Source organism: Carettochelys insculpta, chromosome 4 (assembly GCF_033958435.1).
Source record: "Carettochelys insculpta isolate YL-2023 chromosome 4, ASM3395843v1, whole genome shotgun sequence".
NCBI lineage: Eukaryota > Metazoa > Chordata > Testudines > Carettochelyidae > Carettochelys > Carettochelys insculpta.
Genome location: NC_134140.1, coordinates 16,568,122 through 16,640,210, shown reverse-complemented (window position 1 = coordinate 16,640,210; position 72,089 = coordinate 16,568,122).

The following is a 72,089-nucleotide window of genomic DNA, read 5'->3' as shown; positions in this document are numbered from 1 at the left end:
GACAGGGCTTCTGGGTCACCAGGCAGCCCTGCCTGCAGTGCTTCCAGTTGGAAATTCTCTCCACAGAGCACGGCCACATGACAAATCTCTTCTCACAAGGACATCTGTCAACTGATTGCTGTCGTATAGACATAGCCCATATGTCCTCCCTTGAGCCAGCCTCTAGCCAGGGATCACAAGCAAAGACAAGCTCCTCCCTGTGTCACAAACTTGGGCATTGCATTTAGAGGGGAGGGGTTTAGGATATACCCCTCTCAATGGCATCTCCCATTGGTTAGTTTGGGCAATTCCGAGTTTGCTTGATGCCTTTTGCGGATCCCATTCTAAGGTGACTATTTCGCTCCCCAGCATTGCAGAGAGACCAGAGGTGCCTAACACAGGGTTTGTGGATTCCATTGTTGTTACAGGGATTTTCCAGTCACAAAAAAGTTATTGTTGCAACACCTTAAGTTGTTCCATGGATCTAGGCTTCAGTTCCCCTCCGTAAAATGGGAGTAACAGTACATCCTGACCCAGTTGCCCTGGGCAAGTTTTCTGGAGTTGGAGTGCTGAGCTACACCTACCCCAACCTCTGTTCATGCCCCTAACTACCCACTAGAGCTACAAACATAGCTGGGACCCTTCAAGCAGGCCCCAGTGGCCAGGTGGGCCCTTCGGCTGGAGCCAGGTCCCTGCATGCAGGGCCAGAGACGAGGACCTTGGTGCTGGAAGCAGAGCCCCCAGGCAAAAATGGGACCTGGGTAGCAGTTGTGTGTGGCTGGGGTGCCAAGCACCCCCTCCACACACTTCCCATGCTTATGTCTCTACCTCATAACCCGCTGTGAGGAAGTATACAGAACAGGGCCAAACCAGCATTTTTAGCCCAGCATCTTCATGCTCAAAGTTTCAAAACTGAGAGCTCAACTCCGCAGCTCAAGAGTTTCTCTAATGTCTAATTGATGTTGTGAGTGTGATATAAACCCACAAACCCCTGCAAATTCCTGATTGCGTCTCCAAGGTCTTGCAGCCCATGAGATCATTCACATCTGTGTGAAATCAGTAAAAATGTCCACTGTAGGACAGTAGTTATTTACACCCACTATACACAGGAATTTTTTGGGGGGGGTTTTCATTGTTTTTCTAGCTCTTGAAACAACAGAAATTAATTTGTCTGAGCTTTGTGTACAGAGCACACAATGTGCAAGGCAGGGAAGAAGCAGGTGCTCTTTTTCTAACTCATTCCATTTGGGAAAAAAAAAGCAGTCCAGTAGCACTTTAAAGACTAACAAAATAATTCATTAGGTGATGAGCTTTCGTGGGACAGACCCACTTCTTCAGACCATAGGCATACCGGAACAGACTCAATATTTAAGGCACAGAAAACCAAAAATAGTAATCAAGGTTGACAAATCAGAAAAAAATATTATCAAGGTGAGCAAATCAGAGAGTAGAGGGGCAGAAGGGGGTGAGGGGGAGTCAAAAATTAGATTAAGCCAAGTATGCAAAAGAGCCCCTATAATGCCCTAAAAAATTCTCATGCCGGTTCAAACCATGTGTTAATGTGTCAAATTTGAATATAATTTGAATATATATTCAATTCAACACATTACCACGTGGTTTGAACCAGGATGGGAATTTTTTTAGGTCATTATAGGGGCTCGTTTGCATATTTGGCTTAATCTAATTATTGACTCCTGTCCCCCCGGTTTTTGCCCCTCTACTCTCTGATTTGCTCACCTCGATAATATTTTTTTCTGATTTGTCAACCTTGATTACTATTTTTGGTTCTCTGTGCCTTAAATATTGAGTCTGTTGTGGTATGGCTGTGGTCTGAAGAAGTGGGTCTGTCCCATGAAAGCTCATCACCTAATGAATTATTTTGTTAGTCTTTAAAGTGCTACTGGACTGCTCTTTTGTTTTGATAGCATATAGAGTAGCACGGCTTTCTCCCTGTTACTTTTCATTCCACTTGGCTGCTCTCTGGCGTCCTCTCTGCTCTTTAGACATAACAAGCAGGGAAAGAGTTAAATTTCCTTTTCTTCTTAGGGTCCTTTTGTGTTGTACTTTTTGGTCAAACTTCCAACTAGCATCTAAGTCCAAAAAGGACTACCGTGATCATCTAGTCTCACCTCCTGCGTAACTGAGGCAACCGAACTTCCCCAAACTGATTCTTCTTTGTACATGGGAGATCTTTTAGCCAAACATCCAATCTTGATTTAATGGCCAAAAGAAGGGTGCTTTCAAAAGTGTGGGGTTCCTTTAGAACAAATCCTGTCTACATGGCTGTTTTGCATTTTGAAAGCAGCACTTTCAACGCAGCGAGTAGCTGTCATTATGCAAATGAGACCCTGAATACTCATCAGTGCCTCATTAGTATTTTTGATCTGCTTCATGTCCCTTCATGTCCCTTCTGAAAGGGAGGGGCACAGTTAAAAATGGCCTTCTGGAATAGTTTACTTCAAAATAACTTTGCTGTGTAGACATACCATAGGACTACGGCTGCACTGTAGCCGTAACTCAAAATACTTTGCGCAATTTGAGGAAAACAAATTGCATAATTTATTTTGAGTTAGCTTGTTTCAAACTTGGTGCCATCCACACAATATTGAAGTTCAAAATAAGTGGCTATTTTAAAGTTTCCGCTACCCTTTGTACATCGAGGGGTACTAGAACTGGAACTAGATACATTTGTTTCCCAAAATAGCAACTATAGTGTAGCCATAGATTTATTTGGGCATTAGCTTTCATGGGCAAAAGCCCACTTCGACATACGCATGGAGTAGAAATGTAATATATAATATACCAGCTTCATCTGTGATGATAGAGAGTCTTTATATATACATATATAGATCTTTTCAAGCATATCTCAACAATTTTAAACTCTCAGTGTTTTTAACATACCATAAAATATTTAAAACATCTTTTAGACTAATTGCCATAAAAATGTCCCTTAGAAAATCACTCATGTTGTTTTTTGTTTAAAGGAACTATCACTGGGTTCCCTAGCTAGATATTTTTTGTTTTGTGTTTTTCATTGCTTTTCCATCTCTTGAAACAACAGAAATTAATTTGTCTGAGCTTTGTGTAAATTCCTTCTTTCGTTCTTGCTCAGAAATGAAAGCAGAGCAAATGGATCTTACAGTGTATAAGTACCCTCTCAGGCAGCAAATACCATGTACTAAAATGCTCGGTAATATAGCAGAGAAAGACATGGCTTGAATCAATTTCTGGAAGCTGAAGCCAAACAAATTCAAACAAAAATTAGGCACAATTTTTTAACAGTTAGGGTGATTATCCACTGGAACAAGCTATCAAGGGAGGCGGTGGATTTTCTAGCTCTTCACATTAAGACTGGATGCCTTTGTGGAAGATATACGTTACCAAACCACAAGTTGTGCTTTAGTCAAATACAAGTTATTGGGTTCAGTTTTGGAGTAAGCAGGGGTTATTTAATGGTCTGTGATACACAGGAGGTCAGGCTAGATGATGGAGTGGTCCCTTCTGGCCATAAACATTATGAGCCCATGAATTTGTTTATAAATGTGCACAAAGAAGCCTAGTTAGACACTGAAGACTCAGGGCTAGGCTTGATTCACAGACACCTAGATACCTCGCCATAGGTGCTGACTTTCTCATTTCTCCAGGGATGTTCAATCCCTGCTCTGCTCCAGGCTTTGCCCTTCCCTCTGCTCCTCCTCCTTGCTTCTTCCCACCTTGTTCCTCCCCTCCCCCAGTGCTCCCCATCCTTGTTCCACCCCCTCTCCTCAGCATCTCCTGTTTGCTTCTGAACAGCTGATCTTCAGAGGGTGGGAAGGAGGTGCTGGGAGGGGAAGGAGCTGGCTGGCCAGGAGGTGCTGGGGAAAAGCTGACTGGAGGGCTCACCAGTGGGGTTGCTCCAGCCACAGAGCACCATCAGAATCACTCTCTATGCACCTTACTGCCATTTAAGGTGCCAAAATCCCAGAAACAGGCCCCCCGGAATTCATAAATCCTAGATGAGCCCTGTAGGCACCTAAACTTGGAACCTAAGGTGTTTCTGTACATGCCACTTGTTCCAAAAGCAGCATGCTAATAAATAGCCCAGAAGATGCTAATGAGGTGCGGATATAAATTTCCGGCACCTCATTAGCATATGATCACATGATTCAGAGTCCAGAAGAAGCTGTTCCAGACTCCAAAACAGCCGTGTAGAAGTGCGGCCCCTGGAGATCTCCCAGAAGGAAATCCTCCTTCCGGAAACCCTGTCTTCCTGAAAATTCTCAGGAAGACGGGGCTTCCAGAAGGAGGATTTCCTTCCAGGAAACCCCTGGGGACCACGCTTCTACATGGCTGTTTTGGAGTCCAGGAGAACTTCTTCCGGACTCCAAATCATGTGACCGTATGCTAATGTGGCACTGGAAATTTACATCAGTGTCTCATTAGCATCTTCCAGGCTTCTTATTAGCATGTCACTTTTGGAACAAGTGGCATGTGTAGATACAGCCTAAATGTTTGCAGTAAAAGTTCCCTGGGCACCTACGTTTCTACCTCTGAGCATGTACATGGCAGCGCTGTGCCAGATTGCTGTATGCTGATGCCGCAGAGTGATGCACAAACCTTGGGAAGACAGGAACTCCAAGAGCTAAGTCACCTGCAGAGCCCAGTGCAGTAAGCATGCTCTGCTCAGAGCTCACCCACCAGATTGGCTGCCTAGAGGTGAGCTTATAGTGCTTTGCTATTTCAAAATAAAGCATCTACACACAATACAGCCTGTTTCAAAATAGATCTGTTGGATGCATTATAGCTTACTTTAAAACAAGCTCTATTCCCTGTCTACATAGCTCCTGCTTCGAAATAGCTCTTTCAAAATAGGTGCTATTCCTTGAGGAATGAGGTTTACCTATTCCGGAGTAAGACAACTGCTATTTTGAAATTATTCCAAAATAGCAGTTGCATTGTGTAGATGTGAGCAAAGTTATTTTGAAATAGCAGCTATTACTTCAAAATAACTTTGCTGTGTAGATGTACCCTGAGAGTGAGTGAGATGGAGAAAGACAGCGTATGTGTTTGGGCAGTGTGAGAGCCTGCTTCCTGTCATTTTAAGCACAGCATATGGGCTTATTTAGTTTGCAGAAGAGAAGACTGAGGGGTGATTTAATAGCAGCCTTCAACCTCCTGAAGGGGTGCTTTAAAAAGGATGTAGAGAAACTGTCCTCAGTGGTGACAGACAGCAGAACAAGCGGTAATGGTCTGAAGTTACAGAAGGAGAGGATTAAGTTGGATATTAGGAAAAACTACTTCAACAGGAGAGTGGTGAAGCACTGAAATGGTTGCCTAGGGAGATGGTGGAATCTCCAACCCTGCAGGTTTTTAAGTCCCAGCTTGACATAGTCCTGGCTGGGATGACTTAGTTGGGGTGATCCTGCTTGGGGCAGGGGGCTGAACTCAATGACCTCTTGAGGTCCCTCACAGCTCTGTGGTTCTATGATTCTGTGATTTTAAGCACATCTACTGGCATGCTCAGTTCAGCAGCAGCCACTAGCACCTCCCACACCTGACCCCTCTCCCACCACCCCAGCTCATTGGAGGTCAGATAGACAAGCAATTGCAGATAACAGCAGAGCAGCATAGGCGAGGAGGAGCTGAGAATACCTTTAGAATGGCATCCCTGGGCCATTATCCCACCCATCCATGCCAAAGGCCAGCTATGGGTTGGGCTCTACCAAATTAATGGCCCATTTTGGTCAATTTCATGGACATAGGATTTTAAAAACCATAACTTCCATGATTTCACCTATTTAAATATGAAATTTCCTGATGGTGAAATTGTAGGGGCCTGACCCAAAAAGAAGCTGGGAAGGGTTTTGTCACAAGGTTATTGTAGGAGGAGGATGTGGTATGGCCACCCTTACTTCTGCACTGCTGCCGGCAGTGGCACTGCCTCCAGAACTGGGCAGCTGGAGAAGAGCAGGTGCTGCCTTGGATAACACGACTGAAGGCGGAGGCGCCACCAGCAGGGGTGTGGAAGTAAGGATGGAATGGCGTGGTGGTGCCACCCTTCTGTGCTGCTGTCTTCAGAGCTGGGCACCTGGCCAACAGCTGCCGTTCTCTGGGCACCCAGCTCTTAAGGCAGTAGTGCTAAAGTAAGTGCGGGAGTAGCACGATCCCCTAAAATAGTCTTGTGACCCTTCCTACAATTCCCTTTTGGGTCAGGGCCCTCCAATTTTAGAAACGTTAATTTTGAAATCTTTATCGTGTAGGGTAAAACACACAAAAGACCAGAGATCATGATCTGTGACACATTTTGCATTTGCTAGTTCTCTAGTTATGGAATATTCGAATGGCAGGGTGTTGGGGGACTCCCTCTGACTCTCCTGTTGAAGCTGTTCCACTGTGGATAAGTAATTTTAAAAAGGCCCTGGAGCAGGCTGACTAGATCTTGGCTCACACACGTGAGCTTGCCAGCCATTAAGGCTGCAGCACCATTCTCATGCTTCCTTTCTCTTTCTCCAGCTCAGTCATTCTTTCCTGATGTATTCACAATGGAACGGCTTTAACAGGTGGAGGGGTGACTGAAACTGGGGGTTCTCCACAGCTCAGGTGAGTAGTTGAACTACAGGACTGCAGGTGATCAGCCTCAGCCTCCCTCACCACAGAAATAGCTAAGGGGACTAACCCCAAGAGAGATTTGCTGTTGAGAATCCCAAGTGCAGAACTCTCGGAAGGGGCAGGGCTTAGAACACACTTGTCTTTTCATCATCTCTCATTGGCTGGGTTAGGCTTTTGGGGAGCCCATTCTGAGGCAATCTCCTCTCTTCCTTCATCACAGAGGGCGCCTATGCACCAGAGGCGATGTGAGGGGTACATACGGGTCACATGCACCCCCCAGCATCAGGCCCACCTCACACTCACTGTCAGTACTGCGCCACTTCCAGGGAGTGTGGGGCAGTCCCGCCAATCCCTCAGAGTGGTGCAGCCCAAGAGCAGGGCAAGCTTCCTAGCTCGTGCTGGTCTCTGGCTGCGGTTCTCCGAGGGTGGTGGGAGATGGCCCCGCATTCTCCAGAAGAGGCATGGAACTTCCACTGGAAGAGGTGGGCGGAGGTGGAGCCAGGGAAGGGGGTGGGGTGGAGAGAGGGCAGGGCATGGAAAAGGGGTGGGGCATGGGTGGAGCAGGAAGTGGGTGGGGCAGAGGCACAAGGCTGGTGCCCAACCTGGAATCCCTGCATTAGTCACCTTTGCTATGCACCTAACTGAGATTTAGTAAATTCTAGTGATTTTCTCCGTATCTAAAAGTTGTGTGTGGTGATGCTCAGCATAGTCCTGCCTAAGCTGCTTTATGAATACAGCCCTTCACTTTATCAATACTTGCCTGTACCAACTTTACACTTTACTGACTTACACAAGCTGAGGATCCAGCCATTAAATTTCATTCAAGTCCTACAAACTCTCAAAAATCAAGTGTGTGCTAGGAACCACTAACATGACCTTCCCCCAAGCTGCTTCTGCAAGTGCTGGTATAATACTCAGTTATCAAAAACGGAACATTCAAGCGTAGCTTCCACTGTTTAACAGGTTTACATTGCAAGCTGGTTAAAACACTGGTATATGGTTTTTTTTATCTGCTTGGCCTCTGCTGCTACATTATGATGGACTCTCAAACTGGGGGAAAGGCTTCACCTCATATATATGCTAATTGTAGGACCTCAAATCCCTATCTGTAACAAGATCTCCATGGCATTTTTACCCTTCAGTCTTTCTGCCACTTGGTGGCACCAAAGAACACTGAAAAATCATTAGCTCAGCATGGGCTGCTTTAGAGGCTATGTTAGGAGTCACTTCTGCTACCCTGCATCAGTGTTAGAATAGATGCATTATAATTCCAGGTGTATATTGACAGCAATTTTTAGCTTCTGATTATCAAGCCTACAAGGTAAAAACCCTAAGTACATCAGTCAGTTTTGGGTCATATTAAAAAGTTCCATTAATTCATAAAAGATCTCTCAGATGAGGTGAAACAGACCACAACATTTCTGGAGTGACAAGTCAGAAAGTTTTTCTTTTTCTTAAATTCTGTTTCTTGAACTCAGTGCAATATTCAGGCAGCTTCTCTGCACTGTGAAGCAGGTGACGGGCCAGATTTTAAAAATTCCCAGCAACTTTCATGGGACGATTTGTGCTTGCAAAATTCAATTGCAAGTGAAAAATTGCAGATTTGCACCTCTCATTAATGACCCACAGATGTGTGGCAGGTGCTTAGATGTGTCGGCCGTTCAGTTTGTGCCCTCAGAGGGGGGCTCAGCCTTTTTAAGTTATCAGCCTTCTGAAAACCTAACTCTGAACATCAGAATGGGGAGAAACACCTCTTCCTATGCAAAAAACTACATGGAGGATTTAAGTAAACCCCTTGAGGTTCTGCTTCTGGAGATTCCTTTGGAATCAGTCCTTGCAACCCAGCCTAAACCTGACTAAAACTATTGGTTAAGGTTAGACCCAATCCTCTGTCCCAGCCCTCTCAGGCTTGGGCTATGTGTAATCACTGCTTCCTGCTTCTAAAGTGGGGTGGTGGCAGCTGCATAGCCTGCTTTTGCCAGACACCACCAACTCACAATGCTCTGCCTGTGCTGCAGAGTAAGTGTGTTGATCAGTCTGGGCCATGGGAATCAAGAAGCTCCAGGCCAAGGGTCTCAAACTCACAGCCTGGTGGCAGTTCCACAATCCAGCCCGCACACGGCTGTTGGCAGGTGAGTCTGCAGGGGCCTGCGGGGTGTCCAAACCCTTCTTCCAAGACCAGCCCCTGCTCTACCCCTGTTCCGCCTCTTCCCTCCCCTGCTCCACCCTCCCCCACCTCACTGCTTCCCTCCCGCCCCCACCAAGGGAGGTGGCCTCAGGGATTTCCCTCTGGCCTAGTGTGGGGTAGCAGCAGGGACTGGGTACTTGGAAACCATGGGGAAGCAGAGCAATGCAGCAGCTTCTGCTTGTCTCTGCTTCCAGGATGCTCTGCTTCACCATGGACGCAGGCAGTGCAGCATTCCAGTCCCAGCAGGGGCTGGCTTGGAAACAGTTCCAATCCATCCACCAGACAAACAGGGGCAGCCTCTCCAGGCCCCATGTTTCTGGGAGCTCTGCAGTGGCTGCCAAGCTAGCTGCAGTGGTAGCACAAGTGGGGGTTACCTCCCTGCACTCACTACACAGGCAACCCACTGAGCCTTGTTTCGCCACAGCTGTGGGAAGCAGCCTCCGCTCCCTGCCGCCTGTGGGGAAGCGGGTCTCTTGTGGCGTGGCAGAGTGCAGCAGGCTGCTGCTCTCACTGCCCACATGGTGAATGCAGGTGGGGCAAGAGGGGAGGCGATCCCCTGCTACTGCCGCCGCCCGCTGCTGCTGCCTACCCCAGGTAATCCCCAGCTGCTTGGTCGGGGAGGGGATAAAGGGGCAGCATGGGGGTGGGACTTGCAGCATGGGGGTGTGGCCTCCAGCCCTGCCTCTGCCCCTTGGCATGGCCCTGATTGGGAGATGGCATCAGAATGGAGCAGGCTGCCACAGTGAGCTACCCTGAGTATGGGGGAGAAGAAAAAGTTTACTTAGTTCTCCTCAGACTGATGTGGCTCTGCACGTTTGGATGCCAGTAGATCTTTCCATGCTTCGCTAACATTATTGTTTCTAGAAACTAAACTGCAACTTGGATTGCACATTCGCACAAGGGAACAGTTTTAATGCCACCTGTTCCTGACCCCTCTCTCGGGTATGTTGGGCACTTCCGGAGAGAGCCACCCTGACCTGCTGCCACCCCATTTGCCCTCTTTGGGCACACCCACCATTCAGCTCTGTCCAGGGCAACTGCAGAGGTCACAAGGAACTAACAAAGCTGCTTCTCCTCTGAGGTTCAGAAAAGCCCTATGCCATCAGCCTTTGACAGAGCTGTTTGCAAAAGGACTGCAATGTACTGAGTGCTTGCTGGTGTTGTAATGGGCTTCCCCAGGATGTAACCTGGAACTGGGGTACCATCAAGCTCTCTGGAATATAAACCTGAGCTTCCTTTCATGCTGGGCTTCTGTGACAAGCTGCAGACCAATCCCAATCCTGCACTTCAGTAAACCTTTATACAAGCAGGAACACACTCAGCTGCAATTACATGCAATTTCCCTCCCACCCCCAACTCCACAGCCTGGGACCCTAGAGCTGTACCATCTTGTCCTGGTCACAAACCTGACTGGTACATTTATTTCCCAGTCAGTCCCACCATCAATGTGGAGACGACAATGCACCCGTTTTTGTTCCTGAACTAATTCCCTAAGCACTCCCAGCAAAACACACTGTTCTAGCTAAAAAATGCCAAACAAATCTACTAAATACAGAAAGATAGATTCTAAGTGATTCTAAGTAGTGGGCATACAGATTAAACCAGATTAGCCACAGAAATAAAACAAAAAGAAATCTAAGCATTATACGCTAGATCAGATCTGAATGAAGCAGTGTCTCACTCTGTTATTTGGCTAAAAAAGCTGCAGCTTTTGCATACGTGGTCAGGAATTTCTCTGTCCTGCCTCGAGAACAACAAGATGTCTTGTGTCACCTTATAGACTAACAGATACTTTGGAGCATAAGCTTTTGTGGGCAAAGACCTGCTTCATCAGAGCAGGTTTTTGCCCACGAAAGCTTATGCTCCAAAATATCTGTTAGTCTACAAGGTGCCACAGACTTCTTGTTCTCTAAGCTACAGGCTACCTCTCTGATATGCGTCCTGCCTGGGACCCTCCCTTCCACACTTTAGTCTTTATACTTTAGCTACTGTGTTGTAGGGGGAAATGAGGCCCCATGGCTTCACTTTCCCCTTCTATAGCTTCTTCTATATGGAGGGAATGTCTTAGTTTCAAAGCCAAGCCCCCAGCAGTTTGTAGAAAACAAGCGTAACACTGACAGACGTGGGTTTGTCAGCGTTACAACTGGTGCATTGTCCAGGAAGAACCGCTGGAAGGTCTCAGAAGCTTGGGATGCACTTCCTCAGCCCAGGGAAGCATGTAGTACCCAGAGGTACTGAGGCCTCATCTGGGGTGAGTGAAGTCTCTGCTCTACAGCCTTGGCTGAGAGCCAGCTGTCCTTTAGTACATGTGGTAGAGTGCAGGCTTTAGACCCTAAGCTCACAGGTTCTATTCCTATTGCTAGCAACACAGGTCTGTTGGTGCTACACAAGCAACAAGATGGAGTCCAGTATGACATGATTTAATTCCATGCCCTTGCAGAGTATGATCAACAGTCATAGCAGTTCCAACCCAGCGGTGACAGTGTGTGCTCCAAAGTAACGCTCTGTGTCCCAGAGTCAAGATAGTGATAGGGTTCTAATATAACAATGACTCATCTTGTAGAAGATATGTCATGTGAGGTGTCGATGGGAGGCTGCATATCCTGTTACGGTTTGCTGAATATGAATGTGACCTTTAGGGTGAAATTCAGGGAGATTAGATGGTGCACAGGAGTACAACTGTCCTGCAAAGGGATGAATTGTTGTTGAGTACTGTTTACTAGGACATAAAATCCCATATAACTGGTTAACCAATTAAGTGGGGGGAGGGCAGCTGGGGAGGACTCTCCAGCCCAGCCAGGCTGGAGTGGCCTCCCAAGCTGCACCCTCCTGTCCAGTCACTCCTCACGCCACCCACGGTGCACCAGGGACACGCCAGACAGGCAGAACAGCCCCAGTCCCCAGCGTATCACAGAGCAGGGAGCTGCTCCAGCTCCTACTGGTTAACCAGTTAACAAGTTAAACATTAACATCCCTACGGCTTACTAATAAGATCAACTCCATGAAATAAAGTTACTTACATTCTTAAGATTCCGCCAGATCAGGGCCTAATTCCGTATCTTCAGCTGCTTGAGTGTAACAATAACATTTGCTGGGTAAACTATTGTGCAGAGAGCTAAGTCCCTGCTGTAATAAACTAGTGATACCAATTGGAGGTTCCCACCTTAGACCTTCAAATCCCAGGACTTGCCATTCATTGTAGCTTCACCACAGGGTTTCTGATTGAATTGCCATCCTTGAAATCAGCAGGCTTATCACTTCCAGTCTCCTGTAAAATCAAAAGAGCAAACAATCCTCCAAACCAGAGTACAAAATCGTTGGCCAGTAACAAATAACACCAAACCAATCCCATAGAGAGCTTTCTTTGCACAGGGATAGTGTAATACAGACTCCTGGCTAGAGTTAAGCATCCCAGTACTCAAAAATATTACTACATTTCAGGTTGTTGGATTGATTTTATGAGAGATATGATCATAGAAATAGATCCATCCTGATTCTTCTTCAAACACCTTAACATGGGCCTTGAACATTGCTTTGCCACTCACTATAGCACAGCGAAGGACAGTGCTAGCAACTCAAAGATGGTTGAAGGATTTTCACCCCTTGATCCTTGGAAGTAATTTTTCTGTTCTTCTGTTGTCCCTAGTATCTGCTGCCAGGAGCTAGGAACATAATATGTTTGCAAAGCAATTACTCACCATTGTGTGTGAGGAGTTCACAAACAGTCTCAAAGCTTTGAAAAAATGGGACCCATATCATGCATCAGTGCTCCTATAATCTGGCACAATTTAAATAGGTTCTAATTGAGTAGTTTCACATTAAAGAATCAATAACAATACTGAGGAAAAAAAGACAAATGTGTTTTTTAAGAAGCACATCGCTAAATCACGTTTTGACTAATTAAAGTTTTCCAAACCCATTGTGTCATAGATTGTTTGTTATTATTATTATGGTAGTGTCTTGAAGACCCAGTCTGAAGCAGGACCCCACATTGCTTTGTGCTATAGAAACACAGGCCACAAGCTTATAGCCTAAATACTGCAAAGAAGTGCACACATGCTGAACTATAACCATGGGAGTAGTTCTGCTGAATTCACTGGCCCTACAGATATAGAAGTTAGGCATGTAAGTCAGACCTGTGTTCCGTGATGTCTTATTAGAATACTAATGGAGACATAATAAGAAATCCAGATGCAGCTTGGTCCAGACAGCAACCCCACAATGGATTACAGTCTTTCTCCTGGTTTTAAATAGGCGACATTGCTACACTGTGGATGTTTCATTCATCTTTATGACACTGATGATCAGATTCTTTATGATTAGCAAGTGCCTAAAGAACCTTTGAAAGATTGGGACCTATATCAACTAACTAAGGGTTCGTTCTTCCAAACATACACACTCACACGTGTCTTTACTCTTCATATGTGTGTGTATAGAATTTGAATTCTAATTCTTTCCTACTAACCTGTATGATAGAATCATAGGGTTAGAAGAGACCTTAGAAGGTCAGCAAGTCCAACCCCATGCTGAAAGCAGACCAGTCCCAACTAAACAATCCCAGCCATGGCTTAGGTAAGCCGGGACTTAAAAACCTGTAGGGATGGAGATTCCACCACCTCCGTCGGTAACCCATTCCAGTGCTTCACCACCCTCCTACTGAAATAGTTTTTCTAATATCCAACTTAGGCAGCCTGCTCTGCGATTTGAAACCAATGTTCCTCATTTTGTCATCTGTCACCACGGACAATAGCCTCTCTCCATCCTCTTTAGAATTCCCCTTCAGTTAGTTCAAGACTGGTACCAAATCCCTCCTCACTCTTCTCTTCAGCAAACTAAATAAGCCAGAATCCTTCAGCCTCTTCTCATGAGTCATGTGCCCCCTAATCATTTTTCTTGCCCTCTGCTCGACTCTCTCCACTGCACCCATATCCTTTCTGTAATGGGAATCAGACACAATACTCCAGATGCGGCCTCACCAGTGCTGTATAAAAGGAAATAATCATTTCCCTAGATCTGCTGGCAATGCTTATCCTTATGCACCCCAATATACCATTTGCCTTCTTGGCTACAAGGTCACACTACTTTAGCTATATTTTTCCTATCTGTCCTTCTTGCAAACTTCCGTTTTGTGGTTTCCCAAAGATAACATTGTCTTCAGAAGATCTGAATCCAGTTCCCTATTCTAGTGTTGCGAGGATAACCACAGTAAAGTGCTGTGAGGCACTTGGAGAATACAGGGGTGAAGGACAAGGAAGTACCAAAAATTAGGTGAGCAAAGTTTCCTAGTTCAGTTTTTATTTTCATCCAAGCAGGTCTGAACGATAACAGCAACAATCTGCTAGGAGAGAACAGAGCCAGTTCTAGTAATGACTGGCTGGCGAGATTTTGAGGGGTTGGAGATGGAGCGCCAAAACCATTTCCCTGCCCATGACAGAGGAAAATGGCTAGGGCTGCTCACTCTCCTTTATTAACAGGGAAATGTTTTTAAGAGCAAGAGAGATAATCTTAATGCTGAAACATGTTTCTCTGGAAGCCAAATTATATCAGCATGTATTAATTTTTATGCACTCATTCTTGATTACGGCTTCTCCAGCAAACATTTTAAACAAGTTGGCTGGGCTGGGTCATTACCTGGGAACTGTTGGTTGTTGATCTATAGGATTCCACTGTAAGAAAAATACTAGCAGAATGCAATACAGATTAAACTCAAATTATGCATTTTAGACACAGATGGAAACTGTGAAATCTTTATATCTGAAATAAGTCCTTCAACTCGATTTTTTTAACAAAAATCGATTATGTGATTATTGGATAAATAAACTATGTGATTGTTCAGCATATAAACACCCTTTGTTAAATGTGTCCGTCAATAGACAATTCATATAAATGATACTAACTATCATCAAAGGAGTAATAACACCTTTATTGATGAATAAATCTCCAAAAGACAGATCAAATGGAGGTTTACTAGCCATGCATGACATTGGCAGAAATTAGGCTGAAAAGAGCCTCGCAGGCATGCTAGCATACTGTACCAGGCTAAGGGAGCTACATGAACTAAAGTTTCATGTCAAGACCTGCAAGGTCAAAAATATAACACCTGTAAAGACCATAACGATTCGTTTACATTTCATTAGTTTAACAACACTTTTCATTTCAGTAGCACCTTGCATGTGGGGATGTTGTAAGGGCTTTTCGTGCATTTAATCCTGAAGCCATGCTACATCTCTTTCAGTTTGGTAGGTTGGAAACTGAGGCACAACCAAGCAAGATTCTGAGACCCCATTAATCGCGGGATGAATCTTGAGTCAGCTCTCTCTCTATATAAATAACTCCAGTAAATTCAGTGGAACTAATTGTGCAATTAGTTATTCCTCAGTTTAGGCAAGGATATCACAAACTGCAGCTAAAAATCATACCCTGCTACTTCTTAAACCCTTGTACTCCGAGTGGAGCATAGGTCATCTACAAGTCTCCTCCACTTACTCTGTCTTGGGACAAAACTTCTAGCTGACTCCAGGAGTACCCCGGATGTTGTCGTTCAGTCTTAGTAGAGCTTCTCCACATTGTCCGAGGTCTTCCTCTTTTGTGTGTTCCTTGTGGGCTCCATTTGAGAACTTGATGGACTATGCTGGATGATGGCATCCTGAGCGTGTGGCCTAGCCATCGCCACTTTCTTCTCTTGATTTGAAAGTCAAGTGGTTCTTGTCCTGCTCTGTTCCAAAGCTCCTCATTTCTCCCAGGCCACACAGTAGCAGACTTAAAAGTAGCTATCCTACAGCAAAGAAATTTCAGGACCAGACTCCAAAGAGAAATTTCTGAACTACAATTCATCTGCAAATTCGACGCCCTCAGCTCTGGCTTAAACAAAGACTGCGAATGGCTGGCTAAATACAGAAGCAGCTTCCCCTCCCTTGGTGTTCACACCTCCAGATCAACTGCTGGTAGTAAGCCTCACCCTTGCAGACTGAGCTAACCTTGTTATCCCCACCCTTGCTCTGGCTTATTTATACCTGGCCCTGCAGATTTCCAAGACCAGCATCTGATGAAGTGAGTCTGTGCTCACGAAAGCTCATGCTCAAAACTTTTCTGTTAGTCTATAAGGTGCCACAGGACCCTTTGTTGCTGTTGCCATTTGATGTGAAGGATGTACCTCAGGCATCTGTTTATGAATGCCTGGAGCTTTTGATTTGAAGACTTTTTAGTATGCCAGGTCTTGCATCTATACAAACACTCTGGACATTTGTGCTGAAGATCTGCAGTTTCAGCTTTGCAGATATATTTGTGAAAGTCACATAGACAGTCTAGAACGGGCCACCAAATACCTGACTCCATTGTTTTCCAACTATTGAATCATATTCTTGCAAGCCTTGGAAGCTCGTGTGAAAATCAATTGTGAATACAAGTTACATTTAAAAGAAAATGTCTTTAAGAAGAATGAAGAACATCGACAAACACATGTCGCTTAGGCAAAATGGACAGTAGCAATAGTTGTGCTGATATAAAAGTTACTGATTTCACTAGTAAGTCTCACTAATTAATAATGAGGTCTCACGAGCAAACAAGCTCTCTGAAATTACTGTAGTTTTGCAAAATGCAAGAGGCCAGAGATAAGGGGAACATTTTTTCATTGTTGATTTAGAATATATTTTGCCCTATATTCATGTCCCTGCACTTATGTAGAGTTGTCCAAATTTTGAAAGAAGTGAATTTGCCTGGTAGGCTCTGGAAAGTAGCCAGTGGTCTAACATTGAAAGTTGCTCACTTCCTTTTACTTGCAAGTGAATATTTTTAAGATCCAGGGACATAATCTAGTGCTTGAACTATCTATCAGTATTTATTAATTTTTATGCACACAATCATGATTAAAATACTCAAGCAAAAATTTTAAACAAGGTGGCTGGGTTTGGTCCTTACCTGGCACTGTAAGTTGTTGATCTATAAGATTCCACACTCGTAGAAGAACATTAGTAAAATGTCACTCAGATGTAATTCAAATTAAGCATTTTAGACACTGATGGAAACTGTGACATCTTTAAATCTCAAAGAAGTCCTTCGACTTGATTTTTTTTAAATTAATTATGTGATTATCGGATAAATAAATTATTTGACTTTTTTCAGCATATAAACTTCCTTTGTTAAATGTGTCCATCACCTTGGACTAAGTATCTGATTAGGTTAGAGATAACAAATGTGGACTGAAATCCACAACCAGAGTCCCATTGGAAAAGAGACGAAGGGACATAACAAGGGTTAGGCAACTTATACGGACCTGCGATAGCCTGGCCATAAAGTGGCCAGCCACTGAGGTTGCTATTTGTCTTTCAGTGTATGCAGCCCACATGCTGTCCATCTGCCCCTGCCTTCCCCCGTACACAGGAGGAAGGGGAAGAATGTACAACATATACAAATAGTTATATGCTGTGTATACTGTTGTGATACGGTATTTTGTATAATGTACGTCCAACTATTTCTTGTTTGGGGACAGCTGCTATGTTTTACTTTTTCTTTTTATAACTATGTACATCCCAAAACCTGCTAGGAATTACCCCACCATATTAGCAGCTTGTCTTCTCTGCTTGGTACCTGCTAAAGTGAGGACTGTCTGAGCAAAATATTTATCTACTTATCGCAAGCTACAGTCAGGACACGTGGAGTGAAATCCTGGCCCCATTAAAGTCAAACTTAAAGTCGCTGACTGTAATTGAGCCAGAATTTCACCCTCTGTATTTAATGAGCTTAGTCGGGAAAAGATGGATCTAATCTGAAACAAAAACCAAAGAGGTAGGAGCCTAATATTTGAACCTCTATTCTCCTTGAAATTCAAAGCTGGTTTCATTTCAGGTGTTGATTCATCTCTTGTTCCAGGTCTTATGATTGTTATTATTATGGAGTATGCTATAGTGATTTTATGTAAATTAACTGCCTGCAAACTTGCAGATCATGTGGAATTAAACTATATGATACAATGCTGTAGCTTTTCCCAACTGATTAACACAGAGAACATTTTGTATTCCCTTATGGGCTCCTTTGAAGACAATTAGGTAAATCTCCAGCTCTAATCATATAGATATGTTTAGGATCATGGCAGCCTCGTAATATAAAATGCTTATTTCAGTTTGAACAAGGAGATTTATTGATGCTTTTACAAGCTCACTAGAGCTACCATACACCAAATTAAAATCCATCTAGAGTCAAGAGAGAATACACTCAAACTAAACACTACACAACCCATAATATCATTAACACTTGCTGCAAAATAACATCAAGCATATGGCAAGGGTAATCTTTGATTATCATGCACAGAAAAATAAAATAATAATGAAGGGCCAGACTATGATACCCTTACAGAGCAGAGTAAGGCTCCAATTGTTCAAAGACTCTTGCACGAGCTGCTTTTGTGTACTGTGAGTGGTCCCATTTAAGGCAGTGTGACTTATCACAGCGTGCAATGTTAAACACACATGCAAGCCTTTGCAGGATCAAGGACTAAAGGTACTACGCAACATGAGCTGACCCTTTCATAATACCTTTATTCTCCAGACTGGAAGCATAAATTATGCCTTAAAACTACTTTGTCCCATAGGTATCCATATGTCCACGTTATGCAGGGTAAATGGAGGCACAAGCAAATTACAACTCATCTTAGGTCATTCGGAGAGTCAAGGTCAGAGCTGAAGTCCACTTCATGACTTCTGTTATAACTGCTTTCTCCCTCACGTGTTACACTAACTCAGCACAATTTTTCATTGGATAATACTGCATAAAACTTCCCATCCAGTGATTCAGCAGGATACTTACTGTGGTCTGTTTAAATATGAAGGCACAGTATCTAATCTCCAAATTTAGAATGTTGACTACCTGCTAATTATACAAAACAAAAAACATAATTTTCTCCTATATATCAGCTTCAAATAGATCATTCAAAATGTACATTTTGTTACCTTCATTAATATTCCATCGCCAGATGAAAATATTGTTCCTTATTCACCTTCGTCTTCTTTGGCCCCACCAATGTCCTGCCTCAACTTGCAGATTCCTGATACATTCTGAATCCCTCAGCCCCACTTCCCAGCCCAGAAGCTCTTCCTGCTCCCCTAACCCCTCATCTCCCTCCCCACTCGTAAGTCTACACCCCCAGAGGTGAGGGACAAGCAGAATGCGGTGTTGGAGCTATGCCCACACTGGCTATCAGACATTGAGGGACCTAGTCTCTATGAACTTACCTAGTTCATTTTTGAATCTTATTATATCTCACCTTCTTAACATTCTCTGGCAAAGAATCCTCTCTTTATCAAACTGAAAAGTCTCTGTCATTTTAATCTCTCCTCATACGGAATGCATTCAGTACTCCTACTAATTTCTGTTTCCTTGCTCTGTAACTTTATCAAATCCAATGTTTCTTTCTGAGATGGGGTGATCAAACTTACAAACGCTATTTGATATGTGGGTGTACCATGGATTTATATAGAGGAAATATTGTATTTTCCATTTTATCTATCCCTTGCCTAATGAGTCCCAATCATCTGTTAGGTTTTGTTTTGTTTTGATTGCCACTGGACATTTTCAGACAACTGTCCACAATGTTTCTGAGATCTGTTTACTGCTGGGTTCAGCTAATTTAGACTCCATCATTTCGTATGTATACTTGGCATAATATTTTGCCACTTGCATTACTTTGCATTTATCATCCTTGAATTTCACCTGCCCTTGTGTTGCCCAGTCACCCAGTTTTGTGAAATCCCTTTGTAACTAACTACCTGCACCTGACTTGGACTTAACCTGAAAAAAATTTGTATCAATAGACAATTTTGCCAATTGATTGCTTACTCATTTTTTTTCTAGATCATTTATGAATGTGTTGAACAGCACTGGACCCAGTACAGATTTCTGGGGGACACCACTGTTTACTACTCTCAATTCTCACCAGGTATCCGACCCTTTAGCTACGTCTACACGGGTATGTTACATCAAAATAGCTTATTTCAATGTAGCGAAATCGAAATAAGCTATTTCGATGAATAGCATCTACACGTCCTCCAGGGCTGGTGCCGTCGACGTTCAACGTCAACGTTGGGCAGCACTACATCGAAGTAGGCACTACAGGGGAGCGTCTACACACCAAAGTGGCGCACATCGAAATAAGGGTGCCAGGAACAGCTGCAGACAGGGTCACAGGGCGGACTAGCACTTCTGGGGCAACAGCAAGCCGCTCCCTTGAGGGGCCCCTCCCAGACACACTTGCACTAAACAGCACAAGATCCACAGAGCCGACAACTGGTTGCAGACCCTGTGCATGCAGCATGGATCCCCAGCTGCAGCAGCAGCAGCCAGAATCCCTGAGCTAAGGGCTGCTGCACATGGTGACCATACAGCCCCGCAGGGGCTGCAGAGAGCATCTCTCAACCCCTCAGCTGATGGCCGCCATGGCAGACCCCGCTATTTCGATGTTGCGGGACGCGGCTCGTCTACACGTGCCCTATTTTGACGTTCAAGGTCGAAGTAGGGTGCTATTCCCATCTTCTGTTGGGGATAGGGACTTCGATGTCTCGCTGCCTTACGTCAATTTCAACTTCGAAATAGCGCTCGCCACGTGTAGACGTGGCGGGCGCTATTTCGAAGTTGGCACGGCTACTTCAAAGTAGCCAGCTCGTGTAGATGCGGCTTTTGTTTCCTATCTTTTCAACACATTAACCTGTGGTTTGAACTGGAATGGCAATTTTCTAGTTCATTATAGGGACTCTTTTACATACTTTGCTTTATTTAATTCTTGACTCCCCCTCCCCACCTCCTTCTGTCCCTCTGCTCTCTGATTTGCTCACCTTGATAATATTTTTTCTGATTTGTCAATCTTGATTACTATTTTCGGTTCTCTGTGCCTTAAATATTGAGTCTGTTCTGGTATGGCTATGATCTGAAGAAGCAGGTCTGTCCCAGGAAAGCTCATCACCTAATAAATTATTTTGTCAGTCTTTAAAGTGCTACTGGACTGCTTTTTTGTTTTGATAGTATATAGACTAGCACAGCTATCTCTCTGTTACTTTTGACTGGAGTACCTGATAATGATTTCCCTACAGTCCTCAGCGAAAACCTCTACAGCACATCATCAGGGATTTACAACCCGTCCTGGACAATGATCCCCGACTTTCACAGGCCTTGGGAGGCAGACCAGTCCTTGCCTACAGACAACCCGCCAACCTGAAGCAAATCCTAACCAGCGACTATACACCGCACCACAGTCACTCTAAGTCAGGGACCCATCCATGCAACAAACCTCGTTGCCAGCTCTGCCCACATATCTACACCAGCAACACCATTACAGGACCTAACCAGATCAGCCACACCATCGTGGGTTCATTCAGCTGCACATCTACCAATATAATTTATGTCATCATGTGCCAGCAATGCCCCTCTGCTATATACATCGGACAAACTGGACAGTCTCTACGTAAAAGAATAACCGCACAAAAATCAAATATCAGAAATGGCAATATACAAAAACCCGTAGGAGACCACTTCAATCTCCCAGGCCACACAGTAGCAGACTTAAAAGTAGCTATCCTACAGCAAAGAAATTTCAGGACCAGACTCCAAAGAGAAATTTCTGAACTACAATTCATCTGCAAATTTGACGCCCTCAGCTCTGGCTTAAACAAAGACTGCGAATGGCTGGCTAAATACAGAAGCAGCTTCCCCTCTCTTGGTGTTCACACCTCCAGATCAACTGCTGGTAGTAAGCCTCACCCTTGCGGACTGAGCTAACCTTGTTATCCCCACCCTTGCTCTGGCTTATTTATACCTGGCCCTGCAGATTTCCAAGACCAGCATCTGATGAAGTGAGTCTGTGCTCATGAAAGCTCATGCTCAAAACTTTTCTGTTAGTCTATAAGGTGCCACAGGACCCTTCGTTGCTGTTACCAATCATCTAAGGATCCTTAGTTTACTTTAATGACAAGCCCTTTGTTATCTTAATCACCCCTGCCTGCCTGAAAGGCCCTGAGGCTCCCAGCTTCCAAATTCATCACATAGCGCACTCAGGCTGTGTTGCAATTAAGAGCTCTGTCTCATAATGGGGTGTGTAGCCTCTGGAACAAAATTTGGTGGGGGAGGGGGTTCACACCTCCTCCAAAATGGCCCCCCTGCATCTTTGTGTAGGGCAGTGAAGGGAGCATGAACCCCTTATATCGCTGCACTAGACCCTAAGTCTGGACAGACAGGAGGAAGCAAATACATGCAGCTGCTTAATCCTTCCCCACAGCAGGTGGAAAGGGCACAGGCAGGGAATGTGCAAAGTCAAGGACTCATAAAATCATAGAATATGAGAAGTGGAAGGGAACTGGAGAGGTCATCAAGTCATATCTCCACCCCCTCCTTGCTGGCCAGCACCACTAAGCATCTCTGGTAGTAGGAGAAGCTACAAAGCCTTATACCTGGGGCAAAGAGGAAGCTAGGTAGGAATTGTCTTTCAGAGGTGACTTTGGGTAATCCAGACAAAAGGGCTAGAATCATTTAGGAGACTAAGTCACATTTTTCAAAGCGACTCTGGCATTCAGGATCTTAAGTCCCTCAGAATTAGGTGCTGAAGGCCCAGATCCTCAATTGATTTAGGCACCTAATCCTCACCGATTTCAATAGGAGTCAGGATCGTTAAGGTCTTTAAGAGTCTGGGCCAAAGTGACCAGTTTGTTCTCGAAAATGGGACTACATCACTGCCTCTTCTGGGCCACTGGAGTCCCTGTGGTAGGGGCATACCCTAAGCAGGAAAACAAGCGCCTGAAAGTTGATGGCACAAGACCCGGAAGTAACACCAGGCTTTGTTTCTTTTACCTCATAGTCTTTTTAGCATGTTTTAAACATTTTAGCCCATCCTTACTTACTTTTTTATTTTTTGGTTTCTCCTCTCTTCGTCTCCTCCCCTGCTGAGATGCTTCCCCTTTAGGGTGACCATAGCTCCCAAAGGGAAACAGGACCCTGTCTGAGGTTAGACCAAGCCCTCCCAGTTGTGTGGCCTGTGCAAGGCACCAGCCTGAGCCTTAACTTCCTCTTCACCCTTCCAAGATCTAGTAGATGCTGCTCATGTGAGGGTCACAGAATCTTTCCAAGAGATCTAGTAGGGACTGAAGGATTTAATGGCTCCACAAACTGCTGCCCCACCACAGGTGAGGAAACCCATAGAAAACAGGGAATGGGATGCCTAAAGCAATGATCCCCTTTCCATTGGCCCCAGCTGAAGGATGAGTTTGTCCTTCCTCACCCTGCTTAGTTTGGGATAACACCCCTCTCCAGGCACCAAGGATACTCCATTCACCACAGGAATCCCTGCTATTCTGTTGGGCAAGGGTGGAACCCAATGAGAATGGAAGAATACAGCCACCAACACCAGACCAAGAACTCTGCCAAAGAGATGCTGCTAACAAACAGCTGTCATAGGGAAATGGAGAGAATGGTGGCAGGAGCTCCTCCTCCAACGGGCTGGAGGGTGTCTGGAACTGGAGGTCACTACAGAAGATGAGCCCATCCCAGGGTGCCAGTTACAATTAATCCTCCCTGATTCCTGGGTGCATCCAAGTCTCTGACATGCCCTTTTTTCTCTTGAGACAAGACGACATCGTGAGCATGGTGATGCGCCAGCTCCACCCCATCCCATCATTCCACCTGGGACCCAAAGCTCTGCAGGGAATGAGCCTTTTAGAATGCCTCTGATGGAGTGCAGAACCCCGTGTGGCCCAGAGGGGTTAGAAAGCAGGCCTAGGCCTCCAGGATTCCACCCCAGTGGCCCTGCAGAACCTGCTGCAGATGAAAGGGCCTATCACGTAGTATATGTCCCCACATGCTAGCTCAGAAACCAGAGTTAATACAGGCATTGCTGGTCACTGCTGATTGGCAGGCTAACAGGAGCTGAGAGGATCAAAGGGCAGGGAAGTAGACTGGCAGGGTGGCTAAAGAAGAGCAAGTGGGCAGGAGCGGAGAACTCTGCTCAGCAGACTGCCAGAGAGCCATCCAGGGGCAGCCTCCCAAAATGGGGCAAAGAGGCCAACAGACCAAAGCCCCTGATGGACCTGGGCACAGAAGGGATTTCCAGAGTCTAGGGCACAAGAAGTGCCCTGACAGCCTCACTGAGCTGAGCAAACTGGAGCTACAGCCCCCCTCTGTTTGACCAGACAATGCACCTCATCAAGCCAGACAGCTCCAGAAAAAGAGAGACAACTGAGGAGGGTGCAGCAGGAGTCCTGGCAGCAGGAGAGATTCTGCTAATAGCAGGTGTCCCAGGCCCGAAAGCAGGTGCCAGCCTTCAACTACAGAACTTTGCTGTAACATCTGGAGGCTCATGGGGGAGGCACCAGCAGCAGTGCAGAAGTGTAGCAAAGGATTGTATTGCTGTCCTTCTTTTTGAGCCGCTGCTGGCAGTGGCAATGCTTCCCTGTTTGGGTGGTGGAGAGCAACTGCCCTGCCAGCCATCTGGCTCTGAAGGCAAGGAAAAGTCACGGGCATGTTTTTATACTTCCAGAGTCTGCCCGGACAGAGATCAGAGAACTAAATAAGAGGTCACAGCTGGGAAAACCCAATGTATGGTGACCCTATGAGTGCCCCTCCTGTACTTGCCTTGCCACCCCCTTTTGAAGTGGGCCCCTCAGTGTGAGAAATGCTGCACTAGGAGATTCCTGTTTAACCCCAAGGTCTAATACCACCCATAGTTTGTGGAAGACCCTTTCCTACAACTTCCATGGAAGTGGTTCTAGATTCTCAGGAAAGTTTTTCATATATCTGTCTGGACGGAGATTGGAGGACCAAAAAGTAGGTCAGGTTCAGGAAAACCGAAATGCATGGTATACCTCTCAAACATCAGCATACCTGGTACGAGGTGGCCATCTACTTATTTGTACATACTTGTGCATAAACAAACCTGTCAGTTATCCAGGAACAAATATAGTGTGTCTGCAGTCCACTTGTTTCAGCCAGTTTTTATACAGCCTTCTACTAATTAGTAATCTCCTGTAAGCTGCTGCCTTCTCCTTAATTTCCTGGAAGAGCAAAAGTGAATCTTAGCCTCTGATAGATGCTACATCAGTGCAAACTGCTTCATCCTGAGGGCACAGACAACCTCAGGGGCAGGAACATAAAGCGCCAAATAAAAAATCATGATACCAGCTTAAAATAATGAGATGAAAGAGAAATAAATAAAGCATAATTTATTTTGGGCCCTTTTATGCGTCTTTGCTTTCTGAGACTTGAGGACATGCTTGGGTCATGTTTTCAGCCTTTTCTCTGCAACCTGGATCTACAGTCCAGAACTTACCATGACATAGCTGTTCCACACTGTCTTCTAGCTTCAACCTGCACACAGGAGTTTTTCTGTTGACATAAGATGACCGCCTCCCCAGACAAAGTCTCCTAGAATTGTAGCATTGCTAGTGAGCAGGGTTCAGAAACATGGGTCCAAGCTGGGGTCAGGAGTCCAGGAGCAAGCCAAAAGGCAGACCAGTGCAAAAACAGGCCATGAAATGAAACATCATTTCAAAATGAAAAGTCCAAGTTTTTTGTTTTGCAATGGTTGAAACTAATTGATTAATTGTTTCCTTCCTCCCCCCCACCCTCCATTTTAGTCCAATGGTAGTTGAATTCAACCCAAATTTGTGACTAGCTTTTGTGCCCCCAAAATACATTTTTCCAGGAAATTTATTATTTGCTGAATTAGCTAAATAAGGGTGCCCAGCTCTATACTGGAAAGCAGAGCTAAAAAGAGACTTACTGCTCAAGGAGCTAATCTTTTTGAGAATGAATTGAGATGACAGGACACACACAATGTCAATATTAAGCATTTCAGTATCATTAGCAAGGGAGTAACATCTGATTTTTCTGGGCTGTGATTGTTTTAAATCCGTCTTTTAAATGTCTTAGGAAATGCTCCTTCCAGTGCAATCAATGGTAATCTAACACCAATTGACTGATTACTATTCCTTCAAGGCGGCAAACATGATTTAAGATAATAATTCCATAGAAATCATCATAGAATCATAGGACTGAAAGGAGTCTTGCAGCCTGCTTCTGATCTTTGTCTCTCTCCTACCTGGTCCAGCTAGGGACTTTTTTCTGTATTGACTACTGAAAGATGTACTCCGCATTGCTCGGCTCTTTAACTGAAGCGATTTTCTGAAAATGAATGAAAAATGTACATTTTTGTCAATTATAGTATTCTTCAAAAATGAAGAGGAATGACGGCTGGAGTGAAGGTTCAGGGGTAAGGAGAGGCACAGAGTGAATGGCTTAGGGCAGAGGGTTTGTGGCGATTCCAGGCAGCAGGTGGAGGTGCCAAAGTTGAGGCAGCGGGGAGGTACAGATGTTAGGGCAGAGGTCTCAGGACTGGGTTTTGAGGTGGGGAGGTTACTGGGGCCACCCGTGGTGTTGAGGATGGCACTGCTCTGGTGGCAGTTCTTCCCAGGGGTCCAGGGCAGCATTCCCTAGCCAGCAACTCCTCACAGGGGTGCTGGGGCTTTGTGATCTGCCCCTGCCAGCCTACAGCCTGCCTGTCTCAAAGGCATTACTCTGGGTGCAGGAAGGACAAACTGTTCAGGAAGGACAGACAGGGAGAAAAAGAGAAGAGTTGCGCTCTATGTGAGGGAGCAGTATGATTGCTCAGAGCTCCAGTTCATGGAAGGAGAAAATCCAGTTCAGTGTCTTTGGGTTAAGCTTACTGGTGGAAGTAACAGAGGTGGGCTGCGTCTACACGTGCACGCTACTTCGAAGTAGCGGCAGTAACTTCGAAATAGCGCCCGTCACGTCTACACGTGTTGGGCACTATTTCGAAGTTGAAATCGACGTTAGGCGGCGAGACGTCGAAGTCGCTAACCCCATGAGCGGATGGGAATAGCGCCCTACTTCGACGTTCAACATCGAAGTAGGGACGTGTAGACGATCCGCGTCCTGCAACATCGAAATAGCGGGGTCCTCCATGGCGGCCATCAGCTGGGGGGTTGAGAGATACTCTCTCTCCAGCCCTTGCGGGGCTCTGTGGTCACCGTGGGCAGCAGCCCTTAGCCCAGGGCTTCTGGCTGCTGCTGCTGCAGCTGGGGGTCCGTGCTGCATATACAGGGTCTGCAACTAGTTGTTGGCTCTGTGTATCTTGCACTGTTTAATGAAAGTGTGTCTGGGAGGGGCCCTTTAAGGGAGCGGCTTGCTGTTGAGTCCGCCCCGTGACCCTGTCTGCAGCTGTGCCTGGCTCCCTTATTTCGATGTGTGCTACTTTGCCGTGTAGACGTTCCCTCGTTGTGCCTATTTCGATGTTGGGCTGAGCAACGTCGAAGTTGAACATCGACGTTGCCAGCCCTGGAGGACGTGTAGACGTTATTCATCGAAATAGCCTATTTCGATGTCGCAAAATCGAAATAAGCTATTTCGAAGTTGGGTGCACGTGTAGACGTAGCCGTGATGTTGTAGTTGGTGTCTACTATAGACCGCCAGATCAGGGAGATGAGATAGAGGAGGCTTTCTTCAGTCAGCCAAGTGAAGTTTCCATATCACAGGCCCTGGTTCTCATGTGAGACTTTAATCATCCAGACATTTGTTGGGAGACCAATATATCAGCACACAGACAATCCAGGAAGTTTTTGGAGAACGTTGGGGGTAACTTCTTGGTACAAGTGCTGAAGGAACCGACGAGGGGCCGTGCGCAACTTGACCTGCTGCTCACAAACAGGGAAGAACTAGTAGGAGAAATAGAAGTGGGTGAAAACCTGGGCTGCAGCGACCATGAGAGCGTAGATTTCAGGATCCGGAGAAAGGGAAGAAAGGTGAGCAGTAACATACAGACCCTTGATTTCAAAAGAGCAGACTTTGACTCCCTGAGAGAACTGGTGAGCAGGATCCCTTGGGAAACAAAGATGAAGGGGAAAAGAATTCAAGAGAACTGGCAGTATTTTAAAGAAGTATTACTGAAGGCACAGGAACAAACCATCCCCCTGCATAGTAAGAAATGCAAACAGGGTAGGCAACCAGCTTGGCTTAACAAGGAAATCCTTAGTCAGCTTAAACTCAAAAAGGATGCATACAAGAAATGGCAACATGGACAGTTGACTAGGGAGAAGTATAAACATACAGCTGGAGAATGCCAGGCAGTAATCAGGAAAGCAAAAGCACAGTTGGAACTGCAGCTGACAAGGGATGTGAAGAGTAACAAGAAGGCATGTTAACAATAAACGGGTTATCAGAGAAGGTGTGGGGCCGTTACTGTATGAGGGAGGTAACCTAGTGACAGATGACATAGGAAAAGCTGAAGTAGTCAATGCTTTTTTTGCCCCAGTCTTCACGGATAAAGTCAACTCCCACACAACGGTCCTAGACCATGCAGAATGGGAAGGTGGAGGGCAGCCACCTGTGGGGAAGGAACAAGTGCTGAGCTATCTAGAAAAACTAGCTGTATACAAATCTTTGGGTCTGGATTTAATGCACCCGAGGGTACTGAGGGAATTGGCAGATGTCATTGCTGAACCTTTGGCCATTATCTTTGAAGGCCGGGGGAGACAGCAGATGACTGGAAAAAGGCAAACATAGGGCCCATCTTAAAAAAGGAAAGAAGAACTATCCAGGGAACTATAGACCAGTCAGCCTTACCTCAATCCCTGTGAAAATAATGGGGAGGATCCTCAAGGAATCCATTTTGGAGCACTTGGAAGAGGGGAAAGTGATCAAAAGTAGCTAATATGGAAGCAAGTCCTGCCTGACCAATCTGATTAGCTTCTACGAGGAGGTAACAGGCTCTGCGGACATGGGGAAGTCAGTGGATGTGATATACCTTGACTTCAGCAAAGCTTTTGATACAGTCTCCCACAATATTCTAGTCCATAAGTTAAGGAACTATGGTTTGGATCCTTGGACTATAAGATGGATAGAAAGCTAGCTTGAAGGTCGGGCCCAACAGGTAGCGGTCAATGGCTCAATATCTGGGTGGTGGTCAGTTTCAAGCAAAGTGCTCTAAGGCTCCGCTCTGGGACTGTTGTTGTTCAACATCTTTATTAATGAACTGGATGAGGGACTGGATTACACCCTCAGCAAGTTTGTGGCTGACACAAAACTAGGGGGAGAGGCAGATATGCTGGAGGGTAGACAGAGAGATGGGAATAAGGGAACTTCGAAGTAGCCAGTGGCCTTTCGAAAAGGAGCCCTGCACGGATGAACCGCGCAGCGGCGAGCCACGTCAATTTCGAAGTGCCGTGGCTGCCCGCGTGCTAATGAGATGCTGAATATGTATTTCAGCACTTCATTAGTAAACTTCGAAATGGCCAGGCAAATTTCAAAGTTTTTGGCTAGTGTAGACATAGCCATAGAGAACTAGTTATTCCTCTCTATTCAGCACTGGTGAGGCCGCATCTGGAATATTGTGTCCAGTTTTGGGCCCCCCAGTATAAAAAGGATGTGAATGTGCTGCAGCAGGTTCAGTGGAGGCAACAAAAATGATTAAGGGGCTGGAGCACATGACCTATGAGGAGAGGCTGATGGATCTGGGCTTGTTTAGTTTATAGAAGGGGAGACTGAGGGTTGATTTAATAGCAACCTTCAACTTGCTGAAGGAGAGTGCTAAAGAGGAGGGTGAGAAACTGTTCTCAGTGATGTCAGATGGCAGAACAAGGAGTAACAGTCTGAAGTTGAAGAGGGAGAGGTGTAGGTTAGACATTAGGAAAAACTACTTCACCAGGAGTGTGGTGAAGCATTGGAATGCGTTGCCTACAGAGGTGGTGGAATCTCCATCCCTCGAGGTTTTTAAGTCCCAGCTTGACAAGGTCCTGGCTGGGATGATTTAGTGGGGGTTGGTCCTGCTTGAAGCAGGGGGCTGGACTAGATGACCTCCTGAGGTTCCTTCCAGCCTTATGATTATGTGATTCTGTGATTCAGAGGGTCTTTACTTGAGGTAGTGGTTGCCCCATCCTACAACTTGTTGTGGGAGAGTAGTGCTCTGAAGACTGACCTCAGCCTTCAACTATCCTCCACCCCAGCCCTCCACTGGTCTGGAGGGGCAGCGCTTGGATGACTACCCCCACAGCAGCGAGCAGCTCCTTCCATCCTGCAGCTTTTTTGCTGGGATGCTCCAGGGGCTGGCCAGGCTCTAGGGAGTACGCCCTGCCTTCAGTGTTTCCTGCAGCCTACAGGCTGTCTGGCAAAGACCAGGATCTGGGGGAACCTCCACTCATGGCCTGCAGACTGTCTGTGGAGGCAGGTGCTGGGTGCTGCCCCATTCTCCAGCTGTCCCCACTTCCAGCAGCTACCCAGTGGCCTACAGGCTGTCTGGGTGAAGCAAAGTTCCAGTGGCTATCCCCCTCCAGCAGCCTCCTCTGAAGTCTGTAAACTCTCCACAGGATCAGGGGGCAGGCTCTGGTTTTGGGGCAGGTGAGTAATTACTCAGTCTTTGTGGCAGGGAAGATGGCGGAGCCCCAGCTCTGCTGGCATCTCTAGGTGCTGCACCTGCCCCAGTGGCCATTCTCTGTATCATATCCCTCCTATCGGTGCCCCTTTCTTTTACCTCCCTCTGTCCCTTCCCCTTCCCAGCACTTCCCATTTCCCAGGCACAACCAAACCCTGAGGTTGGTCTGAGTTAGGGTAAGAGGAAGCTGCATACCAAATATTGTGGTCATAACTCTTATAGTTTAAGAGGAGGTTCTTGAACAAACATAGATAGTATCAACAGAGAGACAGACAGACACTCTAATATAAACATATATAGCCCCACCTCAGGTAAAAGATGCTGTGTTTGTACATCTCTTAAGACACTGGGATCTTTGTTTGGATTCCTAGCAGTAGCGCAATACCAACAATAAGTTTACTCTGTGGGGTATTATACGGAAACATATTATAGGAAAATATATATAAACAATTCTAACTTCTAACAACATTCTTGGTGTCCTTTCTGATGGTCCACAGAATAAAACATTTTGAGAAATGAATTGTGGAGAGTTTGGAAGGGGAAGGCACACGAATGAATGTTTGACTTCATCTACAGACAAGGAAAGTTGGAAACCCAATGACTTCATTTATATTATTATGACCAAAGGAGTTAATGTCATTTCATGTATTATGAGTCACTGATGTATAATCATAAAGGATCAAACTCTGTAAAGAAAGAGTTGAAGGTAACCCCTGCAGAACTTCACCCTGACTGTTGAACTTTAAATTGTAGACTTATGTACAAAAATAAAATGATGTAACTTTTAGAGTCTACAGGTCCACTCAGTCCTACATCGTGTTCAGCCAATCACTCAAACAAGTTTGTTTACATTTGTAGGAGATAATGTTGTTCACTTCTTATTTACAATGTTACCTGAAAGTGAGAACAGGGTTGTGAGTGAGACAGAACACGGTTGTAGTTGGTATTGCAAGATAGTTAGGTTGCAGATGGATGAAAGTTTCATATATCCCTTCATTCTTCAACCATCTTTCCAGAGGGCATGCATCCATATTGATAATCAGTTGTGCTCTCTAACAATCCAAAGCAGTGGGGGAAGACACATATTCATTTTCATCACCTGAGTCAGATGCCACCAGCAGAAAGTTGGTTGTTGTTGTTGTTGATGGTTCAGGTTCTGTGGTTTCTGCATCAAGAGTGTTGCTCTTCTAAGATTTCTGAAAGTATCCTCCATATCTCTTCTCTCTTAGATTTTGCAAGGCACTGAACATTCTTAAGCCTTGGATTGAGTACTGTGGTTATCTTTCAAAATCTCACATTGGTACCTTCTTTGCGTTTGTCAACTCTGCAGTGAAAGTGTTCTTAAAATAAACAATGGCTATGTCTACACTAGACCCCACCTTTCGAAAGGGGAATGCTAATGAGACACTTTGGCAGATGCTAATGAGGAACTGCCATGACTATGCCCTGCCTGATTAGCATAATGCTGGCCACGGTGATTCAAAAGTGCCGCTTTGTAATCACATGCCACCCATGTGGATGGGGGCCTTTCGAAAGGAACTCCCAGTCTTCAAAAGCCCCTTGTTCCTAAAACCAAACAGGAATAAGGGGCTTTCAAAGTCCGTAGGTCCTTTTGAAAGGCCCCCATCTACCCGGGCGGCATGCGATTCAAAAGCGGCACTTTTGAATTGCTCCAGCTGGTATTATGCTAATGAGGTGTTGCATATTCATGGAAGTGCCTCATTAGCATCTGATTAAGTGTTTCATTAGCATTCCCCTTTCAAAAGGTGGGGGCTAGTGTAGACATAGCCAATATGTTCTGGGTACATCCAAGACTACCATAACACGAAATCTATGGCAGAATGCAGGTAAAACAGCAGGAAACATAATTCTCCCCCACAAGGAGACGTGTCACAAATATAATGAATGATTTATTATTTTATAGACAGCATCAGCAAGGTTGCTCTAATTTATGCTTTGATAATGGCAGCTGAGGCCCAGACGGACTGTTGCAGCACCCAAGAATAGATAGTATACAGCAATGCTCTGGCCATGTCCCCCCTCTTCTCCCCAAGACGTCACCTCCTTTCAGGGGTGAGAAGGAGGGTAGCACTATACTGCTAGAGTGACATCTTCATACCGCAGGTATCCCCAGCAGTCTGTTTCTGTACCCTTGACCATGATGAAGTGGAAGAAAGAAGAGAGGCAGGAACAGGGAAGCAGCTCCGGGGTAATATCCTCATAAAGTGCCTTGAAGCCCTATATTAAAGTGCTATTTACCATTGATCGGTAATAATATTTTGTTAAGCAGCTAATTGCTCTTTTTGTTTCAGTTTCACTTCAATATCATTAGAACAATTTATTCTCACCCCCACCCCCCCGCTTCCAAACTAACAGCCCTAGCAATGTTTATGGAATCCTTTCTTTTTAAACAAACTGGCTGCATCCTCATTTCATGCTACATCCCAGATTTATTTCCACCTGCATTGCACTTTGTGTTGATATCTACATTCTGCGCTCATGTGAATGACCGTGCCTGATTTAGAAACATTGCAGTCAGGAAACAAATGAAGAAAAAGAAAAAGGTAGCTGGCTGAATGTAGAGGGGGACTCGAGCCATAGTTTCTGAATCATCTTTAATGTGCGACGGGACTGCTTGTTTTTTGTGAATCAAATCCCTTTGGGTGTGTCTACACGTGAATTACTCTTTTGAAAGATGTATGCAAATGAGGTAAATTGAAAATGCAAATGAGGCACAGATTTGTATATTTGATACCTCATTTGCATATTCTAATTTCAAAAGAGCTTCTTTTGAAAGAAGAAAGACAGTGTAGACGCTGCTCTTTCAAAAGTAAACCCATCTTCAAAAGAATCCTTCCCTTTATTTAATTTGAAATCCCTTTTTAATTTGAAATCCAGTGGAGTTATCTGATCTTGTTAAATATGAGCTGTTTCAGGTGAAAATCAAGGGCAAGATGTCAGGAGTCTATAGAGCCAACTTCAAGCACTATCCCAGATTTGACCTCAAATCTGCATTGCAAGTCCTAGCTTATTCCTAAAGCAATTCTGTACACAACCTTTCTGGTCTATTATTAACTGTATTTTACAATAGTTTCCCCTTTCTTTTTCTGTGTTAACATTTACTGGCATGAATCTATATAAAAGTACTTATCTCCATTGGAAGTAATTTAGGTCAAAACTAAAAAAAAAACTAAAAAAAAAATTGGATAGTTTTAATACACAGTACATCTCTAAGTAACATGTCCTGTCCAAACCAGTTTAATGCACTACCAGGTTCTCTTCAATATGCAGGAATTAGAAAATCCTTTTTAATTTTTGCCACTGGTATTGCCTCTAACTATAGAGTATCTACACAGAATTCAGCACCAGTGGGATATCCAGGGTGCAATTTTCAGTCTGCTGCAATCAATAGCAAAACTCCTATTGACTTCAGTGGTGTCACTTTTTAACTCTCACTTTTTAGAGAAATTACTACTTTTTCTGAGTATCTCACATGTCTAAATAAAAGCATCATAGACAAGAACACATTTTTGTTATATAATCAGCTATCAATGGCAAACGTGTACGAGATAACAGGACAAAATATGACAGTGACAACAAACGAGTTCTCTGTGAGAAGGTGGCCTGAAAATGAGGGCCAGATCCCCAGGCAGCAAATTGCTCCATGGTGTCAGCTTTACATCACCTGAAAGTCCGTTTTTGTAAGTATCACTACCTTCAGTATACCATGCTCAGTTCAGTGAGCCATGATGCAAAGTAACAGAGAGTTAACTTCTGGATCTGTATTGTTTTTGCTTCCCAGACTCAACATTTTAGACATAGCCTTTGCCTTCATAAGGAAACACTGGCTTATTTGGGCAACCTTGTTCTCATTCCCTGCCAACTGCTTGAAGCTAAACAATCAATGCTGTCCTTCTCAACTTTTTCCTTACCAATTAATTAATTTAAATTGACCATTAAGTCAGCAGAGTTTTTGATTGATATTTTCATTAACAACCCTCTCATGCAGACCTGTCCAACACCTAAGAAATGTATGATAATGTCCAATCTGCATGAAGGGGTCTGAGCGTCTCCCTTCACCTCTCAGTGCTAGTGAGTTATTACTTGAATTGTGCTTGCTGTTTCATTGAGTGTAATTTGAATACAGATTAGCTGCCCCAGTGTTCCAGAGCTTTGGCATTATCATTACTGGGGACAGTAATTTGACTGATGAACACACGGGTTATCACAAGGTCATCACCTTCACAGTATTGGAATGGTCCATCGTCCCAATTTTGGAGGGAAGGAGGCTAAACCTTTCAATAGCAAAATTAAGTCCTGTAAATTAACTTGTCCAATAACTTATTGAATAAATCCTTTACTAATTAAAGAACCAATATGCTGCATTGTTCTCAGATTTTCAAAGGCTTTATTAAAATCAATGAAGTAATATCAATTTCACGGGGGGGGTTTGGTAACATGAATTAAGATCCTTCATCCAATTATATACACAATGTTCTTATACGTGTAAAATGATTTGGAATGTGAAATGGCCAAAGGAAATATATTAGGTTTATCCAATGAAAGCAATTATCTGTCAGCCACTCCTTCTCAAAAGGCATGTTCTTTCTTCATTAGGAGAAGAGTGAAAAAGAACTTCTGCCTTAATGGGTTTACAGTTAAAAGCAATGAGAAAAGAGAAAAAGTTTCTGAAAATTCCCTTCAGACTTACATACAACCCTATGTAGTGGTTAGCTGACACATCAGGTACAGTAATTCTGAAATATTGGTGAATTTAACAAATTCTAGGGATTCCAATTTTTTCAAAAATAAGGTGAAAATATTAGTAATACAAACCAAAAAAAATATGTAATTTGAGTCAGTGCAGATGCTGAAGTCTGGGCCACAACAGTCCAGAATCCAAAGATAACAAATGGTCTGTGGTACTAAGCTTTTTCCTACTAAAGGTAAATTAGTATTTGGTCACAAATGAAGTGAGCATGGCAGCCTCATGCTAAGCTCTGGGGAAGTTTTGTCTAACTCACAAGCCATCAAAACTGTCCATATTTGTTGACTGGACCAGGTGGTGTGCTATAAGTCATGGTCAAGGTTTGTTGACACGGCCGTGTGGGGAAGTCTAATTGCAGTAAGTCTGGTTCTAGCTAGATGAATCAGTCTCATTGTTATGAGCAATACATTTCACCCAAAACTTGTTTTTAAATGGGTGGAATTGTGTTCAAGAGTTTTGGAAAAAAATCAACCAATATTATAATAAAACAATGTTTTATATGCTGTTAATAAAAAAACAAAATTTGATTTCAGTATAATTAGACAAATTTGTTATTTTGAAGTTAAGTCCCCCAAATAAACATTGACCTTTTGTGCTAAAATTCTGAGAAATGGGATAATACCAAATATTGTAGACTTCAAATTCATAAATAATTTTTAAAGTACAGAGTGGATGGGCTTCAGACCTTGATAGGATCACAAAATGTCTTACTGATTTTTTTTTACACATAATAAAAACATGACTGTGTTTTCTCCTTTTGGCCTTTGCATTATGCACACCCAAACATGACAATATTGTACCATGAGAAATGAAGATGAGGATATGCAAAAGTGAAACTCACCAATGAATGAAGTTGTCTAACAGGAATTATTTGCAAATCAAAGTAAAATATAGTAATAGCATATACTAGTCAATTAGAATTTTAAACTTATTTTTCTTTCACAATTCTAAGATGTTATTAGGATCACAAGAATAGAATTTTATGCATGATTCAACATAAGAAACATACTTATAGTCAATCTTGTATCTCAAGAAACTTCTGCAGAATATGCCCAAACATACAGGGTAAAATCTTGGCCCTATTGACATTAATTGTCAAACTCCCATTGACTTCAACAGGACCAGGATTTCACTCTCTCAGTTTAGTTCCACTGTTTTCGTTAGAAAACTACCTCTGTTAAGTTACTGATTTTATTAGCTCTTTGATTGACTCTGAGGGGTTGATTAGGCAAATATTTATACACATAAGCAAATGTCACTTACATTGGTAATGTTAAAGATTACACAAATAAAGCTATTTTAGTACACCAGTATTAGCAATATAAGAAGTGGTACAGGGGAAAGAGATGCACAAGAGCTATTTGAAAAAAGCACTCAAAAATGTTGTAACTTTTGAAATGTTAGTTTTTCTTCAAAATTTCAAAAACTATTGAAATTCCATCTTTTTTTTTACTTGAAGAGTTTCATATGGCTGTACAAAAACAACCCCTATTTTTTTAAAGGCAAAAGAGAATTCTATGAATTTCTATTCAGATACTTATTATTTGAACACCTACACACAGCGTTTAAGACTCAGCTGTTCCAGACTCCCATCCTTGGACTTAGATCACTAAACACACCTTCACTGACATTAGCATCCTAAGCTGGCCTATATCCAAACCAATCAGCTGAAAACACTTGCCTCATCCAAGCCAGACTTTGTCAGTCTATCATTTTCTAGAAAGCAAGCACATCTACTTACTGCCATGAAGGAAGACAGACAGAATGACCTAAAAATATTTGCGTTGTGAATGAATTCAGTCTATGTAAATCAATTAGTTATCAAAACAATTTGACAGTTGGAAAATTGAATCTTCAATTAGATGTTATCTTCCCAATATCCTTTATATCCTCCCTGGATAGAGATAACACCTTTGTTATCTTGCTGAAAATTCACCTCCCCTACTTTAGCAGAAATGATCAACTGATAGTTATAAAACCCTTGATGTTTGTCCTTGGACGGAAGAGGCCCACAGAGACATAAAAACATTAGCAGCCATGGGATGAAACATTAGTTACTACAGCATCAATAGTGAGATTTTACAGCCTGGTTAAAGTGAGTGATTCCAGCCCTTCTGCAGTACCTGTGATTTAGAGACATCTTTGTTGTGGAAACTGCTTTTAAACTCAATTTTCTGACAGGATCAGAGAAAAAAGTTTTCTTAAGGCTCACACTAGTCATAATATACTAACTTGCAGATCCTCGTGTGCCATCTTAACCAGAAGGAGAGTAACACCAGTAGCATACGAGGCCCAAATTCACACTCAGTGTAACTGGTTGCATGTCCACTGTATTAAATGGAATTGTACTCACTTGGTCTAGTTTAGAATATGTCTCTTACGCAGTTTGTTTTAAGCAACTCAGAGAGAGGAATAAGCTCTTTAAGAGTACAGAACAAATAAACCTCTATTCCTTTATACGTTTGCTTTCAGTATTTTTTGCATTTCATAGATTCATAGCATTTAATGCTGGAAGAAACCATTATGATCATTTATACTCTGAGCTCCTGAATTTCTGACCCAGATTTTATACCAGGCTTACTTCTTGGCATCACATTATCATCAACCCTGGAGTTCTGTAAAATTAAGTTCAACCCCAGTTGGTTCAATAACCCACAATGCAGTGGTTTTTGCTCACTGTTAGCCCACTGAAGCACAATATTATTTCAGTGCAATTTTATCTATGTAACTACTGCTCAACACTTCAGATGGTTACATCCTCAGTTGGTGTAAACTGGCCTGGCTCCACTGAAACACAGTGACTTACAACAATTGCTAATTTGGCCCCAAAGTGTTCTCCTTCTCCTGAATCTGCATGGAAGGAGATAGTGGGCCAGATGATATACGTACGCTTGGGACAATTTCTTGTTTGTAGTTTTGTGCCATGTGAGAACAGGACAGCTGTCTATCAAATCTGCTACACAAACTTCAAAAATGGCTTCTGCCTGGTGCATCAATGGAAGACCACAAACTTCCATAATCATCATCATCATCATCATCAATAACTGTGGGCTCAGTGCTCGTTGGTGTCTGATGCCTCTCTCCCTATTTCCTTCCATCTTTCCCCGTCCAGTGTGGAGCAGCTTAGTTTCTGTACACTAGCTCCGCACCAATCTACTATATCATCTATCCATTCTCTGTGGGGTCTGCCTCTCCTATTCGAACCCTCCATTTTGCCGAATACTAGGGTCTTGATTTTTTCGTTTGTCATTCATTCTGCAAATATGTCCAAATAGATGTAGCTTCCGTTTTAAAACTGTCTGCAGCAGGATCTCTTTTGGCTGTATCTTCCCATATAATTTCTCATTGGTGACCTTCTGCATTCATCCTATTCTCAGAATCTTTCTATAACAACTCCTTTCAAATGGCAATATTCTTCTTTTTGAATCTTTCGTTATCACCCATGTCTCATATCTGTACAACCTGCTGCTGAATATACACTTTTTCAAGACTCCCAGCTTTGTTCTTAAGCTAATTGCTTTGCTTTTCCAGATCTCCTTCAAACTCGCTCTTGCTTTCACTGTTCTAGTAGCTATTTCCTTCTTACAATCTAGATCATACGTTATGTTGCTCCCCAGACCTGTGAACTTGTCTACATTTTCTAGTTCAATACCTTCTCCACTGATCTTACTTCCTATGTCCTTATCTCCAAATACCATTGTTTTTATTTTATCGATGTCCATAATCAGTCCGTACTGCTTCCCTTCTTTGTTTAACACCTGCACCCTTTTTGCTAGCTTCTCCTCATCTTCCAGCATGATAACTATATCATCCGCAAACCTCAAATTGTTAATTCTTTTCCCATGCACAGATATCCCTTCTACCTCTTCCTTGATCTTGTCCATTGCTCTCTCCAGATGTGCAATGAAGATACTTGGCGATATTGGATCTCCTTGTCTCGTACCTCTACTTGTTTTAAACCAACTTCCCAACTCCCCGCATGTTCTCACCACTGCCTCCACATTATCATTGATATCCTTCAACAACTGTATCAGTCTGCTATCCACTCCCTATAAGACCAACACCACCCAAGTCACTTTCTGATCTATGCTGTCAAATGCCTTTTGAAAATCGAGGAAGCAAGTGTATACGTTTTTGTTCTTTCTTCAAGCTTTCTCTGCCATCAGTCTTAGTGCCAATATCTGCTGTATGGTACTTATATCTTTTCTGAACCCTGCTTGCTTGTCTGCTATATGTTTTATATCTGCGATCTTAATCTCTCAGTCAGTATCATCATCAGCACCTTACCTAGATGACTCATTAGGGCAATTGTTCTGTAGTTCTAGCACTCCAATGTACTTCCTTTCTTGGGTATTGTCACTAGCACAGACCTTGTCCATTCCTTAGGCACCTTCCCTTCTTTCCATGCTATATTACATAGTCTGTGTATTTCCTGAATCATGCTTTCTCCACCGTATGTGATCATCTCTCCTGTGATCTTATCATTTCCAGGGCTCTTGTTGTTCTTCAGTCATTTCACTGCTTTTTCTACTTCCTCCTTTGAAATATAGGTCTCAATCTCGACGCGCAGGGGAGATATCTCTTTTAATTCTTCAATCAGCCTCTCTGAGACACTCGGGTCCAACTGTGCTTTGTATAGATTGGTGCATTAGCTTGTCCATCGCTGCACGATCTTCTCCCTGTTCATGAGCACTTCTTCGTTCTCCTCTTTGATCATCATCTGCTTCTGTTGCCGTTTCCTATTAATATTCCTAACTCTCTTATACACCTCTCTGGTCTTACATTTGCCATAATACCTCTTGATATCTTCACATTGCTCCTCCAACCATTTCTCCTTATCCTTTCTGGCTGCTTTTCTTACCTCATTGCATTTCATCCTATACTGCTGTTCTGCCATCTCAGAAACATCACTTCTGATCTTCAGCGCTCTCTTCTCTTGAAATAATTTCAGTGTCTTCAGGGTAATCTACTTGTTGTTGGTCTTTTCTTGTTCTGGAACAGTCTGCTCAATTGCCTCTTCTGTAGTGATGGCTATCCCTGCAACTCTCTTATCTAGGTCTTTCTCTGTGTTGATATTCTTAATCTTCTCTTCAAGCGCTGTTCTGTATGCATTCCGTTTCTTCCTCACATAGCCTCGCCACATCTCTTCTTTTCTTAAACTGTGCCTTACATTTTCTTTTGAATTTTATCTTGATATTTGCGATCAGTAGACTGTGGTCTGAGTCTATATCCACTCCTTGGAAAGTTCGGCACTGCTGTACTGATGTTATCCATCTTCTTCTTACCAAAATCATATCTATCATGTTCTTGGACTTCCTGTCACTCGATCACCACATCCACTTCCTACAGTCCTTTTGTTGGAATCTCGTGTAGCAGATCACCATCTCATGTCCTGTAGCAAACTCTAGCAGTTTTTCACCTTGTTCATTTCTTTCTCTATATCCAAACCTTCCTATGACTCTCTCCTAACCTTCATTATCTGTTCCAACCTTCACATTCCAATCTCCTCCAATGATCAACACATCTTTCTTCGGTATCTCCTCCACTGTCTTTGTCAAGTCTTTATAGAAAAGCTCAGTCTCTTCCTCCATACTGTCTGACGTGGGTGCATGCACCTGAATGACTGAGAGGTTGAACGGTTTGCTTTGAATCACACGAACATCATTCTTGCACTCACCAGTTTATATCCTAATAATGCTCTTCCAGCTGTTTTGCTAAGAAGGAATCCAACTCCTGCTTCATGCTTTGTTTCATTTGCTGACCAAATGACTTTGCAACTGCATATTTCTCCTGATCCCATCCAACACATCTGTGCCAGTCCAAGTATACCACATCAGTATCTCTCCATTTCCTTCTGAAGCAGCTCTAATTTTCCAGTTGCCCACAGTGTTCGGAGGTTCCATGTTCCAATGCATAGCATATGTGTTAGCTGTAATTTTTGTTTCGGTAGCTAACTTATCGACCCAACCCCGATCGCTTGATTGGTATCATGGACATTCTTTATCCGGGTTACGTTCGAGCCGGCATCTTTTAACATTTAGTTGTACTGGCATCAGATTTCATTCATATTGTTGTTTGACAGTCAGCACATTGACACACATCTGACCAACCCTCCTCCTTCATCCAGGCTTTCGACTGTCATGGAGCTCTCAGTAGCTTCATGGCGAAGTTAAACTTCCATAATGCATCTGGCCAATAAGCTATGCTGCCATCATTTGGGGAAAGGGAACTCCCTTTCAGAATATGTTCAGCAAAGACCACACTCAGTGTAAGTGATCAGTGCGACTCTTGCATTTGGATCAGTTTCAGGACTGAGTCCGGACATAATGATTTTGATGCCAACCTGAAGTTATGAACCAATGATCAGCCAACCACTCAGTGTGAAGAGGGCTCCAGTTGAAAGACAACTTATTCACTGTAAAGTATTAAAAACTAATGTAGTAAGAGAGAAGAAAAAAAATCCCCTCCATTACACTGGGTAGAATTTGCCCTGTATGTAACCTTACTCTAACTGCTTTGCATTTGTATGGACTAAAAAGAAATTATTTATTCTAAATTAAACCTAGACCCTAACTCTGAACACTGATGTAAAGTATAATGCCTGAAAACTCAGCTGCATTTAAAGCAAATATTATGACTTCTTTAACCTTCAGAAACTATATCCTATTATAAACCCATGTTAGTTACCTGGTGTAAATATACTAAAATCAACATCAGATAAATACAAGATGCATCAAAAGATTTAAGGCACCTGTTGTGTATTTAAAAGAATTATATCTTGTTTATGGTACAGTATAAAATGCACAACTGATTTATATAGCAGCTAGTCCACTGCAAGGGAAATCTCATTTCAATCATAAATGGCAGAATTTGATTTAAGAATTCATTCTTTAATGGGTCTGCAATGTTCAAATTTAAACTCATTCAATTCATCAGCAAAATATTCAATATGGGGCACAGGGAACTCATTTAGGCAAACAGCGACTTTTAATATAAATTTTCCAGGAGATTTCTTCATCGATTCAGCAGTTTAGTGCAAAATGATTTGTGCGATACATTCTCAAGGATCAATGCAGGCTAAGTCAATGGCTAATATAAAACAATCATCCTACCAAGTACGGAGAACGTGTCAATGAACTTTGACTTCACATTGAACTGTTTTGTTGAAAGGAAGTCTGATGAAAAATAATCATAGCTTTGTTCTTCCACTTACCCATTCTTCTCTACTATTATTTATTTTTATTAAATAGAGCCAGAGGCCTCATTAAGGATCAGAGCCCCTTTGCATGGACACTACATATACATTTATGAAGACACCCTTCTTGACCTTCTGATCATGCATTTGAAGAGCATGTCTACACTGAATTTGTCTAGTTGCTCTGATGCATCTGTGCTGCTACAGCCATTTAACAAAAATGCTCTAAACCAATGTGAGTGCTCTCTCCTCAGTGTGGCTAATCCACCTCTGTGAAAGGTGCTGTCTGCGAGGGAGAGGAGTGCTAGACTGGTATAACTACACAAACTCAGAGTGAGGAAAATCCATATAGTTATACAGCTACAGATCTTGACCAGGGTGGCCAACCAACTAGGGATGAATAGCCACAGATAGAGTGCTCCAGCCATGGATAGGGTGCCCACGAAGAGGCACGTGCGTCAAGTGCAAACAGCCACGTATGATATATTTATCTGTCTATAGATAAATTATGTAAAATGTGGCTCTGTGCCTTCCCCTCCTCCCAAACCAGGCACCCCCAGCTCCCCGCTCGAACCCAATTCCCCATCCCCCCACAAAGCCAGGCACCCACAGCCCCCTCATTCGAACACAATGCCCTCCCCCTCCCCCTCCCCCTCCCCCAGAGCCTGGCACCCCCAGCCCTCTGCTTTAACTCAATGCCCTCCCTCTTCCTGAGAGCCAGGCATCCTCAGTCCCCCACTCAAACTTGATGCTGGTGCCTCACCAGAGCCATCACTGTTGCCGCCGCCACCACCACACTTTTCTCCCACCAAGTGCTGAGGTGCATCTAGAGAGAGGCTGACGGCACTCTCAGCCTGCAGCTCTGAGAAGGAGCTGTATTTAATGGCTCAAAGAGCTGCATGCAGCTCAAGAGCCATGGGTTGACCACCCTGATCTATAGCGTAGCCCAGATGTAAGTAGCCCCCGATTCTGCAGTTGTGAAGGCCATCTGCTCAGCAGACCCACAGGGATTGAACTAGGGGCCTCCAGAGATAAAGGAACACAAGAGTTCAGCTTGAACTAAAGATCCAACATGCCCTAGATGGGACTGTAGCACTCATATCAGCTATAAAATGGGCACAGAGGGGGACCCATAGCACACACTCACCAGTGGGTTACAGAGCAACAGCTGCACAAGTGGATCCTCATGTTCTGCTACAGCTCTGTGGAAATCAATTCGACTATGCTTGGGTGCAGAGCTCCATCTGTGGAGATGTTATTGAAGGATTAGGACCTAAGAAAACAAAAAAGCTACAATTAAAGCTATACAATTGTTCATGCATATTTACACACATTTGCTCTTTTTCACAATAATTATAAATATGGGCCCTTATCCAGAACCCACTGAAGTCTTTCCGTTGATCTCAGTGGGATTTGGATCAGGCCCACATAGAGCAAGTGGAAACTTTATTTGCCTCTTAAACTACCTTCGTAGCCACTCAAGGAGGGATCTGAAAGAGCAAAGGAAACAGACTTATGGACTGGTTCAGAGAGGCTTTCTATGGGTAACACATAGCGTGGAAGAAGGTGTGAAGATCCTGGTGTGGGAAGCTGACAAACAAGCAGATGAGGCTGACATCAACAGGAAAGCAGAGGAGGGCAGAGGCAATATGATGAAAGACTAAGAGATGGACAAGGAAGGAGGGACAGAATGGTGAAGGTCTTCAAGGTGGAGCCTTGATGCTCAGCTTGATGAGGTGAAATGGGCTCTAGATTTCAAAGAGGAGTCCAATGAAGTTGGTAAGGAAGATGTTAGCAGCTGCAAAGTGATTGGTTTGGAGAGTGGGGGATATAGGTGCTAGGGAGACCAGAGGGGACACAGTTGTAGAAATGAGGTTAGGGGATGATGGGCAGGAATTTTGGCATAGGAAAGGAAGGACCTAGGAAAGGCATGGTGGGGAGAGTGTTAAGGTTTGGATATACCCTAGCCATGCTAAGAGAGATCTCTGGGCATACAAGGCAAAGATGAACCCCAGCCCTGATCATGGTTTTGCCATTATCTGTTTTCCAGAGTCATTTGCTGCATTCCCAGACTTACAGGAAGTTAACATTTTCAGAGTCAGCCCAGTGGGGCCCAGCCAATGGGAGGTGGAAGGTATAGTCAGTTGGAGGGTGAGGCCCTGAAGGTGTGAAGCCCAAGGCAACAGCCTTGCTCATGTTGCCCTAAAGCCGGGCCTGAACATTTTAAAATCCATTCAAGGAGGCCCAGCCAATTGCAGAGTACATAATGCCTGCTAAGAACTTCGGTGTGTCCGGTGTATGTACCTGAGGCTTACAATATGATCCACATTCCTGAAGGATTACTGAAGGTTAGTCACTGAAATAGGGCAAATATGACCATAGGGGGAACCAAAATACTGTCCTGGTGTCAGTGAAAAGTTGGCCTATGATCTGAGCAACTATGCCAAGGCTGAAGAGATCAGATTCCCTTGATATCATTTTCACGTACAATGATGGGGCCTATGACATGCAGTAAGAATCAAAAGACATATGATGGTAGCACTTCTAACACCAGAGATGGGAATAATAATGGAAGCTGATTGTAGAATACTGATCTCTGCCAGTAAGAGACTATGATCAATCTGTTTTCACCCACTAGCTTCTTAGAAAGCACCATGATTTGGCCTTTCTGCCAAGGAAATGAGACAATTTGGAGACTGAAACAGAGGACATAGGTGTACCACAAGCTGCCCTCAGGGGTCATCTCTTCCATCGTAAGGGCACTGAGTTCTCTGCAAAGTTTGGATGGTGACAGTGGTTTTGAGTAATCACCTGAGCAATGGACAATGGACAAATGGCTGTGATGCAGTAAGTGGAATACCTGGCCTGCAATGATTTGCATATATCCAGGGATCCACATTCTGTTCTGAACTAGACAGATATGCAATCCTGGTATCTCATGACTAGGTTACTAACCACAGAATTTCACCTGGGGCAAGTTCTGTCCCCATATTCCAGTCTTTTGTGACAGATTATGTAGTGCAAAGAGGCCAGGATCTGACAACAGCTTTCCAGTTGAAAATTACACCAGAGGCAGAAACTCTCATCTGGTAAAAAGGCTATTGAGCTGGCTCCTACACCAACTGCCTACTCTATACCCCAACATAAGGGACATGTTGGTGAGGAAAGGGGTATGCTGGAGGGAGGATGGAATCCATCTCTGCCCTGAAAATGGTCAGCTGGCATATGGCACAACGGGAACCACAACCAGTCAGTATAAGTTAAAAAAGTCTCTGGGCTGCTCTAATTTACATGGAGGCACATATGGCTTGAGAATCAAGGACCCTAGCCTGATAGCCCATCTTCCTTAAGTGGATCTTGACCCAGGAGATAATCTGCCATTCAGTGCTTAGCTGAAGAATTTTTAACTAGTCAACATCTCACCATAACAAGTGGTGAAGGCCAGACTTTGATTGTATTAACTCTGCACACAATTTTTTTTTAACTTTAGCATATCGAAATTGACTAGCATCCCTTTCAATAGCTGGTCATTTATGCACAAAAGGCATAGCTGTTCATCATATCCGACTGAATTACCCTGAGTACAAGTTAGATGTGACCAGCAATTTATTAAGCCGGTTTAGATATTTCTTGATGAGCATTGTCACAGTGGGGTTGACTAAATTCTCACTGGCCTAAATTAGGATTTTACTGGGTTTGGTTGTTTTAGTCTTAATTCATTTTGGTGTCTACATCCTTCCTTTCTTTAGAGGCAAAGTAAATGTTATATCATTACAATATAAATTACGTTCAGCTCTACTTCACAGTCTCCAAATTCCAATGAGATGCCACTGTGCTTATTTCTGAAATCAATGACAGAGGAACTGGGCCATTAATTTATTATTTTGGGTTCATTTGGAAAGTATGAAGAGATTGTCATTTCCTTGAGGCCTCCTGATTTTTAATGAGGTTCCAGCAAGCTAGTTTATTCACAGTTTCAGCATGGCCCTTGGTCTGTAGTTGATGTCAAACAAACAGGTATCAGCCCTGACTTTATTACATACCTTCTGATGGTGGCCATTCGTTTCCCACCTGGATCCAAATCGGCTTATATGACCCGAAGATCTGACTACTGAACAGAACTGTATTTGTTGCATTATCCAAAAGACTGAGGCACAGTGACACAACATGACTACAGGTCTTGTCTAATCTGTCTCGTTATCTAAGTTTGCATACCCCGTGTATCATTTCTCATGCATGTCTGTGCAAGAAGAGCTCTTAGTTCCAAAGACAGTGGCAGAAAGTACTCTCCTAGGCTGGCTTCTCAGAGTGCGCTGCTTCTTTAGAAGTGCTAAGGATTTGACGCTTCATTTCACAAGAGTTGAAAGGCAGAGGGGACCCATGCCAGCTGACAGTGGGAGTGGGGACAGAGTGAGGGCAGCTGGTTTCAACAGTATTACTGAGCATGCTCAATCTGTGTGAGCATGCTCATTACAAGCCAAGTGGCAAATATGCAGGGGTGGAGACATGCCCCTTCATGTCTTTTACTCTCCATATGCTGCCTCTGTTTAAAGGCCTTATAATTTTGTAACAGTTCCCCCATTGCAGTACAGCTGATTTTATTGTTTAACATGTGCTTACTTCTCCAAGACTCTTAAGCCAAAATTTTCAGGCTTGCTTAGCTAAAGTCAGGTACCTCCAGAGACCTCCCTAAAACCCCTTGAGGTAAAAGGAAGTCTTCCTATAGACTTCAGTAGACATTGTGTAACCAGCGACTTAAACCTCTGGTGCTTAGCGCATCAGCCTCTGCAGCTTGAGCTAAATCCAGCTAGCCCTCAGCTAAGGCCATAGAGGAGACTCATTTTTATTCTGTGTAAGTGGTCTAAGTGCCACCACATGAGACAGTGAACCACACCCAGTAAATGCGTGGGTTCCATTTGGATCAGACTCCTAAATCCATGTTTAGTCACCTAAGTAAAGTAACAAGAAGTCCTGTGGCACCTTAAAGACTAACAGATATTTTGGAGCATAAGCTTTCATGGGCAAAGACCTGCTTCATCAGGTCTGCTTATGCTCCAAAATATCTGTTAGTCTATAAGGTGTCATAGGACTCCTTGTTGTTTTTGAAGATACAGACTGACTTGGCTACCTCTCTGATGCTAAGTAAAGTAGTAAATGGCCTGATTTTCAGAGCTGCTGAGTACCCAGAGCTCCCACTGGTGCAAATTCCAGCTACTTTAAGAAAGCAATAGGGACTTAAGTGCCTACTTTGAGCCAATCAAGATTGAAAAGTCTAGCCTATATTTTTAACCCACACTGTGCAGGGTTGCAGGGTTTTTTTTTTTGGTGGGGGGAATGAGAACTGTCTTAGGCCGCGTCTACACGTGCACGCTACTTCGAAGTAGCGGCGCCAACTTCGAAATAGCGCCCGTCACGGCTACACGTGTTGGGCGCTATTTCGAAGTTGAAATCGACGTTAGGCAGAGAGACGTCGAAGTCGCTAACCCCCTGAGGGGATGGGAATAGTGCCCTACTTCGAAGTTGAACGTCGAAGTAGGGCACGTGTAGACGATCCGTGTCCCGCAACATCGAAATAGCGGGGTCCGCCATGGCGGCCATCAGCTGAGGGGTTGAGAGACGCTCTCTCTCCAGCCCCTGCGGGGCTCTATGGTCACTGTGTGCAGCAGCCCTTAGCCCAGGGCTTCTGGCTGCTGCTGCAGCAGCTGGGGATCCATGCTGCATGCACAGGGTCTGCAACCAGTTGATGGCTCTGTGGATCTTGTGTTGTTTCGTGCAACTGTGTCTGGGAGGGGCCCTTTAAGGGGTGGCTTGCTGTTGAGTCCGCCCTGTGACCCTGTCTGCAGCTGTGCCTGGCACCCTTATTTCGATGTGTGCTACTTTGGTGTGTAGACGTTCCCTCGCAGCGCCTATTTCGATGTGGTGCTGCCCAATGTCGAAGTTGAGCGTCGACGTTGCCAGCCCTGGAGGACGTGTAGACATTATTCATCGAAATAAGCCATTTCAATGTAGCATGCACATGTAGACGTAGCCTTACTGTCTTTAATTTTCAGAAGTTGAGTGCTCAGCACTTTTCTAAATGGAAGGTGCCTTATGCTGGGCACTAACAATGTGGGGCATCCAAAAATTACTTTTTTGGGCAGTGGAGTTGGGGGAGAAGTTATAAATCATAGAACAATCAGAAAGACAAAAGGCAAGAACGGTTGATGAGATTCTAATGTGTTACCATATTCAAACTTTCAAAAAAAGGACACCCCTGAGAGGGAGTGTACCTGCATCAGTATCTGCCAAGTCACATATTAATGTAATATATGTACTGTAACACATTAATATGACAAGCCTAATTCTGATCCTTGGCATTTCATTTATTTTGCTGGGGAAAGGCAGGGAGACAGAAAGAAAGAAGGGGTGCAGGATTAACGGCAGGGAGAAAGAGTCTCTGATTAACTTATTCTATTAAAGTTTCTCTAGTCCTGCTACCAATGGCTTTACATACTAACCCCACTCTAATTAAAATCAAAGTCTGTATTGATTTAATTTCCAAATTATTAATCAGCTTCACAGCTGAACAAAAATACTGTATTGCTCAGCTCAAGCAAATCCTAACATCTTTTCCTCTAGCTATGAGACCCAGAGCTGATGACGGACAAAAGGTAATGTACGTATAGAGTTGGGCAGCTCAGTATCCATATGGCAAAAGTGCTGCATTCGGTCGACTTACCGCCCTTGGAATTTGGATGCTCTGTGGGTTTTGTCAACAAAACCCTCTGGCCTAGACATAGCCCCAGTGGGGCAGGTAAGGGACATGAACTAGAGGGCATGCAGGACACACTGCACATGTGAGCCCACAGACACAGGAGGGCCCAATGCAAAGAAGCCTGCAGGCTGGGGAGCCCTCAGCATTGCCTGGAGTGTGCTCCCAGGGCTCTGCTGCTGGCTGCTTTGCTAAGAAGCAGGTAGCCAGGCAGGTGAAAGGAGCTGGCTGGGGGCGGGGGGGAAATGCCTCCCTCCACTTTGGTCTGGAACTGCCCTGGCCTCTCGACTCCTCCCCCTCTGCTCCCTTTAGGGCGCGGGAGAGGCTTGAGACTTGTATAGCTGGAACTCTGCTCTTCTTCTCTTTGCTGTCAGGGAGGGAGGGGAAACAAAACCCAGAGAGCATCCAAATTCCAAGGACGGTAAGTCGACCGAAAGCAGCACTTTTGCCATATGAATACTGAGCTGCCCAACACTATACATATACTACCTTTTGTCCTTCAGCAGCTCTGGACAGATGACAGGGGAGGATATCTGTTAGAGTGTCACAGGAACAAGACACAGGCTTGGATAATAACACAGGATTAGAAATATGAACTAATGGGCAGGCTAACAAATGATTGTGCTGGGTTTTGCTTAAGTCAGAATTTACATAAGAACAGCCACACTGGGTCAGTCCAAAGGTCCATCTAGCCCAGTATCTTGTCCTCTGACAGAGGCCAATGCTTGAGGCCTCAGAGGGAGTGAACAGAACAGGTAATCACCAAAGCAATCCCTCTTCTGCCATCCGTTTCCAGCCTCTGACAAACAGAGGCCAGGGACACCATTCCTACCTTTCCTGGCTTGTATCCATTGATGACCCTAACCTCCATGAATTTATGAACCCTATTAAACCCTATTATGAACCCTTTTTGAACTCTATTAAAGTCTTGGTCTTCACAACCTCCTCTGGCAAGGAGTTCCACAGGTCTACCACGTGCTGTGTGAAGAAAAACTTCCTTTTGTTAGTTTTAAATCTGCTACCCATTCATTTCATTTGGTGACCCCTAGTTCTTATTTATATGGCCACCACTATGGACACATCAGAGTTTATAGCAACCTACCATGGCAGCTTCCAATGAGTCAGTGGACCCAGTACCCCACTTGAAGGGCAAAATTTCCTCCCGATTGGGAAGTGACGAGCAGGAAAGCAAAATGCATGTCAAGGCTCCATTTTGAGCAGTGCAAAATATTGGTCATACCTTGTGATGAATGGGAGGGTTACCACCTCTTTTCTCGACATCCCAGTATTTTGTTAAGTAAATTGCATATAAAAGGTTAAGCCTAGATATAGTGGGTCCATGAAAAATCTCCAAGAAGTGTTGGTAAGAAGACAGGGGAGCCAATAGGAAGAGAGAGAGGGGGGGATTTTTTAACTGAAGCAGTGATTTGCTTGCTGCAGTCCTTTGTGTGGCAGGAGGAGAGATACAGAGATGGATTCAATCTGGACCCAGGCATGGAAGTTTTCAGTAATATCCGTACCTTCAGAGGAGGCTTGGAAGAACAGTTATTTGAGGAGAAAGGGGATGTTTAGTCAGATACGACCAGTTGTTTTGTTTGTTTTTTTAATTTGGATTTGGTTTGCAGGATTTCTTGGGCTGATTTATGAACCCCCCAGCACACTGTAACTTTTAAACTGACTTGTAGGGAAGCAATTCTCCATGTTTTTTAATCTACCTTTTTAGTTGCTCCATAACACCAAGCAAACAAGCGTACTTAGCAAGTATGTCATCTTTGTGGCATTTAAGCTGGTGAAGTGGGAGGGGGAAAGCAGTTTGGGGATGAGGGTCTTTCCCGCACCACCACTCAGATCAACTTTAATAATAAACATAATATTATTATTTTATTATTATTAATGTATTTTCCCTTTTTCTATGAAATAACTACTATGACTGTATAAACATGGGGGGACAATTTTATCTCCTTGCCTCTGGTGCAAAATTAGCACTGCTCTCTCTCTCTCTCACACACACACACACACACACACACACACATTTTCGAATTGCCTTGGGTCACCAAGCCTTCCTGAATTGTCAAAATGGATCCCCATCTGGAAAAGGTTGGGAACCGCTGTAAGTGTCAGTGTACTTTAAACATTTTTGCAGGCTTCTACGTTCGAAGTGCCAGAGTGCCTTGTCACTCCAGCTTCTTTTGGAAGATTTATACTCCCATCAGTGTACTCCCTAAAGAATACAGGTGCTATGTCTTCCTTCTCACCTCACTATGCACCTAAAAGATCCACTGTAAGGTGGCAATAACCCTGTTTGAAAGGATTATTTTAGCCAATCTTATCAATGAAAGGGTGACGTACACGCCTCATAGTCAGACATCTTCTGGTGAAAGGTTCTATTAGCCTCACAATGATTCCAGAGAGAAAGAGTGAGAGAAGAAATGTGATCAAACAAGCCAACAGACCATACACGCTACAAAAGGGCATCTCATTTCTATTTAAATTTCCATTGCTTGAATTCTTATCTTCACTTCACCTCCAAAACGGGTCTCAGCAATCTTCTGCATTGGGTATACCGATCATTGAAAAACAAAGCACCAATCAGTGGTATTTATGTATCTCTAGATCATTATTAATATGTCTACCGTAACAGCACCCAAAAGCCTCCAACTGAGAATAGGGCCCCATTGCGCTCAAGGTTGTATAAATGCACACTATGAAACACTCCTAGCCACAAAAAGCAAATAGTTTTAATAAGCAAGACAGACAAAGGGTACATCATGCTCAGTGGAACTGGAGTCAGAGGGACCACATTCCCTGGGGGCAGAATCTTATTGCTAGGACACCAGCAGAAGAACAGAGGGCTACGTCATTAGGTTAGAAGCCTTTCAGCTGGAGCAGTATGCAGGATTTAGGAATGTTCCACAATTTCAGTACAAATTGGTCTCAGCTTCACTCTTTACTAGTAAAACAAAATGGCAGTCTCCGAGCTGTGAGTTCTTTGAGTTGTAGCATCTGGCCATGGAATTCAGTGTGATCCCCCTGCCCATCACCCTGGATTTTGAAGACACAAACATAGCCCAGTGACAGACCTGGTGGAAGAAGTTCAAACTGTACACAGAGTGAGACGTGGGAAGGCAACAACAGCTGGAGAATAAAACTGCCATTTTACCTTTCTGGAGAACAAGGCAGAGAGATCTGCCACACTCTGAAGCTCTCCACTGCTTAGAGGCTCACCACAGTCCTAGGAGCCCTGGAGAGCTAATGAGCCCCAAAGCAGAATGGATATGTGGAGCAACAGAGGTTTTTCTCTGGAGACCAATCCAAAGGGGAGGGCACAGATACCTATATCATAGCCTTATGCATACTGACTCCTACATGCAATTCTGGGGCATTGACAGACTCCCTCACTCCAGACAGAATAGTCTGCAGCAACTGGGATCCCCACCAGCAGCTGCTTCAGGAAGGCAGTCTCATCTTAGAAAGATGCTTAGATATAGGTCAAACAGGAGAAGCCTCAAGAGAAAAGATGAAAGCCTTAGAAGTTACAACACCCCCACAAGTACTTGCAGTGAGACAACGCCAAGAAGAAGACATGGCCTGGGATTCCTACCCACAGTGAGATCCATTTACTATTGGAGAGAGTATCAGCACATAAAGAAGTGCCCCTGTAATCTCTGACAGTCAGACTCAAACCCGGTATCTCTGGAGCTTAGGGCAGGAGTCCCTACAGCTAGGGCCACAGAGAAGACGCACTCTCTTGCTAAGTGGCCTCAGAGCCACTATATGGGACAGTGAACCACACCCAACAAGTGTGTGGGGTACACCCCCTCTACAACAGCCTTGCAAGGAAAGTGGTGTGTTGAATATCTAATGAATGTGTGTAAGAGCCAAGGAGGGTCTCAGAAAGGTTCAGATAGACTTGTACAAGAGCAGTGCAGTGTGCCAGACAGCAGTGATGACATCATGGTGCTCTTCTCAAATCAAGAGCACATCAGATTCAGGCGGCTAGGACACTAACACTTCCATTTCAGTGAGTGGGTGCAATCTAATAATGGTGCAGTGAAAGCATAAAGTAGATCACTGAAAAATGTAGTATCATAGTAACCAACCTAAAAAACAACAAGTGGTACCAGCTGGAGTTTGGGGTGGTAGACAGTAAAAACTGCAGATTCCTCATGGCGAATACAGCCATATGAACATGGATCCAAACAGGGCATCAGAACTGAAGTACAAGAAGCAAAAAGAGGAGACCCATGGACAATAGAGACACTCAAAGTATATGGAGAGCTTTATACAGGTGATGAGTGCCCCCAAAGAAAAGCGGTGACTGCTAGGAGACACCACAGTTGACTGTGTGTGCTTACCACAAAGGAAAATTCCACTAGCTGCCCATAATCCAGTAGGCAAGGGGTTTGAAGGGCGGCAGAGCTGAGATATCATGATGAGGTACACTCCTCACACAGGCCCTGAGTGGTCTGAATTAGGCCAAATCGGCTCAATCAACCCATTAGGCTGCAAACAGGGGAGACTTTAGCTGGAGGAAGATAATTAGGTGAAGGCTCACCTGTGAAGAAACAGCTGGCTCTTCTACAGACCCAGGAAGTTTGACAACTGTGGAAAGAAGCAGGAAGGAACCCTATAGCTTCTCTTCTTGAAATAAGGGAGAAGGCAGTGAAGAAGGAGTTGGAATTAGGCCAGTGCAATTTATAGCTGCCATCTCAGTAACTTATTATGTGGTAAATATTCTACACTACATATTGCCCTCCTTGGAGATCCATCCGGGACTGTTTTCTACAACCCCTTGGCTGTGTCTTCTCTCTTTTACTTTCAGGCTAGGACCTTCTTGCTGAAAGGAAAGGAAGTGGCGTTTGGGGGCACAGATGGTAGGATGAGAGGAAGGAATTGCTGGGAGGGTGAATGAATTAGCAGTTCTATTCCCATGTGCAGCTCTCAGCCCTGTCAAAGGACCTCTCCACCCCCTGTAAAGAAACCAGAAAAATAAAGTGAAGTGAAAAACAAACAGAAGAAACCCACTATCCAGAGTTTTGGATCCTTATGTTTCCCTGGTAAATACAATAAGTTCTAATGATGCTGGTGAATGTGGTTTAACATTGACTGAGAATTAGATTCACTATCAGTGTGATTTGTGGAATATTACTCCACCAGGTCCTTAAGTGTGGAAATTTAGTATTTTTATATCTTAAAAACTTCTGCACAAGCAAAGCTGCCAACCCTCCCCTCTGGCTACAAGTCTAACAACTGTTGAAGGACACAAGATAATATATGTGAATACCATTGCCACGGTCCACTGAGTTAAAACAAACGGCCCCCATTTGACCTTTAAATTGAAGGGTTTCCCTTTATATCACTAGAGGCAAAATCCATGGACATGAGTACAACATACACACAAAAAGGGAGTCGGGCAGCTAAGCTGTATTTGATTTGTGAGAATTTTATTCATTTTAAGGAGGCTTTTTTTTTTCCCTTCATTTGGAGGGGGGTAAAACAAAACAAAACAAAAAGCAAAAAAATAAAAATAAAAAAAGTCAAATTGATGAAGAGAAATGGAATCTGAAACTGGCCTGGGTTATGTTCACTGCTGGTTGGTTGGTCACCCTGAGGGAAATAATATGTGTGCAGCTGGGATGATGAATTGGGTTTGTTTAAGCTATCATTACATTGTACTTTTTTATGGACCTCGGTATTTATAACACTTAAAGTTGATTGAGTAATGTGGGTTGCTGTGGTGTCCCTGCTGGTCAGCAGGGGTGACGGGCCTTGACAGCAAACATGAAGATATTACTGCTCCAAGACTGGTCCAGGATGTCGGTGTAATCTTAAGCAATCTGCTGCTTGCTGTAGTGTGTAATACACTGTTGAAAACTTTCCCTTGGAGTGCATATATAGGGTTGTGTGGGTTTGTATATAAATATTCTGTGGGGAGCTCACATATGCAGTTTCAGTATGCAATAGCAACAGTATTTCAAAAAGTTTATTTTAAACTCAGATTTGAGTTAAGAGAAACATCTTGACAAACCGGAGCACCATAGATTTAAAAAATAATTAATAAATGAATCCTTTTGGATTAGTTTCTCACCTTCTTTTCTATTTAACCACATCAGTTTTGCTTAATCATTTGGAATAATTTACTGGCATAGGCAGAAAAATCTCCCTTCCTTCCCTCAATGATGGTGATAATGATAAACTAATGAGCTTTACTAATCAGCTATAAAATTAATAATTTTAATTATATAAATGTGTGTTTATTTGCACAGTATTTCAATGCACTTGGATAAATAACAAAGATACTAAACCACATTTTTTTATCATTATGTTCATGTCCAGATTTTTCTGTAAATAATATACAAGGTTGTGTACAGAAAGCAAATGGCAAATGAAATAATTTATAGGACTAGCCTTTCATTGGGTCATACTAATAACATGAACAAAGACTTGTTTTATCTGTCTGAAAAAGATCTCCCCCCGACAGTGGCTGCAAGCCACCCAAAAATCTTAGCCACCGGTGGAGACGACCACCTGGTGGCAGCTTGCCCTCTGGGTCCTTGTTGGGGCAAGGGATGTGGGGGGCAGGTTGATGTAGTCCCACCCATGCAGCAGAAAGGACCCGAAATTTGTAGCCAGCAGGGGAGATTTCCCCTTGGCAGCTGCAAGTCCCCAGAATTCTTTCCTACCCCTGAGGCCCCAACCGTGCACAAGCCAGGACATGGTGCTGCCTGGCTTCATGGTTAGCACTGAACATCAGGCATGTCCTTTAACTGGGAGCTAGCCACGTGATGTGGTTGATTGTGGGAAAGACCCCGACTGCGTGGCACCTGTGGCGGAGCAAGGGGTGGGGCGCGCACAAATGTAAACCACTGAGAAGATGCTTCTCAGCCTCTTATGCAAACACAGCCCCCCACAACAGCCTTGCTGCCTCGTGGGGCAGTGGCTGGCGCCGGGCAGCGCAGAAGAAAATACTAAGTGTAGAGTAAGAACCACAAACTCTGTGCTGGGGCTATTTGTAATGGGTAGATGCACTCACAGTGCTAATAGTACAGAAAGACAGACTTTTTTCAGGCTCTCATACAAACACGAGCCCACAGCCATAGGCTTCCTGGTCCTGATTTGAAGTTCACAGTCTTCCTGCTACCTAATTTCTGTACACCTGGAGAGCAGCAACCACAGCGGGTGGACCGTGGGTTACATACAGGACACCTCTGGAGACTAATAAATTCAATTTTAAGACATGGTGCTTCCACACTGCCCTTTATTCGAACTTTTAAATTCGAGCTTGACACTACACCCAGCAGGTACCAACGATATTATGATATTGATATTAGTGCTCCTGAATTTGAGTTCATGGTATTTAAAGTGAGACAGTCATCTCGTAGTGTAGATGTAGCTGGAAGAACCCCAAACATTTTACCATGTAGAATCCAAGCAACCTATACATGCATTCAGTTTGGAAGTGTTAGGTCCAGAGCACAGACCTCTGCCACTAGAGTTCTGAAGACAGCGCTGTGCCAAGATGGCAGACTCAAGGAAGACATGCTGTGTAGGCTTTCAATCCCACTGCATTTAATGGGAACGGCTGGCATGCAGATTCTCTCTGAAGCCACTCAATCCCTCACAAGGGCAAGCTTTAAATGGGACAGAGCAGAAAATCAAAGGCACTATGTTTGTGAGTTAGAATGAGGTTTCAAAGGGTATGAAATAATCAAACATTTGGCATACAGCTGTGTGGAAGTCCACTGAGCTGCTGCTGCTCCCCGGCTTCCCCTGACTTTTTTTTTTCCCTGCCAGAGGTAAGAGTTGCATTGTTTGTTTTCTGCCTGTCAGAGACACTCTATATTTTCATGTCCTGCTAGGTAATAACCTTTCTTAATAGATTTTTCATAGTGTATCTTAAATACAACCTGCCTCTGCAAAACTGAAGACTGGAAAAAATGCTAACAGTAAAATTCTGTTAAATTAATTATAAATCATGGGAATTTGTCCCCGCTTCCTATGAGTGAACATGCTACCGAAGAGACTTACTCAGTCAGTATAAAGAGGTGCTGCAAGGCTGCATTAAAGCTCTACGACAAAGTCTGATTCACTATGGCCTTTCTAAGGTCACATCATTTTGTTTTGTGAGTATGGGAGTGCAAGGAAGAAACATGATCTGATTTGTAACTTTAAAATAAACCCATTGAAAGGATAAGTCTGGTACAAGCCATTTGAAAGGCTTCACAAAACAGAAATGCTTTGCCACCCAAGGTTCTAATTGTAAAACTTATCCTGAGACCAGTTAGCAAAGACCCTTTTCTATAGGTCTTCAGAATAAAAGTGTTCACTTTCCTCCCTCTTAGTGCACAGTTCAAGAGCCTGACCTGTCAATACTTAGGCCTAGTCTACACTAGGGGACAACGTCAATCCAGATATGCAATTCTAGCTGCAACATTAGCATAGCTAGAATCAACGTATCGGGATCGACTTAGGTCCCTGGTGAAGATTGGGGCGTCTTCCGGTTTGCACCGATATCTCTTACTCCACACAATAACATGGAGTACCAGGGTTGATGGCCAAACCCACAGAGATCAATTTTGCCACTTCTTCACAGATGCAGCAAAATCAAACCCCAGAGGATCAACTGGGATGAGTCGAACGCTGGGTAAGTATAGACCTCCCATTAGTTACGTAAAGAGCTTCACTCTACTGCTATGCAAATCATCAACTAGAGAGCCAAGCACTACAGGTTGAACCTGTCTAGTCCAGCACCCTGAGGATGTGACCAGTGCCGAACAAGAGAATTTGCTGGACCACAGGAGGTCAATATTGTCTAACAACATTACCAATGCTTCCACTCTCACTGGGCTATTTGAAGACATTTGGAGGTAAATTACAGCTAAACAACAGCACAGAACACTGAGAACCAGGACTGATGTCTGTAAACAAACTTTATGGGACCATAGAAAATTAGGCCACACCCATGATTAGTGCTCCTCTGGCTAACTAAAATCACGCTATATTGTGGATATTGCCAGACAAGAGAGTGCCAGATTAGAGATATTCAACCTGTATTTCCCACACAAGCCCTATCTTGAAGGCACAGGCCTTCTGCATGGGGGTAAATTTCACACATATGTGAATGGGCCCACTGAATTCAATGAGATTACTCTCATGAGTAAAATTACACACACTGATGAGGACTGGGAGCAAAAAGGCTTTCTCTATCAAGTAATAAATGTTGCATTTCTATAGAACATTGCATCCAAAGAGCAAAAACTATTTACAAATGTAGACCTCTAAACACCTTTGTGAGCTAGGGAAGTGTTGGTTTCCCACTGAAGGCCAATGCAGTGTCAGACATAGTGCCAGCTCAGAACAGAAGCCATGCCAACCTCATGCATTCAAAGCATGTCAGGCTCCTCATAAACATGTGATTTGTTTTAAAATAATGAGATATTTTTGAAACAAATTGTTTTGGAGTTTTGAAAAATCACCTTCTGGTTTCCAAGCCTCTGCATCCTGATGTCAAGCCTCTCTCTGCAGATAGGTGGGGCTGAACTTACATTTTCTTTTAAACTTAAATGCAATCTTTTGATTCCAGCAACAGGAGCTTTAGGACAAGCACCACAAGCCACGGAAGTCCTGACAAAATTGCAAGAGTTGGCTACACTGCACTAATTTTCAATAGAAGTCTGGCACCAGCTCTGTACCAGAAACTCAGAGACAAGCACTATCGAATCTCCACATGGATTGCATAGGCCCAAGACTTTCATGGGTTCCCATAAACACGCAGGCACTCAGAGTAACTAAGAATTTCTTTAGTTGGCAAGCCAGAAATTAAAAGGTGGAAACACCCCAGTCACTGTGATTTCAAAGGTATAATAAAACAATTGGATCTAGAGCTCTTCTGCCCCAGTACAGATCTCTCCATTGGCTTCAACAAGAGCAAGAGTTAGGTCAATGAGGAACGTTCTTCAAAATCCCACCCTGAGATTTTGTAGGAAAACAAGCTTTTACAAACTTTTGAAAAACAAACAACAAAAATACTACCATGGTATTTGCTTCTAAAATTCCATGTGAGAAGTGTTGGATTTCTATCTGAAACTTTGCACCAATGTGCCATTGCACCAGAGCCAGGATGGGAAACCAGCTAGTCTATGTTTCATTGACCTTGCTGAGTGCGATGCAGAAAGAAAACTTGCTACTTATATGGTGCAAAGTGAATCCAATTTTAAAAATTATTTCTGGATGAATTATCTCAGGTGTTATTGGTAATATGAGATAGTTGTTTTTTTTAAAATATGTTCTTTAAACTGAGTGTTTTATTTATTTTTTAAAAAAACTTTTGTTACACTAGAGTTTCCAATTATGTACTGTATATATCAATGTTATTGTAATTTCTTATTGTAATGCTTGACTCTTTATATGTTATGGCCAAACAACCCACATTGCTGTAATTTTATACTACTATTTTTGTTCTGCCAGTGAAAAGATCAGGGCAAGAGGCTGAGGTCTACAAAACTCGCTGGCTTTGATGCTAAATAACATTCTCCTTAGGTGCACATACTTTTACTAGAAATGCATCCAAGATCTATGATAAGGTAATGATAATAATGACAATTCACTGTTTCTTAGGCTAGAATAATATTACATAGACTTTGTTACTATAGAGGCCTATCACACATTCAAAAGCCTGCACTTTGAATGAAATGGTATTTGCCTGTTTATGTGAAGAATGATGAAACTTTAAATGAATTGTTGACCTTTCTTGAATGACATGTGACCTGTAAGATATCTGAGCTGTATATCAAGAGCAGTTCTTGAAAATTGCTGTCTGCTGACCGAAAATAAACAATAAGATATCAAATATGGTTTGAAAAAAATGACTTAGTTTAACACTGGGAGGAGGAGGGGATTGAATTATTTTGACTCACCAGTCAGAACACATCAGTACATTTCAAATGATCCTTCATCTGGAGACTGGAAGGGCTACTTCTTAGGTTTAAAACTGCTTATGTTTGAGCAATTGCTATTTACCGGAATGCATGCTTTATTTAAACAATCACTGCCACTAATAAAGCAGCTCCAAACGCAGGGATAGTCAGAGTGAGGTGGTGTCTAAAATATGAAAGAGAACCTTAGTGTTTTAATCAGAGGGGGTCTTGTTTGGGGTGAAAAATAAAGACCAAATTTTCCTGCAGTTAATGATACTTTTAGACCTGACAGGCCAACAACCAGGATAGTTACTCAGGTGCAAACCCCAAGACATACAAAAGCACTTAGTCCTGTAACACTGTAGAGACTAACACATATATTAGGTCATGAGCATTCATGGGTAAGATCCACCTGAAGACCTAATATATTTGTTAGTCCCTAAGGCACAACAGGACAGCTTGCTATTTGTGAAACTACAGACTAACATGTGTTCCCCTCTGAGGCTATTTACCACCCAAGACATCCAGGAATTCCAGAGTTCACCCCTTGGATATGCTCTTCCCGTGCAAACTGCAGCTTGCCTTATCTACATGTAGCATGTGCAGTGCAAAGGGATTGACTCATAGATGGTGTCTCCTTGTGGCCAGGCATGGTGAAGCAGCTCTGTCTCCTCGGTGCTTCCTGCTTATGGCCATTTTGGATGGGAGGCTGAGATAGAGTTTCTTAACACCTCAAATGACTGCTTCTTGGAGCAGCTAGTCCTGGAACCCACAAGAGGAGAGAAAATTCTTGATTTAGTCCTAAGAGGAGCACAGGATCTGGTCCAAGAGGTGAATGTGTCTGGACCTCTGGGTAATAGTGACCATAATATAATTAAATTAAACATTCCTGTGGCTGGGAAAATACTACAGCAGCCCAGCACTGTAGTGTTTAATTTCAGAAAGGGGAACTACACAAAAATGAGGAAGTTAGTTAAACAAATTAAAAGATACAGTACCTAAATCCCTGCCAGCTGCATGGAAACTTTTTAAAGACACCAGAACAGAGGCTCAACTTAAATATATACCCCAAGTTAGGAAAAGTAGTAAGAGAACAAAAAAGTGCCACTGCGGTTAAACAATAAAGTAAAAGAGGCAGTGAGAGACCAAAAGGCATCCTTTAAAAAATGAAAGTTAAATCCTAGTGAGGAAAATAGAAAGGAACATAAACTCTGCCAAGTGAAGTGTAAAAATATAATTAGGAAGGCCAAAAAATAATCTGAAGAACAGCTAGCCAAAAAGTCAAAAAGTAATAGCAACAAATTTTTTAAGTACATCAGAACCAGGAAGCCTGCTAAACAATCAGTGGGAGCACCGGATGATCAAGATGCTAAAGAAGCACTCAAGGAAGAAAAGGACATTGCACAGAAACTAAATGATTTCTTTGCATCAGTATTCACAGCTGAGGTAGATTCCCAAACCTGAACAATTCTTTTGAGGTAACAAATCTAATGAACTGTCTTAAATTGAGGTGTCACGAGAAGAAGTTTTGGAACAAACTGATAAACTAAATAGTAATAAGTCACCAGGACCAGATGACATTCATCCAAGAGTTCTGAAGGAACTCAAATGTGAAATTGCAGAATGACTAACTGTAGTTTGTAACCTGTCATTTAAATCAGCTTCTATTCCAGATAATTGGAGGATAGCTAATGTGACGCCAATCTTTAAAAATGGCTCCAGAGATGATCCTGGCAACTACAGGCCAGTCAGTCTGACTTTAGTACCAGGCAAACTGATTGAGACTCTAGTAAAGAACAGAATTGTCAGACACATTGATGAACATAATTAGTTGGGGGAAAGTCAACACGGCTTTTGTAAAGGCAAGTCGTGCCTCACCAATCTATTGGAATTTTTTGAAAAGGTCAAGAAGCATGTGGACTAAGGGTATCCTGTGGATATAGCGTACTTAGGTTTTCAGAAAGCGTTTGACAAGGTACCTCACCAAAGGCTTTTAAGCAAAGTTAACTGTCATGGGATAAGAGGGAAGGTCCTCTCTTGGATTGGTAACTGGCTAAAAGATCAGAAACAAAGGGTAAGAATAAACGGACAGTTTTCAGAATGGAGAGAGGTAAATAGTGGTGTCCCCCAGGGATCTGTACTGGGACCAGTACTATGCAACATATTTATAAATGATCTGGAAAAAGAGATAAACAGCAAGGTGGCAAAATTTGCAGATGACACAAAACTACGCAAAATATTTAAGTCCCAAGCAGACTGTGAAGAGCTACAAACGTATCTTGATAAAGTGGCTGATTGCTCAGCAAAATGGCAGATGAAATTCAATGTTGATGAATGCAAAGTAATGCACATTGGAAAATATAATCCCAACTATACATATAAAATAATGGGGTCTGACTTAGCTGTTACCACTATAGAAAGAGATCTTGGAGCCATTTTGGACAGTTCTCTGAAAACATCCACTCAATGTGCAGCAGCAGTCAAAAAAGCTAACAAAATGTTGGGGATCATTAAGAAAGAAATAGATAATAAGACAGAAAATGTCATATTACCTCTATATAAATCCATGGTACATCCACATCTGGAATACTAGGTGCAAATGTGGTTGCCCCCTTCTCAAAAAAAGATGTATTGCAATTGGAAAAGATTCAGAAAAGGGCATCAAAAACGCTTAAGGGTATGGACCATCTACTATATGAGGAGAAATTAATAAGACTGGAACTTTTTAGCTTGGAAAAAAGATGATTAATGGGGGGTATGACAGATGTATATAAAATCATGACTGGTGTCGAGAAAGTAAATAAGGAAATTTTCTCACAACACAAGAACTAGGGGTCACCAAGGCTACGTCTACACGTGAAGCCTACATCGAAGTAGCCTATTTCGATGAATAACGTCTACACGTCCTCCAGGGCTGGCAACGTCGATGTTCAACATCGACGTTGCGCAGCACCACATCGAAATAGGCGCTGCGAGGGAATGTCTACACGCCACAGTAGCACACATCGAAATAAGGGTGCCAGGCACAGCTGCAGACAGGGTCACAGGGCGGACTCAACAGCCAGCCGCACCCTTAAAGGGCCCCTCCCAGACACACTTGCACTAAACAGCACAAGATCCACAGAGCCGACAACGAGTTGCAGACCCTGTGCATGCAGCATGAATCCCCCGCTGCAGCAGCAGCAGCCAGAAGCCCTGGGCTAAAGGCTGCTGCACACGGTGACCATAGAGCCCCGCATGGGCTGGAGAGACAGCGTCTCTCAACCCCCCAGCTGATGGCTGCCATGGAGGACCCCACAATTTCGACGTTGCGGGACGCGGATCGTCTACACGGTCCCTACTTCGACGTTGAACGTCGAAGTAGGGCGCTATTCCGATCCCCTCATGAGGTTAGCGACTTTGACGTCTCGCCGCCTAACGTCGAAGTTAACTTCGAAATAGCGCCCGACGCGTGTAGCCGCGACGGGTGCTATTTCGAAGTTAGTGCCGCTACTTCGAAGTAGCGTGCACGTGTAGACACAGCCTAAATGAAATTAATAGGCAGCAGGTTTAAAACAAAAAACAGGAAATATTTTTTTCACACAATGCACAGTTAACCTGTGGAACTCCTTGCCAGAGGATGTTGTGAAGGCCAAGACTAAGGTAGAGCAGAGTTTAAAAAAGAACTAGATAAATTCATGAAGGATAGGTCCATCAATGGCTGTTGACAAGGATGGGCATGGAGGGTGTCCCTATCCTCTGTTTGCCAGAGGCTAGAAATGGGCAACAGGGAATTGATCACTTGATGATTACCTTTTCTATTCATTCCCTCTGGGGCACCTGGCTTTGGCCATGGTCAGAAGACAGGATACTGGGCTTGATGGACCTATGGTCTGACCTAGTATGGCTGTTCTTATGTTCTTATGTCTACCTCTTCATGTGACCTGGCCCTCCAGCCAGGTTAAGTTCTCCCTCACTTCTGGGGTAGTCCATGAACAAAAAGCAGAGGGAGTTAATGCCACTAAAATGAAATAATTGGAAAGAGGGGGAGGATTCCCTCCCAAGGTTCATCAGACTCTGGCCTTCCTTCTCTTCAGGGAGAGGGCTTCAGGAAGTGGGGGTCTAGAAAGCTCCTAATTTTATTTGGTCCTTCCCTCAGGAGCTGAAACCTGAAGGTCTGTTCTCTTCCTTGCTCTACCAACAAGTGAACTGCTGTGCTCCCCTTTTAAGCTCCTCCTCCAGCCTGTGTGCACTCTGCAGGTGTGATGGGGAGGAGCTCCCTGAGACTCACTTTTAAAATGCTCGGGGCTGTCTCAGTTCAGCCTCCCCAGCTTTGGCCAGCATTACCACGGATATGGAACCAGTGAGAAGAGCCTCTACCTCATGAGCTAAAAGCCACCTGGCTCTTAGCTAAGGATGTAGAGTAAACTTCACTCTTTCTTCTCAGTGGTCTCAGTACCTCTGGTTTACATCTAGAAAAAAGCTTAAGCACAGCTGGACCCCTTTTTTCACAGCTGTCTAAATGGTGGCCCAGGACACATTATAACAGAGTTTTTCAACTGTTCATCTCGGACAATTAAATTGTAGATAAAAACATATGCAGGACTTGGGCTCCCACTGACTGGGAACACTCCACCAGGAGGGAGCTGTGCTGCTAGGTCAGGGGGTTGGCAACCAAAATTGCAAGAGAGCCATTTTTTTTTAATTCGGTAAAAAAACTCAATTCAAGAGCTGCAATGCACATGAATATGAGACAGTCCTTAATAAATAACATCAGACCATACTTTTGGTAACCCTTAGTTTAAGAACAGCACCCACACAATGATTTGTAAAGTGATACATGTTTACTGCAAGATAGTGACAAGGTTCTTACATTTTATTTTCTCACACATTACATGTGCGTCTGCACCACTATCTTCCTGACTTTCGCTTCAGAACCCAGTTTAATTCTCCCAATTTTACTTCAAATTTAATTTCAGTTTTCTTTCTCAAAACGTGTGCTGCCCTTCACAGCCGGAATGCTGCAAGCTTCCTTTTCCTTTTCAAAATCGACTTTATTCGCACCATGATCAAAACACAGGCACAGGATCATAACCCACCAATGCATTGCACATATTAAAGGAGGAATTGCCCAATGTTAACGAGACCATAAATTGTTTGCTATTTACATACGTGTTGTTCATTGTTGGGCTTTTAGACATTCACTGTTTATCGAAAATAATCAGGACAGTTTTTGCTTTGCTTTGCTTTGTTTTTTTACTTTGCAATTATAGTGTTAGGAACCACAAAGAAATCCTTAAAGAGCCGCATGTGGCTCTGGAGCCACTGGTTGCAGATTCCTGTTCTAGGCTATATCTACACAGCGATTCTTTTTTTTTTTCTTTTGGCTAAAATTTCCAGCTTTTTCTACTTCAGCATTCAGTTGCTGCAGAGGTACGCTGATGTAACTGAGAGCAGAAATGGAGCCCGGATGTTGGTGCCAAGCAAGATTTCAGTGAAATGATGGAGAAGGGGAGGACAGAAAACATAGAAGAGAGTAGAGGCAGGTCAGATGTGCTGGTACAGTATCTGCAGCCTTCCCTATTCAGAGTGGAAGGGAAAGAAAAGAGGATTAAAGGGAAAAATAAAGAAAGCAGACCTTGCAGTAAAGGGAGTTCAGGAACAGAATAGGCAGATAGGTCAACATATACCTTATGAACCAAAGCAGCAGAAAGGTAGCACTTTAAAGACTAACAACATGATTTATTTGATAATGAGCTTTCTTGGGACAGACCCACTTCATCAGATCCATGGGTCTGATGAAGTGGGTCTGTCCCACGAAAGCTCATCACCAAATAAATCATTTTGTTAGTCTTTAAAGTGCTACATTTCTGCTGCTTTGGTTTGTTGGAGTACAAGACTAACACAGCTACCTCTCTGGCACTATATACCTTATGAGCCAGTTATTGATATCTTACTATCTCAGGTGGGCTCTACCACCATTAGGAACAGTTTTCTGGATTCTACGCTATTCCAGTACCTATGGTGGAATGAATAATATACACGAGCCTCTGTTCAGAAGTCAGCAGGGAGCTGTCTGCCTCTATGTGAATTTAAAAGCCTCTCAGCTGACTCAGACCCAAATAAAAAAGCCAGCAATCAGCTATGACATGTGGCTTTGTGACCCAGGAGGACTTTGGATCCATAAACCAACAAATGGATTCATTACACTCACCCCTGGAAGAAGTTTTTTCATCTGTAACAGCTATAACATGGATAATATTATTTATTCAGAGTGAAATTCACCCATGTGCAGAGGCCATGACAAGGCCCAGGACACCACTTACGGCAAGCTCTTAACGTGGGACTTAAATTGGATTTAAGAGGTGCCTAGCAACTTGTGCTGGCCCTCAGCAGGGAGATTAATTTCACCCTTGTTAAATAATTTAAGTCAGTGTTGGGTACATCTCAGAAAAGTTCAGAGGGTACATCCAGAGATGCACTAAGATCTCATGCTTAATCAAACTACATCCAAAGTATCTGAATCCTCATAGGTCTGAAAAACTGGGATAGAATTCTCACACAGTTTGCTGTACTTCCTTCTTTCAGTCAAGAAGCCTGGTGTGCAAGAACGGTGTTTGTTCATGGGATCTAGCACTTGGCTTCTTTTTAAGATGAACTTTACCAAACATTACAAAAGGCGCTTTTCACAATTGGATTGGCCTGGGCAGGGGGTGGGGGGAAGTTTGCCGAGGATTCTCCCATTCATTAGTGACCTGGAGTCAAGAGAGTTTCATTTAGAAACTAAGAGCCAGATCTTGCTATACTTACTCACACTTCTTCTCCACTTATGTGTAACCTACCTCAGCTAGCATATGACCAGGATTCATCCCCGAACTTGGCCTACCCAGCTGGATCATTAGCTTCCCTGGCTCAGGCCAGGCACTGACAGGGAGTGTGGGGTGTCCACAGGTCCATGCTCCCTTCCTCACATGGAATAGCACCTTATTCCTCAAGGAGTTCCTCTGAATTTAGTGAGACTCCCTTCTAGAAAAAAGTACTACTCACCAGAGAAAGAGAGGCAGAATGCTGTTATTAATTATAATTTATGTTGCACTATGAGTTTGAGACCCCACCTGAGATTAAGGATCCAGTGTGCCGTAGTCTATCTAAATCTTAGATAGACAAGATGTGAGAGAAAGGAACTGTGATTGTCACTGTGGCTACATCAACACTAGGCAAAGTAAGTCAACCACAGAAACGCAATTCTAGATACGGCAACTGCACAGTTAAAATCAACATATCTGCACTTGGCTAACTGGGCTGTCTATACAGGGGAAGGTTAATGGGAGAGTTTCTCCCGTTGACCTGCCTCACTCCTTGAATCTCGTGAGAAATACAGAGGTTGACGGCAACCCCTGAGAGGTTGATTTCGTGCATCCGTACTAGACGTGTGAAACTAAACCCCGGAAGATCGACCCTGAGGAGGTCCATCTTCTGGGGTAGTGTAGATACAGCCTGAGTTACAGAAGGGAAATTGAGGCACACACAAAGTGACTTTCCCAAAGTCATTCCAGAAGGCTGCATAAGAAACAAGAACCCAGCTCCTCAATGGTATTTAGGAAACTACCTCCAACTGAAATCAACTCAGGATCAGGTAACTGAAATCAACTTGAGGATCTGGGCTTGAATCCCATTCATCTCAATCCAGTCCACTGTCTTAACTACAAGATTATACCCCCCTCATCTGGCCCTAACCCAGCCTTGGCCCAGACCTGCTGTGGCTGGGGGACAGGCGCCTATCTCATGGCCCCAGCCCCCAGGCAGAAGCAACATGGAGAAGCACTGCTCCCTGAGTCCAGGTATTGCTGCAGGAAGAGGGAGTTGGTGGGAGTCCTCTCTCTCTGCACAGTCCTAGGGCAGCCTGCTCCCTAGACTCCTCATCCTGGCCCCACACCCAAGCCCTTACCCCACCTCACTCCAACCCTCTGCCCCAGCCTTGTGTTCCCTCCCATACTAGGAGCCCCTTGACCATCCCCACCACATTAATTTTGTTATGCATACCAATAGGGTCACATGTCATTTCCATATTTTTGCACATAACAAAATTCATTCTGCACATGTAGGGGAAAAATTAGAGGGAACTTAGTTGTGACTGCTTGTTACCATGCTGGTTGGAATCATGACATCGTTACCGTGGGCTTTCCTTGCCTATTGTGTCCATCTGTTGTCTCATATTGTAATAAGCTGTTTGGAGCACAGAGCAACTTTTAATTGTGTGTTTGTACAGCACCTAGCACAATGGAGTAGTACTTGAGCACATGCTTACTTTCAGAGGAATGTAAACAAATATTTGAGTGCTTTGGTGAATAGGGGTCAGCTGCTAACCCAATGTCTACAAGGCCGTGTCTACACTAGCCCCAAACTTCGAAATGGCCATGTAAATGGCCATTTTGAAGTTTACTAATGAAGCGATGAAATACTTATTCAGCGCCTCATTAGCATGCGGGCAGCTGCGGCACTTCAAAATTGACGCGGCTCGCCGCCTCGTGGCTTGTCCCGACGGGGCTCCTTTTCGAAAGGACCCTGCCTACTTCGAAGTCCCCTTATTCCTGTGAGCAAATGGGCATAAGGGGACTTGGAAGTAGGCGGGGTCCTTTCAAACAGGAGCCCCGTCGGGACGAGTCGTGTGGCGGCGAACTGCATCAATTTCGAAGTGCCGGGGCTGCCCGCATGCTAATGAGGTGCTGAATATGTATTTCAGCACTTCATTAGTAAACTTTGAAATGGCCATTTACATGGCCATTTTGAAGTTTGGGGGCTAGTGTAGACATGGCCTAAGAGACACAAATGATCCAACAGTATGTCGATGTGATTTGTTTTAATCTGCTCATGCACTGCATGTGTTCTCTACTTCTTTTGTTAAATTTTTCAGAGAGTGAGGATCTAGCGAGTCACTTGGTTACTGCCTGCTTCTGTCATGATGGAATCTTGCTTGTGCTAATCTGGGTCGCTGCTTCCTAAAACCATCAGATCAGCCTTTAAGTCACTCAAGTATTCTCCTCTGGGCTTTTCTAGTCTTCACTTTGCCTTGCACGTTGACACTTTGAAATTGCCACAGCTCACCGCCGCATGGCTCATCCAGATGGGGGACCTTTTCAAAAGGACCCCACCAACTTAGAAATCCCCTTATTCTTATCAGCAGCGTGGCTGCCAGCATTCTAATGAGGCACCGCCATGTCAATTTCAAAGCGACATGGCTGCTGGCATTCTAATGAGGTGCTGAATATGTATTTCAGCGCTTCATTAGTAAACTTCAAAATGGCCATTTGCATGGCCATTTCGAAGTTTTGGGCTAGTGTAGACATAGTCAGAGTGTCTTCATCTCCTGAACTGCGGTGGTGCAGCAATCCTGGATACTGCTGTGCTGCTGCAGCACTGTAAGTGTGGACATACAACCTTTGGGTTGGAAGAGACCTCAAGAGGTCATCTAACCCAGCTCCCTGCCTAAAGCAGGATCAACCCCAACTAAATCATCCCTCTTAGGGCTTTGTGAAGCTGGGACTTACAAACTTCTAGGGGTGGTGATTTCTCCAGGTAACTTATTCCACTGCTTTACCACCCTCCTGGAGAAATAGTTTTTTCTACTATCCAACTCAGCCCTCTCCCACTGCAACTCAAGAACATTGCTCCTTGTTCTGTCACCTGTCACCAATGAAAGCACAAACTCTTTCCAACGTCTCTGTAATCCCCCTTCAGGTAACTGAAGGTTGCTAACAAATCCCCCGCTCTTTCTTCTCTTCTGTAGACTAACTAAGCCTAAATCCCTCAGCCTGGCCCCATAATTCATATGCTCCAGCTCTCTAATAATTTTTGTTAACCACTTTTGTTGGATTCTCTCTCCAGAGCATCCGCATCCTTTCTGTAACAAGGGGGGCCAGAATTGGACACAATATTGCAGATGTGGCCTCACCAGTGTCGAATTAACACATCCTGAGGAGCCAAGTGTCCCTTTTTTTCTAGCCATACAAAATAAAGGTAGGGCCGAGCTGCTTTTATTTTTTTATTTTGGGGCTCTATGATTGAACTGGACTATTAAAAGTCATTCCTCTACTCTTGGAGGGTGCCTCTGCCAATCAGATGGGTCAGTGAAATAGAAACAATGACCAGTAATCACCACTAATGACTGGGCCATTAGTACTGAGGAGACAGAAGTGTCAGAGACCAGGTGCAAGTGACATGGGGAAAGGAGTGAGTGCTAATTGCCCTATTCAGAAAAATGCAAATGCCTTCCAGGGCTCAGTGACAGCAGCCAGAGAGACAAAGCCCAAAGCCTTCATGGAAATTAGAGATGGAAAAGGCCCATTAGGTCTTCTCTATTCCCCTGCCAAGGGAAGATTTTCCCTCACATTAAATTCTCTAGCATTTTAACCAGTCCAGTTTTAAAAGTCCTAAGAGATGGAACTGCTGCAATTCCCCTTGGGAACCAGTTTCACAGCTTAGTAGAGATTGTGGCTAGAAAGTTGCTGCTGGTAATAAGCCGACATTTTTCCATTTCTTAGTTCATCCCATTGTTGCAATGGAAGGGGACCTGCCTCCTCCAATGGGAGTAGGAATTCCCCCATGTTACGGGAAAGCTGTATATCTGTACGTACAGCTAGGACCAGTGTTTCCTCCAATATTTTCCATGAATGGGCAGAATAAATGTTGTTACGTGCACCAAAGCATGTGTAGTTGTGCACCACCAATAGCAACACAAGCTGCCCACTGAGGGTGGCTGTGGGCGCTCTGCTAACCAGTTGAGTGGTGTCTGAATCTCTCCTGGGCAGCCACCCAAGTGCTCAGCTTACAGGGAATGCGAGCTAGGGCTACATGAGACATCTGCTGGACTAGCCATGTCAGTCAGGTGTCTGATGAGGTTCAATTCATGACCAAAACTGTGCTTCCAAATGGCCCTAGGATACATATAGTTACACGGGCTAAACTGTGCACAGGGCTTATCTATAGTTCGGGTGGGGCTGATATAAACTGCTTGCCCAAAAGCACCATTTTTCTGGCATAAATTGTGTCCACGCAAGGAGTGTTTTGTTAACATGGTATTCTGGTATAGCTGTGAAGGGCAAAATTCTCCCAAGGCAGACCTGGTCTATGCAAATAATTAATTCATAGAAACAGGATTGCTCACCCCAAATGCTCAAAAATTGTAAATCGGGCTCACCAGAAATCACAAGCTTGGCTTCAAAATCATGAGCTTCTGTAAAATAATAGATTTGATGTTCTTTTTAGTTGCCTTCTGCTTTTTGAGCCTCTAGGGCACGATAGGGTCATACTTTAGAGCTTTCCCCACAGCCATGAGGGCTAGAAACTTAATTTTTCTTTAAAAATAAAAGCTGAAATCATCATATAGATACATGATGGCAGGAGATGGGGCTTTAAGGAAAACAATAATTGCCATGAGATTCATGAGTTGGCAATACTGTGAAAAAGCTGCCTGTGGATGGTGAATTGAAGCCACTCGGCCAAAGGCACCTTAGTTAGGACAACAAGAAGTCCTGTGGCACCTTATGGACAGGTATTTTGGAGCATAAGTTTTCGTGGGCAAAGACCCACTTCATCAGATGCATGAAGCGGGTCTTTGCCCACAAAAGCTTATGCTCCAAAATATCTGTTAGTCTATAAGGTGTCACAGGACTTCTTGTTGTTCTCGAAGATACAGACTAACAAGGCTACCTCTCTGATATTCGTTAGGACAATAATTTTAGGCATCTATTCCTGAGCCACTGTTTTAGGTGACTGTCCCAGCTTGAGGTAAAACAGCAGAAATGTAGCACTTCAAAGACTAACAAAATGCTTCATTCGGTGATGAACTTTCGTGGGACAGACCCACTTCATCAGATCAATTTCATTTCAAATACAGACTGACACTTATAAGTACAGAAGACAAAAAAAACTGCAATAAAAACTAATTATCTCAGACAGGACAATTAACTTCCTCCCACCCCTCACTCCCTTCTATCCTATTTGATGTGTCAATATTTATTGCAATTTTTTTTCTGGTCTGCTGTACTTACAAATGTCAGTCTGTATTGGAAATGAAATTGATCTGATGAAATAGGTCTGTCCCACAAAAGCTCATCACCAAATAAATCATTTTGTTAGTCTTTAAAGTACTACATTTCTGCTGCTTTGGTTTGTTGGAGTACAGACTAACACGGCTACCTCTCTGTTACTATTCCAGATTAAGGTGCTCATATAGGTGGTTTGGGATCAAATTCATAAATGAAACAGGAATAAACAAACAGGAACATATTCACCCACAAGAAACTCAGACTTG